General features: G+C 40.3%; 7 protein-coding genes, 1 long non-coding RNA gene and 2 pseudogenes across 10 annotated transcripts in view; 6 read left to right on the top strand and 4 right to left on the bottom strand.

Annotated features, from left to right (window-relative positions):
- LOC115671070 (oligouridylate-binding protein 1-like) overlaps positions 1–201 on the top strand; it is a 5,276-nt gene extending 5,075 nt beyond the window's left edge. For both annotated transcript variants that reach the window (XM_056321120.1, XM_030592541.2), the window contains one exon: positions 1–201. This exon is cut by the window's left edge and continues 600 nt beyond it. The gene's annotated coding sequence lies outside the window, so the exon portion shown is untranslated.
- Positions 202–2,949: 2,748 nt separating this feature from the next.
- On the bottom strand, positions 2,950–4,617 carry LOC115671071 (FCS-Like Zinc finger 14-like). Its single transcript, XM_030592542.2, has 2 exons — positions 3,923–4,617; positions 2,950–3,373 (listed from the first exon to the last, which is right to left on the bottom strand). The coding sequence occupies exons 1-2, from the start codon at positions 4,519–4,521 to the stop codon at positions 3,214–3,216; spliced, it is 759 nt and encodes a 252-aa protein (XP_030448402.1). The 5' UTR covers positions 4,522–4,617; the 3' UTR covers positions 2,950–3,213.
- A 4,413-nt stretch (positions 4,618–9,030) lies between these two features.
- LOC130140764 (uncharacterized) lies at positions 9,031–9,891 on the top strand. Its single transcript, XR_008818744.1, has 2 exons — positions 9,031–9,275; positions 9,580–9,891. It is a non-coding gene; the product is annotated as an uncharacterized LOC130140764 (long non-coding RNA).
- A 5,529-nt stretch (positions 9,892–15,420) lies between these two features.
- Positions 15,421–20,329, top strand: LOC115666927 (beta-galactosidase 15-like; annotated as a pseudogene).
- A 3,669-nt stretch (positions 20,330–23,998) lies between these two features.
- On the top strand, positions 23,999–29,095 carry LOC115671121 (beta-galactosidase 15-like). Its single transcript, XM_056321073.1, has 17 exons — positions 23,999–24,190; positions 24,275–24,483; positions 24,597–24,663; positions 24,772–24,864; positions 24,986–25,129; positions 25,971–26,059; positions 26,174–26,279; positions 26,373–26,460; positions 26,570–26,688; positions 26,799–26,960; positions 27,055–27,251; positions 27,381–27,484; positions 27,588–27,697; positions 27,806–28,033; positions 28,150–28,364; positions 28,453–28,729; positions 28,853–29,095. Exons 1-17 carry the CDS (start codon positions 24,026–24,028, stop codon positions 28,958–28,960), a joined length of 2,481 nt encoding a protein of 826 aa, XP_056177048.1. The 5' UTR covers positions 23,999–24,025; the 3' UTR covers positions 28,961–29,095.
- Positions 29,096–29,286: 191 nt separating this feature from the next.
- On the bottom strand, positions 29,287–30,472 carry LOC115671255 (ethylene-responsive transcription factor ERF016-like). The gene has a single exon (XM_030592770.2). The coding sequence runs from the start codon at positions 30,077–30,079 to the stop codon at positions 29,534–29,536; it is 546 nt and encodes a 181-aa protein (XP_030448630.1). The 5' UTR covers positions 30,080–30,472; the 3' UTR covers positions 29,287–29,533.
- Positions 30,473–30,614: 142 nt separating this feature from the next.
- Positions 30,615–31,796, bottom strand: LOC115671120 (ethylene-responsive transcription factor ERF017-like). Its single transcript, XM_030592597.2, has one exon. It carries the CDS (start codon positions 31,680–31,682, stop codon positions 30,960–30,962), a length of 723 nt encoding a protein of 240 aa, XP_030448457.2. The 5' UTR covers positions 31,683–31,796; the 3' UTR covers positions 30,615–30,959.
- An 11,824-nt stretch (positions 31,797–43,620) lies between these two features.
- On the bottom strand, positions 43,621–43,695 carry LOC115664470 (U6 spliceosomal RNA; annotated as a pseudogene).
- A 788-nt stretch (positions 43,696–44,483) lies between these two features.
- Positions 44,484–48,673, top strand: LOC115664469 (uncharacterized). 2 transcript variants are annotated; one of them, XM_030586399.2, is made up of 8 exons: positions 44,484–44,721; positions 45,087–45,420; positions 45,717–45,810; positions 46,132–46,250; positions 46,339–46,440; positions 46,680–46,775; positions 46,853–46,910; positions 48,250–48,673. In XM_030586399.2, the coding sequence occupies exons 1-7, from the start codon at positions 44,546–44,548 to the stop codon at positions 46,907–46,909; spliced, it is 978 nt and encodes a 325-aa protein (XP_030442259.1). In that variant the 5' UTR covers positions 44,484–44,545; the 3' UTR covers position 46,910; positions 48,250–48,673. The 2 variants fall into 2 exon arrangements, with proteins under 2 accessions (XP_030442259.1, XP_030442260.1); XM_030586400.2 differs by having other exon boundaries at positions 44,583–44,721; positions 45,071–45,420.
- Positions 48,674–62,343: 13,670 nt separating this feature from the next.
- The window catches only part of LOC115671040 (3-oxoacyl-[acyl-carrier-protein] synthase II, chloroplastic-like), a 6,469-nt gene continuing 3,081 nt past the window's right edge, over positions 62,344–65,731 (top strand). The window contains exons 1-5 of the mRNA XM_030592493.2: positions 62,344–63,334; positions 64,616–64,821; positions 64,895–65,098; positions 65,409–65,519; positions 65,606–65,701. Coding sequence (XP_030448353.1) covers positions 62,977–63,334; positions 64,616–64,821; positions 64,895–65,098; positions 65,409–65,519; positions 65,606–65,701 — 975 coding nt within the window. The 5' untranslated portion in view covers positions 62,344–62,976. The remainder of the gene's footprint in view (positions 63,335–64,615; positions 64,822–64,894; positions 65,099–65,408; positions 65,520–65,605; positions 65,702–65,731) is intronic.

Below are 65,731 nucleotides of genomic sequence, written 5' to 3'. Positions count from 1 at the left end.
AGGGGGAAGCAAAATACGGTCATTATTGAGTGATTCTGATCCCTTTCGATGAAATCTACAGTGGCTCGTTGCCTGTGCCTCGTGCCATTTATTTATTATGCAAACAAGTCGTGAAAAGCCCATGGCGGCTTTGTTTCGAAAATACATTGATTGAATGCTTGTGTTATGAAAATGGAGATGACTGTAACTGTTGTGTGATTAGCACTGGTAAATTGTTTTGCTACGTGAAGTGTGCGTGAATTACTGGCACTTGCGTATCTGTGGTGGTTTGAGATGAGTAACGATAGTAGGAGGCTTGTGATCCATCCTCTCGGCCATTTGAATGAGAGTTGCCTTTTAATTTCCCAATACCAGTAGAGTCTCCGTCTTAGGGTTCTTTGAGAAATTATATTTCTTCCTGTAAATTTTCTGGACTCTCGCTTTTGTACAAACGTCACCTTGCCTTGTGTAGTTGAGTTTAAGTAATTTCCCGAAGAAATCCTATACTTTCACTTGGGAGCATTTCGACATATTCAGGTGGATCTATATTCATTGAAAAATTTAAGCCAATGAATTATTAAGAGTTAATTATGACATATTAACTACTTCACACTGCAACTCTTCGATGGAGGATTTTTTAAAAGTAGCTCACACTCACATTTTAATAATCTCCCTCTTAGGAGTAGGGGTGTCAAAAAAGCCTGAGCCGGCCCGGCCTGATCCAGCCCAGCCCGACCCTATTCTAAAATTTCGGGTATTTTGGGATTGGGCTTTAGTTTTCTTGGGGTAGTGTTTTTAGGTGTGGGTATTGTCAAGTTAGGGGTAGGGTCGGGCACGGCCCGCGTTGGCTTTTTGACACCATTAGGGCCAAAAGTAGTTCTCTCCCTCTGTTTCGTCCAACTACTGTTTAGCCATCATTAAACCGAAGGAGGGAGAGATTCACATGGAATTCCCTGGAACAAAGCTCGGCATCCTCAGAACCCGATTACCATGTCGAGCCCCCACCCCTCACGCTCGCTTGCTCCGCCCTTCTTCTCACTCCCCGAACCTCAGCTCTGCTTCGCACGGCTGCCGCTTCGGGAATGGAACCCGGCTCCAATTGCGCCAATCCTTTCGCCGATTCCACCAGCCGACGAGGAGGAACTCGAGAGCAAGGAAACGACGATTGGACGAAGAACACAGAAACCCTAGCCGGCGAGAACCTTCGGGAAGTTTGGGGACGACGCTCGAGAGCTTGGCTGACTCCCTCACAAGTCACGACTGTTGCTATTCCATGGAAAGGGAATAGCGAAAGGCGAGAGCTTTCTCCTTCTTCACTTGCGCTCTCTTGCAGAAGTCGTCTTCAATGGAGAAATTCGGGGAAGAGAGAGAACGAGGAGGAGAAGAAGAAAGAGGAGGCACAGACGGAAGTCCAGATGATTCCAAGCTCCTAAAAGAGAAACGTCGCTATCATGGTGATTTTTTATTATTATTTTTATCTTATTGATTTATTCCAAAATATTGACTCAACCCACAACCCACGAAACCGGATCCGGACCGACCCGACCCGACCCTTCTCTTGGTTTATATGCTAAAAAGGGTCGGGTCTCGGGTCGGGTCAAGCGTGACCCTATAGGGTTCGGGTCGGGTATCATCAAGCCCGACCCGACCCGAACCCATTGACACCCCTAGGTGTGAGTTCAATGGTAAGTCTATTCCACCTTAATTCAAGTATCCTTTTGTATAAACATGTCTCATTTTGAATGTCAATCCTAAATCTGCAACCTTAATTCAAGTATCCTTATGTTGAGAGCGTGCCCACGCTCACTTTCATCTTGAAACACCGATACATATTGAGCGCGAGTCATCAATCAACTAGTAGCTCTGAACCATTTGTTGAGAGCACGTAATAGAAATTCGATACCTTAACCTAGGGAGATTGCTAAGAGGGAGCCTAAGTTCGAGTTCGACAATATATCTAGTTTGATCCACTTTTACTCAAAAACTTAAACTAATACGTTATGAATCAATTAAGACATATTAACCACACCACACCACTTTCCTGACGTGAGACTTTTTAAATACACTTCACACGTGAATCTCGACATCTTCTCGTTTAACACTTACACTATCCTTGTATTGGACAAATAATGGCGTATGATTGTTATTGACAGAATTCAGTTGAACGTCTTTAGCTGTAAACAAAGTATGGTATTTTGAATCTATATGTCGTCAATTCATAAAGAGTTGCTGCTATAGAATCTAGAGAATTTTTTTTTTGGTCGAAAGCTATAGAATCTAGAGATTGAGGAGCAACAATAATCGGCTGCTGGACCTTCACTCTTGATAAAAGTTTGGGGTCTGAAGAACCTTGTTGAAATTTGGGAATAGAGGTATAAACACATTTCGGGCATTCAAGTTATCGATATACCGTACTGATAATCAAGAAAATGAATATTGAGTTGGCAATCCTTTTCTGCCGTGGAAACTGAGAGCAAGAGAGCAAGGCAAATTGCTCCAAAATGAACATGGGCATATAGCTGTTGAATCACGATGAGGAAATTCGAGAGGGATCTGGAGCGTAGTAGCAAGAATTCGATGTTGATCAGATCGATCGGACATGTTCCTCAACTTTTTGGCATTACGTAGAGAATGAGTTGTCTTACGGATTTATGGGTGAGAATCAGTCAGGTCGAACACAGGCGGAATACGAATGTACAAGCGAAATTATGTCTCGTCTTCATTACAAGAAATTTGGTAGTGATAATCCAGTTGAGAAGAAGTCGATCTGCATAATGGAGTTTAGGGATCGGAGGGAAAAATTGGACTGTCATACTTGTTTCCGAGATACAGAGCAGCCACTACTTCGGTGCTGTGCACCGTGATCGCTCGCGGAGCTGAGGCATCCATGGCGGTATTTCCTGCGTGTCAGCTTCACCGCGGCTGATACTGTCATTGGATCGTTCGACGGAACGATGATTTGCAGAAGCATTATGAAGAGAGACATCATTTTGGCCATTATGAACGTAAAGTCATACAGCTTATCCGATCCTTCTTTCTTCTTGCATAACATGCCCTCTCGTGTGCCTCTCTCATATAGGCTCTAAAAATTTCTCATCCGAGCAAAATTTGTTTGGATTCTTTTTTTTTTCTTTCTTTCTTTTGTTTTCTTTAACAAGGGTAAGCTAATTATGTTCTCATATGTGTAAGAGGAGTAGCCGGAGCCGTAGCCGCAGCCGGATTATGTACTTCTTCCTAGATCGCGAGAATGCTGGTCGAGAACATCCGTCCCTCGGAGTACCGCGATCCCGACCGGTCGGCGACTCTCGGAGCTTCCGATCTGCACTGTTCTTTACGTTCGTCCTTCGCGATTTGGGTGGACCGGCACTCCGCGCTACAGAACGCTTTCTCGCCTCTGCGTAATTCACATGAAAATGATTCAGTCAAAGCCTGATTTGAGTTCTCGCCTCCATAAAGTCAAAAGGGTGTTCGCTGAAATTCAAGCGGATGATCTTTCTTTCTAAAAGCCAGATTTTTGTGGAAAGGAGTCGAAAAGAGGGAGACTCCAATGTTGTTGGTTCCTGCAATCCAGGAGGACTTTGAAAGACTCCGGGTCAAACAAGGTCAATCAAAATGGCAGAACTTGACTCACGGATCAAACGATACCACACTGATTCAAACAGGAGCAAAGGGTACTTCATACGGTCTACTCATTGGATCTGTATTGAAGATTCAATCCCTGATCATTTCTTTCGTTCTTAGTGAAATTTTCTTTCAGAATTCAGAGAACAGAAATCAAGAAGTTCACGCCCAGAGCAACTTTTCAAGCCAAGATTGACCATGGCTGGCCTCTGTAATGGATGAAATCTATGACCAGAAAAGAAGAGGAGAAGAAGAGGAGAAGAAGAGAAGCTCCAATGAAGATTCGCGCGAATCAAAGAAGAAAGGAAAGAGCTTGCGGTACCTGTACATGTATATGTCTACGCCGTGGAGCTTCTTCCCACACAAATGGCAAGAATTGAGGAAGTCCAAAGCCTGAAAAACTGGACCCTCCCCTCCTCCTTCTCCTCCTCCGACGCTCCCCGCTCGTCTCATCGACTCGCCGAGCCCCCCGCTCTTGCCGCACCCGCCGCGTCCGGCGGCGGCCCCACCGCGCTCGCCCTCCCCGCAGTACACCATCGTGAACGACTGGTTCGGCCCGTGGAAGGTCACGTACGTGTAGTCCTCCATGTCGTCGTCCGCCCCCGCGCGTGCTCCGGCCGAGGAGGGACCCGACCCGTTCGCGCCGGGCCGGGCCGAGCCGTGGCCGCAGGCGGCGCAGCCCTTGGGGAGCAGCAAGATCTTGGCGTCCCCGGGCTTCTCGAGCGCCGCCACGATCCCAAGCCCGACCCCGCCGAGATCGTAGCTCCTGGGCCCCCGCGGCGACTGAATCTTGAAGTCCAGCGGGCTCCTCGGGCTGGGCGCCGCGGCGGCGGCGACGGCGGACTCCAGGAGGCCGGCACTCCGGGAGACGAGGAGCTCCGACAGCTTCCCGATCACCGACCGCGGCCTCTTGCCCAGCATAGCTCCGGATCGAAGGGTTCTCGAGGTCGGAAGAAATGGTGGTGGTGGTGGTGGTTGTGGGTCGTCGTCGCCGTCGCCCTCTGCAGCTCTTCTTCTTCTTCTTCTTCTTCTTCTTCTCTCTTTCTCTGCAATTTATGACGGGCGAGTCATCTTATAATAATAATTGCGGAGTTATCTTTCCTTTTCTTTTTTTTCTTTCTTTCTTTTCCTGCCTTTTCTTCTTCTTCTTCTTTTTCTTATAAAAAAAAGTACCCAAGTTGCGAAAAAAGTCAGTGAAAAGTAATTAAGCTTTTTTTTTTTTTTGGATTTTTCCGTGGAAAAAGAAAACGAGAGGGGGAAACGAGAGGGGGGAGATCGAGACTCCTTAAAGTAGAGTAGGCAGCGGAATATTCTCGTACCGTCCGATTTCTTTTTTTTTTTTATAAGAAAATAGAATAGGCAGATCTCTCCTAATCCTCGACCGTGTAAGAATAATCACCAAAAGCGTTTACGTTCTCAGCTTGGCGCGAGTAATTAAAGATGGTCGCGTGGGATGCGATGAACCGAATCTGGGCACAATAATAGGTGCTTTATTTTCGCCACGGATCTGTCTCGATGGGCATTTACTGCGTAATCAATTGAGGAACCTTTTAAAGTTTTCCGAGGGCCACCCGCTCCCCCGCTCCCCGTGAAAATCGATGCTCCCCCCGAAGTCGTACCGTTCCAAAACTAATTGTGCTCGTTTAAACCTATTCCCAGAACACCCGTCAATCATTTTCGCTGAATGGCTTTCGGAACTGAACCCGTCCTATCGTACCGCTCTTTATTCGCCATTTAAAAAAAATGTGAATGAATGAATGGATGGACGAACGGATGGATGGATGGGCGGGTGCTAATGATAGTTCGCCTTCATGATTCGTTGGGTGGTTTAGCTGGAAAGATATATAAAAGATAAAGAGACGGGAAAGAAAGATGGGAAGTGATGGGGCAGATAAAAGAAAAGGTTTTTTTGGCATTATTTAATAATGGAGCGGTTGGGACCAAAACCGCCCCCCACACACCCCCCAAGTGGTTTTTGGGAAATCTGTGAGTGCCGAAACTCGCACGGAAGAGAGAGAAGAGAGAGAGAGAGAGAGTGCAGAGAGAAATCAAATCTGGGCCCCCCCCGAATTTCCTCCTTATTCCCATAATTCAGATTCCACACCCCCCCAACAATTGATTGTTTTGCTTAAAATGTACCCCCAAAAAAATGTCACTTCTCAGTTGGGTCCCCCCCCCAACCCCCACCCAAAAAAAATAATTTAATTTCTTCTCCCACGTCCGCTTTATTTTATTTTATTTTTTCGATAACGTCCGCATCTGTGGTGGGCCCCAGCTCCCCCTGCCACGTCCCGCTCGGCCCGCGGTTTTGTGTGGCGGGCCCCACGCGGGGGGGGGTGGTGGGGACGAATGATTCCGAGCTCATCAGAGACGTCGGCTCGGGGGGGCCACGTGTCGGAGATCGAAGCCCGGTGGAGTACTGAAATGATTGCACCCTTTGGCGGGGGCCATGGGCCCGGGGGGGAAAGCGACGGTTTTGCTCTCCTTTGGACCCGAGCGTGGGATCCCGGGGCCCACCACCCAAAGGTTTTAACTTTTCCCAATCTCAACCCAACAAAAAAAAAAGAAAATCCGTTTTTTTATTCAAGCACTTCAGAAAAATAAGAAGTTAATATCATAAAAAACACCAAGTTGTTCTGCATTAATTTTTTTTTACTACTAAAAACCCTGAATTAGTATACCCATGACAAATTCATCTTTTATTAGTTTCCGTTAGATTTTACCATCAAATTTCTAAATTAGATGGGACGTGGCAGTTATCGGATGTATCGGTTTGGAGTTTTACTGTAGATCCATCGGTTTGTGATTTTTCGTGGTATTAATTCAATTTAACGGAGAGTAAATTTATCACAAGTATATCGGTTTGGGTTTTTTGGTAATCAAAAAATTAGTTTGGAGGTAAATGTGTCGCGAGGTGTACCGGTTTGGAGTTTTTTATGATCAAAAAATTAGTTTTGGGTAAATTTGTCACATGTGCACTAGTTTGGGGTTTTTCGTGGTATTTACCCTTAAAAGTTGTATATTAGAGGTTAACTCGAAATTTCATTTGTGAAAATAGTTTGCAAAATTTGTCGGAAAAATTAAAAGCAATTTCTTTTTCTTTTTTTTTCGTTTCAATGGACGAAGCGATACGTGCGGACAAAAAGGGCACTAAACCGATGCTTTCGTACTTTTTTTTTTTGGTGAGAAATGCGTGGCAATTATAGATGTCGGGGGAAAGTGACGGTGAATGCTCCGGAAAAGAGAGAATGGGGGAGAGTGATCTTGCCCTTTGTCAATTACCTGGAATGCGTTAGTGGGAACCGAACCGAACCGAAACGAATGGTCACGTTTCGAAACGTCGCGATTTTATAGCGATTTGAAGGGTACGTGTTACTAATGGAGCCCATGGTTTAGCAAAAAAACCAGGACGAAAAGTGGATGTGTGCACTAAGTGGCCAAAGGAAAAAGCGATTTGAGGGCAAGAGTAGCAATTTTTGCAATTGCTAGGTGCCCCTTTCTTTTTGCCACTTTTAGGGGACAGATTTTGTGCCTTGTTCTCTGTTGTGCCTTTTCCCTTTTAGCTTTTGGGAAGGAAGGCAAGGTCCTCCTCCAATTTCTTCCCCCTCCCAAATTGTCAATTCAAAGCAATGCTTGCTTTTGTAATTTCTCTCTCTTCCTTTGGGTTGTGGGAAGGAAAAAGAATATTTCTAAAGTTTAATACCACGAAAAACCCTAAACTGGTATGTCTGCGATAATTTTATCCTCTATTAGTTTCCGTGAAATTTTATAGTCAAATTTCACGGTTGGATGACATGTGACAATTGACGAGTGTATTAATTTTGGGGTTTTACCCTCCGTTTGTCATGGATGTATCAGTTTGTGATTTTTCATGATATTAATCCAATTTAACGGAGAGTAAATTTGTCATAAATGTACAACTTTGAGATTTTGGCAGTCAAAAAATTAGTTTGGGATAAATTTATCACAGATATACCGGTTTTGGATTTTTTGTGATAAAAAAATTAGTTTGGAAATGTATCAGTTGGGAGTTTTTTATTGTATTAACCTTATTTCTAAATATTTTGCTAGAAAGGGAAAATGTATCTCTTCCTTGGTGAATAGGGTTTATTTTTTTGGTGACAAGGGAAGGGAGCATGTCAATTCAAAAGTTGAAGCTCTTGAACTAATTTCAATTTTCTATATAGTTAGGGTTCGACGCTCTACTTATATCATGACCACAATCTTTTAGAGTTTTCTCCGTGTTGCTTCTACAATTCTCGAGCAATCATCTCTTGATGGGCTGTTAGTCATTGGATCACGACAGGAAATCCAATACTCCCAAAGGTCATATTTTCCGAAAATTTTTGTTCTTTTCGCATAGGATATTTAGAAAAGCTCCATGAAATAAATAAACCACTGAATTGGATCCAAATGGGTCCAATCGAGCAATATATGTGGTAATCCATCGACTGAGGAGTGAGGACCATTTTGGGAACAGTATCAATCTATATAATAATAATAATAATAATAATTTCCAGGTAATCTATGCAATAAATAAAAAAAATCGGTGGCCAGAAGATTTATAATCTTTTTTTTATGTAAAGGCTTTTGGAAATGGCCTCCGACATTGGGAACTGTGACCAAACAGAAAAAAAATCCAAAGCGTGTCAATCTTTTATTTGTTGGGTAAGCCAACTCACAGCGAACCGGTTGAGCGAGTCCCACCTAGCAATTGCGACATTCAATTTTCTTCCCTTTTCGTTTCTTTTTTTTTTTTTGCTTCTAAGGGAAATTTTTTTAAAAAAAAGAAGAAATAAGTTTCCAAGGAAAAATCCAAAACTCTGAGGTGTCATGATGTTGATGCGTATTGATATTTTTTGTTCTGAATTAAATAGTATTATATTGCGGTGAAAAGGAAATCAGCTTTATCGCCAAACTGGTTGGTGATTTGACAATTGCGCTAGGCTCCAAGTTAAAAAAACTATTTTTGGTGTGTTTTTGGTTCGACCCACTTAGGCCACATTGATAGCCAAACTCATCTTATGTGCTACATACAAATGTATGTGTACGGAAGCTCGTCAAGGATCCAAGACATGCCCCCGATTTTATTCTGCTGTATATAGAGTTCTAAACTTTTTAGAACATAAGGACACCAAAATTTTTTTTTTGAGACTTTTATTTTTATCATAAAATTCTAACCAACAGGTCCGCAGAGGGGCCATCCTTACATAGCAAAAGCCCAAAGGGCTTGTGGGGGAGAAGAAGTCCGGTCACGAGGAAGACACCGATTATTATGAGCTTTCGCAGCCCAATCCGCAACCATGTTAGAGCTTCTTGGGCCGAATTCAAGCCTAACAGACGGAAGGCCCGCGAGAAGAGAAGTGCATTCCGCGATAAGCAAACGCGCATCCCAGGGGAACTGATCCACGGAAGTGAGGATATGTATCAGATCTGGTCGGTCTAACTAAATACAAACTCTACCCAAACTCCTTCTCTGTACAAACCGAAGACCTTCAAGCAAAGCTAGGGTTTTGACTTGCGCTGGAGTGGAGGCCTTGACCGATCTGGTTTGACCCGTGACGAAGCTCCCAGTGAAGTCCCTACATATGCACGCAATGGCACTGTCATTTGTTCCCTCCTTGAGAGCGTTGTCAACATTAATTTTCAGCTCGCTTTTCTCCGGCACAACCCAGGTAAGATAAGCTGATGGTTCCTTGTTTTTTCCATCTTGCGAAGCCTAAAAATCCCATCTTTTGTAGTTTTTATGGCGAGATATGTGTTGATTCGACAGTAACCTTTGCATTCAATTCTTAGTCTCTGAATATTGCATCATTTCGAGCTACCCAAATGCACCATACTATCAATGCCACCACTTCAAGGGAAAGTACTAAGTTATGATTCTCTATTATACTCTCTATCTAGGCATCAAAATGGGTTATTCCCTGTAACGTAATTTGCAATTGAAGGTTAGGGGCTGATCATACTTTATGGGTCCAGGGACAGTAGGAGAATGTGTTCCACCATTTCCACTTCGCATCGACAGAGAAAACAGATAGGGTCCGATATGATTTTCCTCTTCCACAGATTCTCTCTTGCAGAGATTGCATTTTGGCATGTGCTCCATAAACAAAATCTTCACTTTAGAGTGAGTTTTTAAGTTCCATATTGATGTCCATAATGCTTTGGGTGGCTGAGATGAGGAGGAGGGTTGCTCTGTTCATTGGTACGATAGTGGATTAAATTGTGCAAACAACAACATTTCGAAAGACTTTTTTATATGGATTTTGATTCAGAAGGAATAGTTTCTCATCTTTCAAGATATCCTTTATTTTATTCTTAACAACAAATGTGATAAAAAAATGACATGTGTATATATATATATATATTGAACCTTTATATTGAACCTTTCTATTGTTTTGCGAAATAATACACAAATGTCCAACAAACGATTAGCAAAAGAAAAAAAAAGCTAATTCCAAAATCATTTCGAGTCTGGTAATTTTGCTATGCTAGAATCGTACTCTTGGCCCATCGTCTTCGGCCCAAAGAGTAAGCCCAAAAGGGTAATTCTCGTGATGTTAGATTTTCCTTGGAAAATAAACAGCTCCAGGATTATTTTTCTTGCTTCAAAACCAAGCCCAGTAAATAATCATCTTCAAGACATCGAAAATATAATTTGATTTCATGCATATAGATTGAGAAAATTACTTAATGCAAAGAGGCTTAATATTTCCATTAGCTTCAGATACATATATGTTAAATTGATTCCGATACACTGGTCAATATAAACAATTTAAATACAAAACTACGAGACTATTTCGAGTAGTAATTAACCTAAATATCACTATCCCATTAGCTTTTGATGAAACAAAGACTCATCCATGTATTGAGAAAGCGATTTGACTAGTCAAGTGGAAAAAATTAGGTCAAAACAATTACTTCTGTTGAATTTCCAAAACAGCCTTAATCATTTAAAGAGTAATTGGATATTCTCCAAATTGAAGATTGAGTTCAGATTAGTTAATCAAATTAATTACACTCCATTAAGTTTGAACAGAGCAAGTAGATTATCTTTTTCGACAATATTTGATGGAGATTGCATGCTTTTCACCGGTAAAAGTCTAAATAAAAATTTGAGATGCAGGTCTTTACGCATCAATCTTGGTAGCATTTTTGAGAATTAAAATTGACAAAGTGGAGAAACTTTTGAAAGCTAACAATAATGCTTAAACCTAAATATGTAGATTTTACTTATTCTTCTTATTTCTCACTTTAGATTTAAAAAAAATATATTATTTATTGATAGATACATACACCAATTTTTGGTTTCACTTTCCCTTTCATTTTCAGGGCTTTTCCTTCCCCATTTTATAAAATAGTCGGCAACGACCAAAATGAATTTCTTGGTCAATGCATGAAATGGCCATGGTTTAAGGTGGAGAGCGTGACAAAGACGTGCCTGACATTGGGATGAGCTAGTGTCTGAGATCGCAAAGGCCAAGTCCCGCGAGGTGAACGATCCTTGCAACTAAGAGGACAGAGATGGTGGTGATCATGGTGCACAAGGTCACCATTGGCTGAGGCTCCAGTTGCACACTTTGCATTCATGGATGCTCAAAGAGGAGGAGAGAGAGGGCAGCAGTTGCCCATACCGGAGTGGCAATGTCTCCTTTATCGAATGAGTCCAGCACAGGGTTTATAGTAATCATAAGTTGGATTGTGTGATTTGCATGAAGGAAGTTGCCAAAGGAGACAACTTGTTCACAAGGATTGCTCTCATAAAGTTCACAAAGATTGGATTGAAGCTTGGCTGAGCATACAACACACAAACCCTCAGCATCGGTAAAAGTTCTCACCAAGAAGTCATCATTTTTCTGTAGATTTTGATTGATCATGTGGATATAAATGAAGTTTCAAACAAGTTTATTGATGTTTATAAACTATAAAGTTTGATGGAGATTGCATGCTTTCCACCAATAAATCTAAAAGTAAATTTAATATGTGAGTCTTTATGCTTTTCAGCCTATTGAATCGTTTGCAGAATGATATTACGGGTAAATGGTATCATCTAAATAGATTAATTAATTTCCATAAGTCCAAACATACACACATATTTGTAGCATAATTTTTTAGAAGCGGTCTTTCTTTGCTTACAAGTGTCCGTATAGATTTTAACCTAGTGTACAGAGATTAAGAGTGCGTTTAGAAACCACCTTTCCAAAGTCTTTTGGGCTCTAAAGGCCTTTGGGCAAATGCAAGTACAGTTTCACAAATCATTTGCAATTGCATTTCTAAAGGCTAGGCCCAAGGCATGTCTGGAGGTGTTTTGAGTATTTCCGCAATGCAAATACATTTTTTTCTTTCAATTTTGCCCTCGTTGATCTTTCATAATTCCGGAAATGTCCCCACCTCACTGACGTCACCAGTGAGGGGCTGGCGTAGCCAGATCTGGTTGCTGGTGGCTGAGTTCCACCAGCAAAGGTTTGACAAATTAAAAATAAAACTAGCAAAAGTCATTTATAAAGTGTAATTTTTTCCAAACAGTATTTAAATCAAAACTACTTCCCAACGTATTTTTAAATTACATTTCACCAAACACTATTTGGTTTTTGGAAAAAAAATCTTTCTCCTTTGCATTTTACCACACCCTTTCCTCCAAAGGGATTCCAAACGCACCCAAAGACCTTGCATTTTGCTTTGCTGGAATGGTACTCTTGGCCCAAAGAACAACAAAAGTTCTATCATCATTTTATACCCTAATCCAATCATTTCTGTAAAATGGGCAACGAGGCAGCAATTATAGTCATATTAGAGTTTCCTTTTTTATTGCTCTTTGTATTCATTGAAAGGAGATTTCTCCGTGACAATAACCTCTTTAATGGAATTGGGTTTCTTTTGGAAAGTTCTTTTATTATTCTTTTTAAATATGGAATGTTTTTCATGACCCATTTTCTTCTATCTTTTGGAAGTTCGCAATTCACTTAATTTTTCAATCGAGCTCGTGATCTTAATTTGTTCACAACTTCGTGTTGCGGAGTTTTGGAGAAACGCATGTTGTAATCAACGCCTAATCTAACTGTGTAATTATTCCGAGAAAATAAACATATATCCACCCAAATAATGATTTTTTATTGCTGCAAAACCACCTCTAGTAAAATAATAATTTTCATAATCGAATAAAATATCTTGCTATAATTTCATTTCATGTGTACAGATCGAGAGATTTCTCTTTCTGGGTAGCGGATAATGTCGGCGGAACCATTGGGGGTTTACCCCAGTGGCCACCCTTCTCACTTGAGAAGGGGGAGGTGGGGAGTTCGAATCCCCACCTTCGCAGGGGGGTAGGGGTGGGGCCGCGTAATTTTAAGATGTGGGTTTCGACGCCCACGCCCTGCAAGAGGCGGGGCGCAAGTCTGAATGTATATCGTGAGTGAGAGATAGAGTAGGACCGACCAAAAAAAAAAAAGATAATGTCAGCGGGGGTGTGTCGGTATATTTTGAAGCAAATGAGGAAGCTTTAATGAGGGTGAAAGTTTAACTAGGGGTGAGCATGGTCCGGGTTGGGCCGGTCCACCCCTAACCCTATGACCAACCCTAACCCTATGACCAACCCGCACAGTGTTGGTCCTCAATTTTGGGACCGATGACCGCCCGTCGGTTCCATGGACCCGCCCGGAACCGGACCGCCGGTCCGGTCCGGTTCCCGGGCGGGTTCATGGAACCGGTCCCACCAAATTTTCCTGGACAAATAAAAAAAAAATGTGGACCAACATCGGATCAACGGAACAAAAAGAAAAGAACATAACTTTCCATACAATTCCTATACTATGATCGGTTCTATTAACCACATCATCCATAAATCAAGTGGGTACCCATCAAATGAGTGTCCAGAGATAAGAGAGCAGAGAGTTATGAGTGTCTAGTTACGTTTTTCTTTTTAATTTTTTTTGGTCAGATTTTTTTAATTACAATTTTAAAAAATAAATATATTATTATTATATTACCGGTCTGGTCCGGGCGGTTCCACACCGGGAACTGGACCGATACCCACCGGTTCCAAAAAATTGGAACCAGGAACCGGACCGGTTCCCTTGGGAACCACCGGTTCCGGTCCGGTCCCGGGCGGTCCTGGGTTTTTTGCACACCCCTAGGTTTAACGAGATTGAGAATGATAATCATTTAGTTCTGGAATGATTTCTGGCAAGAAATGGATTTTTCTATTTTCTATTCTGTGTTCGGGTTTCCGAGCTCAAAGTATCGTTTGATAATAATACAAAATTTCTGTTTCCAGAATAGATTTTCGTTTGATAATATCGATGTAGAATTCGTACATCGGCGGGTGAGGGCGAGCAACTAGGGCGGGCTCTTAGAATAATTTTTATTTCAAGTAAAGAATTTTAACAAAAAAATAGAAAAAATAGAAAAATAGAATGGTTATCATTCGTTAGCTGCAAAATTTTCCCAGTTTTTATGACTACCCCTAAAGCTCCTAAATAAAACGATGCAAAGAGAAATTCTTCTAAAAAAGTTATTAATATATCCGTTAGCTCTTATCGACATACATATATGTTAAATTTTCAGTTATATATGTCGTTATGAACAATTTAAATAAGACTGCTTCCTAATAATAATTAAACCCTAATATCTCTATCCATTTAATTGCTTGATTATAATTTTGGAATATATCCAATCGAAATCTACAAAATGGATTGAAATCGGATACTCTAACCGCATATCTCGGTGGTTAAGGATAAATCAAATATCTATCTGATAGATATTTGAATGGAGAAATTTGTTTAGACTACAATTTTTTTAATACTTAAGCGGCCTTCATTTGGAATTATTTTAAGAGAGATTGAATATTTTGCGAGGAATAACGCATAGAATTTCGAGATCAAAACTAGAAAGCAAAAATCGCTTCATTTTTTTTGGGGGTTAAATGACAAACTGACGCTAGGTTAAAAACGAGAGAGCATCCCTTTTGCATCGTGTGCATTTATTTACTAAGTGAAATTGAAGATCGATCGGCCTAATCCGTCTAACATCATCGATAAGCAAATTAATGCTACCTGAAACAAGATACGTTCAGATTCGAAGATCGAGTTCGAATCGGTGAATCGTTTAAATTATTCTCCATTAGGTTTGAACAAAGCAAGTAGATCGAGATCGATATTGCACACTTTTGAATTCCGAAAATTAGTTCGATTACCCTAAATGTTATTTTAGCACAAAATCTTTTGTGTACACTTTAGTTTTCTTGGCCTTTTTGCTTTGGTTTTGAGGTGGAATTTTACATCGCTACCGGTAAAGCCTTCACGTTAAAAATCAAAGCACGGTTTCCATGGAAATGTTTATTCTTTTCCCGAGAAAAAAACTCGAATAATCGAGCAACAAATTTAAATAAAAAAATGCCCAAATAAGAAAAAAAAGACAATAAATTTACATCAGTAATCTTAGTTAATTTGATTAATTTCATACTAATTGAGCAATAAATTTAAATAATAAAAATGCGTAAAAATCTCGAAAACTCAAAAAGCAATTGTCAGCACACACTCTACTCACAATCATCTCATTCCAAGAGTTTAATATTTCTGTCCTTTTTGTCATTATTTTTCGAGAGTAGATGCCATGCAAATGAAAGTCTATCTCCTTCCGTAAAAAAAATAATAACGGTGGAAATCTATCAGACGATTTCCAGAATCAGTCATCGAAGAACCGGATAAGGGTTCTTCTATCTTCATTCACTTACCGGATAAGCTTCTCTTTTCGAAAGGTGAGACCTAACTTTACTATATAAGCACGAATTTCTCAACAAACTCGTGCTTTTTTACGTCGAAAATGGCACCTCTGAAGATCCTGCTCGCTCTCGCTACGTTCCTCTTCCTCTTCCGCTCGTTTGCATGCGCCGTCGACGTCTCGCACGACGGCCGGGCCATCACCATCGATGGCAAGAGGAGGGTCTTGCTCTCCGGCTCGATCCACTACCCGCGGTCCACGGCTGAAGTAATGCCCGTTTTCCGCCCGCCTGAGTTCCGTCGATTGATGATCGATAAGATTTTCCTTATTTTGTGTTTTTTTGGTCCGTAGATGTGGCCCGATTTGATCAGGAAGGCGAAAGAAGGCGGGCTGGATGCGATCGAGACGTACGTCTTCTGGGACGTCCACGAGCCGGCCCGTCGCCAGTACGATTTCGACGGGAACCTGGACCTCATAAGGTTCCTGAAGACGGTGCAGGACGAGGGTCTCTATGCGGTCCTCCGGATCGGACCTTACGTCTGCGCGGAATGGAATTACGGGTAAAATCTCGATTTCCATAAGTCGAAACACGCACATATGTTGCACATATTTTGTAGCATAAAATGCATGTATTGAGGTTAATTGTCTTATCGAGCATAACTCTTTGTTTTAGAGGATTCCCCGTATGGTTGCACAATATGCCGGGCATTAAGTTGCGAACTGCCAATGATGTTTTCATGGTCAGTTTACGTTTTTTTTTAAAATTATTCTTTCACACTATTAATGTTTCTTTTTTAATCCTTATATTCGAAAATACGAAAAATTATTTTTGGTTTTATAAATTTCAGAACGAGATGAAGAACTTCACGTCTTTGATCGTGAACATGGCGAAGCAAGAGAACCTTTTCGCATCGCAGGGAGGACCCATCATCCTTGCTCAGGTGCATGAATTTTTTTCAATTATTTTTCCTTTTTCTGAATTGGACATGAGTAATATTGCTTGTAGATTGTAAATTATTAAGCTAATGAAATGTATATATATTTTTTTGTAATTTTGTTAGATTGAAAACGAGTACGGCAACGTGATGTCCTCCTATGGAGATGCCGGGAAAGCTTATATCGATTGGTGCGCGAACATGGCCGTGTCGCAAGACATCGGTGTCCCGTGGATTATGTGCCAACAAAGCGATGCTCCGCAACCCATGGTAAAAAATCGTATTTTTATTTGGAATTTGGCCATTTCCGAGGATTTATTATTTTCTAAGTTGGATTTTAATCAAAATATCTCCTTTCAGAATTATAACATGGCTACCATATTTGCACTGATTTTCCCTATGATAAAGACATGGCTCGGTTTATTAGTAAGAATCATTTATATGATCAATTTGCAAATTCCTAATCTACTCTAAGGTGGTTGTGTTTCTTTCACGGAAAATTCAAGATTTTGGAAAATATTTTCGAAAAAATGATCTTTTATATCACTTACAAAAATAAATAAATGGAAAATATTTTCGTTACCTACGAAAATAGTTAGGCATATATTATTATTAATGGTGAAAACATTTTCCGTAAACCATACAACCAATCATTTTTTGAAAAGTATTTTCCAAATCTTGAGTTTTCCATGAAACAAAAGCAACCTAAAGCATTCCCTAAAATTTGCAAAAACATGTTTGATTAATTTGCAAAAAAAAAAAAAGGTTAGATGCCATTATCTATTTTTATTATCAGTAAGCTTATTAGCTTGTTTAATGTATTGATTATTGTCATTTAATGTGTATAATTTTGAAGATAATAACAGTTTGACATTTGATTTTGTTTTTATTCCTCAATCTCAAACTTAAAATGTGGATAAGGCTTTATTCCATCATTAAGGGGGGCAATATTTAATTTGAGATTCTTCTTGTATTTGTACTTCTGTATGTTTGAATACTAGATCTCAATGTCCTTTTAATTATATTTAGTATCGTGAATAATCTGCGATTTATCTGGTAGAATAAGACTTTTAATTATCCTTTGGCTAACAATTTATGGTTATTTGATCAGATTAACACGTGTAATGGTTGGTACTGCGACCAATTCACTCCAAACAATCCCGATAGCCCTAAAATGTGGACCGAAAATTGGACCGGCTGGTGAGTCGCTCGTCTCAATTAATTTAATTAATTAATTAATTTTTTGCATTTTCTTTCTTTAATTCAAGAAAATATTTGCGATCGATATTTTACGTTTTTGCAATGTGATTTTAGGTTCAAGAGTTGGGGCGGGCTCGACCCGCACAGGACGGCGGAGGACTTGGCTTTCGCCGTCGCTAGGTTTTACCAGACCGGAGGCACATTCCAAAATTACTACATGGTAAATCCTAACAAATGATGATTTACATATTTCTTTCGTGTTTATAATCCGATTTTTTACATGAATTGTTTTCATTTTTCTCTCGATTTTAAGTATCACGGCGGCACCAATTTTGGTAGAACAGCCGGGGGTCCGTACATCACAACCTCTTACGACTACGACGCGCCTCTTGATGAATACGGTGAGCGCATAATAATGTTAATAATGTGATTGTAATTATCCATGCATCAGAAATATATTAATCATAGACTAATCTTTTGTCTTTAAATAAAAATAAATTTTGCATTAAGGTAATCTAAATCAGCCGAAGTGGGGTCATCTAAAGGAGCTTCACGATATGCTGCACTCGGTCGAGTACACTCTGACCAATGGTAACATCACCAACGTTGATCTAGGCAACTCAGTCTATGTAAGATTAACATCTACTTTGTATAGTAATTAATTATTGAAAATATGTAAATGTATATATTTATCGAAGCATCGGAATTTTTTGTTTTTGTTTTTATCGCCGTAATGCAGGCCACGGTTTACGCGACGCCGCAGCAAACGACCTGCTTCCTGGGGAACACGAACGCGACTTCCGACGCCACCTTCGTCTTCCAGGGCAAGCAGTTCACGGTCCCCGCGTGGTCCGTCAGCATCCTCCCCGATTGCCAGAACGAAGGGTATAACACCGCGAAGGTAATTTTATTAATCGCTTTCCGCAGACGAAATTAGTTTATGCATATGTATATATGCAACATTTTTTTTATAATTCATCGCAAAATTTCAGGTGAATGCACAAACTTCGGTGATGGTGAAGGAGCCAAACAAGGCTGAGAGCCAACCTGAGTCCTTGAGCTGGACGTGGAGGCCCGAGATCGTGGATGATCAGGTTGTCCTCGGAAAGGGACATGTCGCTGCTCATCGGCTTGTTGACCAAAAAGATGCTGCCAATGGTGCTAGTGATTATTTGTGGTACATGACCAGGTAATTTGATCGTTCTAATTTGATTAAATCAGTTTTTCGCTATTGTTCTCCGATGCGTCGCCCACTTTCTCTCTAAATCGGCAATAGTTTCGATTTGATGGTGAAGTTGTTCTTTCTTGTAATAGCGTTAACCTGTTGACCCGATCTGGAGCGACAATATGACTCTCCGAGTGAATTGCACTGGCCAGATACTTCATGCCTTCGTCAACGGACAATCCATTGGTAAAGAAAATATGGCACGGTTTCCTTTTTTTTCATCGGTGATACGTTCCAGATTGATGTGGATATGAGTAATGCTCTTTTTTCTCATTGACGAAACATTAGGTTCTCAATGGGCCCTGTATGGTGATTTCCACTACGTTTTCGAGCAGAATGTTAAGTTGAATCCGGGAAACAATCTGATCTCCTTGCTTAGCGTCACCGTTGGACTCCAGGTACATACATAGTCCACGGACAATTCAATCTTTGAAAAACCCATATATTCAAATTCTTCTATTACGTGCTTTTAATCACTGATGATTCGCGATCCCTGCGGAAACAGAATTACGGTCCGATGTTTGATCTGGTCCAAAACGGGATCCCCGGCCCGGTGGAGATCGTGGGAAGGAAAGGCGACGAGAGAGTGATCAAGGACCTATCGGGTCACGTGTGGTCCTACAAGGTCGGACTACACGGCATCAACAACAAGCTTTTCAGCGTCAACTCGGCCTCTAACTGGCAAAGCAAGGACCTTCCTACCAACCGGACCATGACTTGGTACAAGGTAAAACATCAATCAGATGCATTTTCAACTGATCCCTCAATGATAATCCTCGTTTGCACACGCTTAAACCTTGATTAGTTAGTGATAATCGCTATCGTCTGTCTTGGGCGCTAGACCACGTTCAAAGTTCCACTGGGGACGGACCCGGTGGCGGTGGACTTGCAAGGGCTGGGCAAGGGCGAGGCTTGGGTCAACGGCAAGAGCATCGGCCGCTACTGGCCCAGCTACGATGCTGGTTCAGATGGCTGCAGCACCGACCCTTGTGACTACCGTGGCCCTTACGACAACAACAAGTGTGTCTCCAACTGCGGTCGCCCCACTCAAAGATGGTGAGCAAACAGGAAATTCCCCTCAAAGAATTCCAAAGAGAAATCGGTGGTTTTTATGGCTTGCTTTTCTTCCTTTCTTGTGATTAGGTACCATGTCCCGAGATCGTTCATGGAGGAGGACGTGAACACGCTGGTGCTATTCGAGGAGTTTGGCGGCAACCCGTCCCTGGTGAACTTCCAGACGGTCACCGTCGGATCCGTCTGCGCCCACGCCTATGAGAAGAAGACCCTCGAGCTTGCGTGCCAGGACCGCCCCATCTCCGCCGTCAAGTTTGCCAGCTTCGGCGACCCGCAAGGCGCGTGCGGGTCCTTTGCGAAGGGCAGCTGCGAAGGGAGCAACGACGCGATGGCCGTCCTCCAAAATGTAAATTCTTTTCTTCCTTCCTGTTTTTTCACCCGATCTTCGTTTTGCAAAGTTTTACTTGGATTCCAAATATGTTACGACTTTTCTAACATAACCCTTATGTAACTTTTTGGGGATCTTGTAGGCTTGTGTTGGCAAGCAGAATTGTTCCATCATGTCTCCGAAAACACCTTCGGGTCGACGACTTGCGGATCCATTACCAAGAGGCTGGCGGTGGAGGTCACTTGCTAGCATCTTCGTTTCACTCTTTTTCTTAGGAATAAATGCCATCATTGGTTTAGTCAATCGTGTTAAACTTCCTGCTTTCTTCCTTCTTGATAAAGCAGGTTTAGTTTCTCTATTAGGTTCTCGTCAAAATTTCAAAATTACATACTTGTCGGAGGATTCTCAGTTTTTAGGGTTTCGTGAATAATTTTGGTAGTTTTCTCTTTCTGATCATATCTCTTTCCATGTGCTCGTTTTGTTGTTTCCACCGTCGTCTGTCGATTCTGAAGGCAACAGCGCGCGTGTGCATGTGCTTGTACAGCAACTTTAGTAAATTATGCAACATAATCATTAATTTGAGTGAGCTGTTTTACGTTTTGGGAGGTGTTATTAAGGTATAAGGAAAATAAAAAGTCACCCACAAGAAAATATTTTCCGTGGCTTTTCGATACACGATTAATTTGAAGATCGGTGTTGGAATCTTTAACTTTACAGAAGAGAAAAAAGGAGTTCTCTGTGGATTTCATAGACGCCAAAACAGCACAACTGCACAAACCCTCAGCATCGGTAAAAGTTCTCACCAAGAAGTCATCATTTTCCTGTAGATTTTGATTGATCATGTGCATATAAATGAAGTTTCAAACAAGTTTATTGATGTTTATAAACTATAAAGTTTGATGGAGATTGCATGCTTTCCACCAATAAATCTAAAAGTAAATTTAATATGTGAGTCTTTATGCTTTTCAGCCTATTGAATCGTTTGCAGAATGATATTACGGGTAAATGATATCATCTAAATAGATTAATTAATTTCCATAAGTCCAAACATACACACATATTTATAGCGTAATTTTTTAGAAGCGGTCTTTCTTTGCTTACAAGTGTCCGTATAGATTTTAACCTAGTGTACAGAGATTAAGGGTGCGTTTAGAAACCACCTTTCCAAAGTCTTTTGGGCTCTAAAGGCCTTTGGGCAAATGTAAGTACAGTTTCACAAATCATTTGCAATTGCATTTCTAAAGGCTAGGCCCAAGGCATGTCTGGAGGTGTTTTGAGTATTTTCACAATGCAAATACATTTTTTTCTTTCAATTTTGCCCTCGTTGATCTTTCATAATTCCGGAAATGTCCCCACCTCACTGACGTCACCAGTGAGGGGCTGGCGTAGCCAGATCTGGTTGCTGGTGGCTGAGTTCCACCAGCAAAGGTTTGACAAATTAAAAATAAAACTAGCAAAAATCATTTATAAAGCGTAATTGTTTCCAAACAGTATTTAAATCAAAACTACTTCCCAACGTATTTTTAAATTACATTTCACCAAACACTATTTGGTTTTTGGAAAAAAAATCTTTCTCCTTTGCATTTTACCACCCTTTCCTCCAAAGGGATTCCAAACGCACCCAAAGACCTTGCATTTTGCTTTGCTGGAATGGTACTCTTGGCCCAAAGAACAACAAAAGTTCTATCATCATTTTATACCCTAATCCAATCATTTCTGTAAAATGGGCAACGAGGCAGCAATTATAGTCATATTAGAGTTTCCTTTTTTATTGCTCTTTGTATTCATTGAAAGGAGATTTCTCCGTGACAATAACCTCTTTAATGGAATTTGGGTTTCTTTTGGAAAGTTCTTTTATTAGTCTTTTTAAATATGGAATGTTTTTCATGACCCATTTTCTTCTTTCTTTTGGAAGTTCGCAATTCACTTAATTTTTCAATCGAGCTCGTGATCTTAATTTGTTCATAACTTCGTGTTGCGGAGTTTTGGAGAAACGCATGTTGTAACCAACGCCTAATCTAACTGTGTAATTATTCCGAGAAAATAAATATATATCCACCCAAATAATGATTTTTTTATTGCTGCAAAACCACCTCTATTAAAATAATAATTTTCATAATCGAATAAAATATCTTGCTATAATTTCATTTCATGTGTACAGATCGAGAGATTTCTCTTTTTCTGGGTAGCGGATAATGTCAGCGGGGGTGTGTCGGTATATTTTGAAGCAAATGAGGAAGCTTTAATGAGGGTGAAGGTTTAACGAGGGTGGGAATGATAATCATTTTGTTCTGGAATAATTTCTGGCAAAAAATGGATTTTTCTATTTTCTATTCCGTGTACGGGATTCCGAGCTCAAAATATCGTTTGATAACGATACGAAATTTCTGTTTCCGAAATAGATTTTCGTTTGATAATATCGATGTAGAATTCGTACATTGGCGGGCGGCGGCGAGCAACTAGGGTCGAGCTCTTAAAATAATTGTTATTTCAAGTAAAAAATTTTAACAAAGAAATCGAAAAAATAGAAAAATAGAATGGTTATCATTCGGTAGCTACAAAATTTTCCCGGTTTTTATGACTACACCTAAAGCTCCTAAACAAAATAATGCAAAGAGAAATTCTTCTGAAAAAGTTATTAATATATGCGTTAGCTCTTATCGACATAGATATATGTTAAATTTTCAGTTATATACGTCGTTATGAACAATTTAAATAAGACTGCTTCCTAATAATAATTAAACCCTAATATTTCTATCCATTTAATTGCTTGATTATAATTTTGGAATATATCCAATCGAAATCTACAAAATGGATTGAAATCGGATACTCTAACCGCATATCTCGGTGGTTAAGGATAAATCAAATATCTATCTGATAGATATTTGAATGGAGAAATTTGTTTAGACTACAATTTTTTTAATACTTAAGCGGCCTTCATTTGGAATTATTTTAAGGGAGATTGAATATTTTGCGAGGAATAACGCATAGAATTTCGAGATCAAAACTAGAAAGCAAAAATCACTTCATTTTTTTTGGGGGTTAAATGACAAACTGACGCTAGGTTAAAAAAACAGAGAGCATCCCTTGTGCATCGTGTGCATTTATTTACTAAGTGAAATTGAAGATCGATCGGCCTAATCCATCTAACATCATCGATAAGCAAGTTAATGCTACCTGAAACAAGATACGTTCAGATTTGAAGATCGAGTTCGAATTAGTGAATCGTGTAATTATTCTCCATTAAGTTTGAACAAAGCAAGTGGATCGAGATCGATATTGCACACTTTTGAATTCCGAAAATTAGTTCGATTACCCTAAATGTTATTTTAGCACAAAATCTTTTGTGTACACTTTAGTTTTCTTGGCCTTTTTGCTTTGGTTTTGAGGTGGAATTTTACATCGCTACCGGTAAAGCCTTCACGTTAAAAATCAAAGCACAGTTTCCATGGAAATGTTTATTCTTTTCCCGAGAAAAAAACTCGAATAATCGAGCAACAAATTTAAATAAAAAAATGCCCAAATAAGAAAAAAAAGACAATAAATTTACATCAGTAATCTTAGTTAATTTGATTAATTTCATACTAATTGAGCAATAAATTTAAATAATAAAAATGCGTAAAAATCTCGAAAACTCAAAAAGCAATTGTCAGCACACACTCTACTCACAATCATCTCATTCCAAGAGTTTAATATTTCTGTCCTTTTTGTCATTATTTTTCGAGAGTAGATGCCATGCAAATGAAAGTCTATCTCCTTCCGTAAAAAAAATAATAACGGTGGAAATCTATCAGACGATTTCCAGAATCAGTCATCGAAGAACCGGATAAGGGTTCTTCTATCTTCATTCACTTACCGGATAAGCTTCTCTTTTCGAAAGGTGAGACCTAACTTTACTATATAAGCACGAATTTCTCAACAAACTCGTGCTTTTTTACGTCGAAAATGGCACCTCTGAAGATCCTGCTCGCTCTCGCTACGTTCCTCTTCCTCTTCCGCTCGTTTGCATGCGCCGTCGACGTCTCGCACGACGGCCGGGCCATCACCATCGATGGCAAGAGGAGGGTCTTGCTCTCCGGCTCGATCCACTACCCGCGGTCCACGGCTGAAGTAATGCCCGTTTTCCGCCCGCCTGAGTTCCGTCGATTGATGATCGATAAGATTTTCCTTATTTTGTGTTTTTTTGGTCCGTAGATGTGGCCCGATTTGATCAGGAAGGCGAAAGAAGGCGGGCTGGATGCGATCGAGACGTACGTCTTCTGGGACGTCCACGAGCCGGCCCGTCGCCAGTACGATTTCGACGGGAACCTGGACCTCATAAGGTTCCTGAAGACGGTGCAGGACGAGGGTCTCTATGCGGTCCTCCGGATCGGACCTTACGTCTGCGCGGAATGGAATTACGGGTAAAATCTCGATTTCCATAAGTCGAAACACGCACATATGTTGCACATATTTTGTAGCATAAAATGCATGTATTGAGGTTAATTGTCTTATCGAGCATAACTCTTTGTTTTAGAGGATTCCCCGTATGGTTGCACAATATGCCGGGCATTAAGTTGCGAACTGCCAATGATGTTTTCATGGTCAGTTTACGTTTTTTTTTAAAATTATTCTTTCACACTATTAATGTTTCTTTTTTAATCCTTATATTCGAAAATACGAAAAATTATTTTTGGTTTTATAAATTTCAGAACGAGATGAAGAACTTCACGTCTTTGATCGTGAACATGGCGAAGCAAGAGAACCTTTTCGCATCGCAGGGAGGACCCATCATCCTTGCTCAGGTGCATGAATTTTTTTTCAATTATTTTTCCTTTTTCTGAATTGGACATGAGTAATATTGCTTGTAGATTGTAAATTATTAAGCTAATGAAATGTATATATATTTTTTTGTAATTTTGTTAGATTGAAAACGAGTACGGCAACGTGATGTCCTCCTATGGAGATGCCGGGAAAGCTTATATCGATTGGTGCGCGAACATGGCCGTGTCGCAAGACATCGGTGTCCCGTGGATTATGTGCCAACAAAGCGATGCTCCGCAACCCATGGTAAAAAATCGTATTTTTATTTGGAATTTGGCCATTTCCGAGGATTTATTATTTTCTAAGTTGGATTTTAATCAAAATATCTCCTTTCAGAATTATAACATGGCTACCATATTTGCACTGATTTTCCCTATGATAAAGACATGGCTCGGTTTATTAGTAAGAATCATTTATATGATCAATTTGCAAATTCCTAATCTACTCTAAGGTGGTTGTGTTTCTTTCACGGAAAATTCAAGATTTTGGAAAATATTTTCGAAAAAATGATCTTTTATATCACTTACAAAAATAAATAAATGGAAAATATTTTCGTTACCTACGAAAATAGTTAGGCATATATTATTATTAATGGTGAAAACATTTTCCGTAAACCATACAACCAATCATTTTTTGAAAAGTATTTTCCAAATCTTGAGTTTTCCATGAAACAAAAGCAACCTAAAGCATTCCCTAAAATTTGCAAAAACATGTTTGATTAATTTGCAAAAAAAAAAAAAGGTTAGATGCCATTATCTATTTTTATTATCAGTAAGCTTATTAGCTTGTTTAATGTATTGATTATTGTCATTTAATGTGTATAATTTTGAAGATAATAACAGTTTGACATTTGATTTTGTTTTTATTCCTCAATCTCAAACTTAAAATGTGGATAAGGCTTTATTCCATCATTAAGGGGGGCAATATTTAATTTGAGATTCTTCTTGTATTTGTACTTCTGTATGTTTGAATACTAGATCTCAATGTCCTTTTAATTATATTTAGTATCGTGAATAATCTGCGATTTATCTGGTAGAATAAGACTTTTAATTATCCTTTGGCTAACAATTTATGGTTATTTGATCAGATTAACACGTGTAATGGTTGGTACTGCGACCAATTCACTCCAAACAATCCCGATAGCCCTAAAATGTGGACCGAAAATTGGACCGGCTGGTGAGTCGCTCGTCTCAATTAATTTAATTAATTAATTAATTTTTTGCATTTTCTTTCTTTAATTCAAGAAAATATTTGCGATCGATATTTTACGTTTTTGCAATGTGATTTTAGGTTCAAGAGTTGGGGCGGGCTGGACCCGCACAGGACGGTGGAGGACTTGGCTTTCGCCGTCGCTAGGTTTTACCAGACCGGAGGCACATTCCAAAATTACTACATGGTAAATCCTAACAAATGATGATTTACATATTTCTTTCGTGTTTATAATCCGATTTTTTACATGACTTGTTTTCATTTTTCTCTCGATTTTAAGTATCACGGCGGCACCAATTTTGGTAGAACAGCCGGGGGTCCGTACATCACGACCTCTTACGACTACGACGCGCCTCTCGATGAATACGGTGAGCGCATAATAATGTTAATAATGTGATTATAATTATCCATGCATCAGAAATATATTAATCATAGACTAATCTTTTGTCTTTAAATAAAAATAAATTTTGCATTAAGGTAATCTAAATCAGCCGAAGTGGGGTCATCTAAAGGAGCTTCACGATATGCTGCACTCGGTCGAGTACACTCTGACCAATGGCAACATCACCAACGTTGATCTAGGCAACTCAGTCTATGTAAGATTAACATCTACTTTGTATAGTAATTAATTATTGAAAATATATAAATGGATATATTTATCGAAGCATCGGAATTTTTTGTTTTTGTTTTTATCGCCGTAATGCAGGCCACGGTTTACGCGACGCCGCAGCAAACGACCTGCTTCCTGGGGAACACGAACGCGACTTCCGACGCCACCTTCGTCTTCCAGGGCAAGCAGTTCACGGTCCCCGCGTGGTCCGTCAGCATCCTCCCCGATTGCCAGAACGAAGGGTATAACACCGCGAAGGTAATTTTATTGATCGCTTTCCACAGACGAAATTAGTTTATGCATATATGTATATATGCAACATTTTTTTGTATAAGTCATCGCAAAATTTCAGGTGAATGCACAAACTTCGGTGATGGTGAAGGAGCCAAACAAGGCTGAGAGCCAACCTGAGTCCTTGAGCTGGACGTGGAGGCCCGAGATCGTGGATGATCAGGTTGTCCTCGGAAAGGGACATGTCGCTGCTCATCGGCTTGTCGACCAAAAAGATGCTGCCAATGGTGCTAGTGATTATTTGTGGTACATGACCAGGTAATTTGATCGTTCTAATTTGATTAAATCAGTTTTTCGCTATTGTACTCCGATGCGTCGCCCGCCCACTTTCTCTCTATATCGGCAATAGTTTCAACTCGATGGTGAAGTTGTCCTTTCTTGTAATAGCGTTAACCTGAAAGACGATGACCCGATCTGGAGCGACAATATGACTCTCCGAGTGAATTGCACTGGCCAGATACTTCATGCCTTCGTTAACGGACAATCCATTGGTAAAGAAAATATGGCACGGTTTCCTTTTTTTTTCATCGGTGATACGTTCCAGATTGATGTGGATATGAGTAATGCTCTTTTTTCTCATTGACGAAACATTAGGTTCTCAATGGGCCCTGTATGGAGATTTCCACTACGTTTTCGAGCAGAATGTTAAGTTGAATCCGGGGAACAATCTGATCTCCTTGCTTAGCGTCACCGTTGGACTCCAGGTACATACATAGTCCACGGACAATTCAATCTTAGAAAAACCCATATATTCAAATTCTTCTATTAATTGCTTTTTAATCACTGATGATTCGCGATCCTTGCGGAAACAGAATTACGGTCCAATGTTTGATCTGGTCCAAAACGGGATACCCGGTCCGGTGGAGATCGTGGGAAGGAAAGGCGACGAGAGAGTGATCAAGGACCTATCGGGTCACGTGTGGTCCTACAAGGTCGGACTGCACGGCATCAACAACAAGCTCTTCAGCGTCGACTCGGCCTCGGCCTCTAACTGGCAAAGCAAGGACCTTCCTACCAACCGGACCATGACTTGGTACAAGGTAAAACCCACATCATTCATAGATTTTCAACTGATCCCTCAATGATAATCCTCGTTTGCACGCGCTTAAACCTTGATTAGTTAGTGATAATCGCTATCGTCTGTCTTGGGTGCTAGACCACGTTCAAAGTTCCACTGGGGACGGACCCGGTGGCGGTGGACTTGCAAGGGCTGGGCAAGGGCGAGGCTTGGGTCAACGGCAAGAGCATCGGCCGCTACTGGCCCAGCTACGATGCTGGTTCAGATGGCTGCAGCACCGACCCTTGTGACTACCGTGGCCCTTACGACAACAACAAGTGTGTCTCCAACTGCGGTCGCCCCACTCAAAGATGGTGAGCAAACAGGAAATTCCCCTCAAAGAATTCCAAAAGAGAAATCAGTGGTTTTTATGGCTTGCTTTTCTTCCTCTCTTGTGATTAGGTACCATGTCCCAAGATCGTTCATGGAGGAGGACGTGAACACGCTGGTGCTATTCGAGGAGTTTGGCGGCAACCCGTCCCTGGTGAACTTCCAGACGGTCACCGTCGGATCCGTCTGCGCCCACGCCTACGAGAAGAAGACCCTCGAGCTCGCGTGCCAGGACCGCCCCATCTCCGCCGCCAAGTTCGCCAGCTTCGGCGACCCGCAAGGCGCATGCGGGTCCTTTGCAAAGGGCAGCTGCGAAGGGAGCAACGACGCGATGGCCGTCCTCCAAAATGTAAATTCTTTTCTTCCTTCCTGTTTTTTCACCCTATCTTCGTTTTGCAAAGTTTTACTTGGATTCCAAATATGTTACAACTTTTCTAACATAACCTTTATGTAACTTTTTGGGATCTTGTAGGCTTGTGTTGGCAAGCAGAATTGTTCCATCGATGTCTCCGAAAACACTTTCGGGCCGACGACTTGCGGATCCATTACCAAGAGGCTGGCGGTGGAGGTCACTTGCTAGCATCTTCGTTTCACTCTTTTTCTTAGGAATAAATGTCATCATTAGTTTAGTCAATCGTGTTAAACTTCCCTGCTTTCTTCCTTCTTGATAAAGCAGGTTTAGTTTCTCTATTAGGTTCTCGTCAAAATTTCAAAATTACATACTTGTCGGAGGATTCTCAGTTGTTAGGGTTTTGTGAATAATTTTGGTAGTTTTCTCTTTCTGATATCTCTTTTCATATGCTCGTTTTGTTGTTTCCACCGTCGTCTGTCGATTCTGAAGGCAACAACGCGCGTGTGCATGTGCTTGTACAGCAACTTCAGTAAATTATGCAACATAATCATTAATTTGAGTGAGCTGTTTTACGTTTAGGGAGGTGTTATTAAGGTATAAGGAATCATAAAAGAAATAAAAAGTCACCCACAAGAAAATATTTTCCGTGGCTTTTCGATACACGATTAATTTGAAGATCGGTGTTGGAATCTTAACTTTACAGAAGAGAAAAAAAGGAGTTCTCTGTGGATTTCATAGACGCCAAAACTGCACAACTGCTAAATATGTAAATATGTCGAAACAAGAGAGGAAAAGAAAAACTCAGGGCGGATTCAGAGAGAATGCATAAGACCCGAAAGCTCCATGCCCCGTCCCAAAGTAACACCCGTCCGTCGCGAACGCACTAATGCCCTCTCCGCCGCAGCCGCTGCTTTCTGGAGCGATCTGCAGAACATCTGGCGAGCGGCCGCCGCAAGGCTCCACGCCGGTGCGCGTAGAAGTCTCCGTAGGCGGAGCCACTCCATGGCCACGAGCATGCCTAGCAGCAGCCATCTGGACCTGGGAAGCCGAGACTCCTCCTCTGTCGGCCGAGAAGGGGATATCGGGCTGCACGTCGGGGAAATTGAGGAGGGCGGACGGCCCCCGGAGGTAGGACACGGCGGCATCGTAGGCCCTCCCCGCCTCCTCTGCGGTGACGTAGGAGCCGAGCCAGATGCGGTCCCGGCTGTTGGGCCGCCGTATCTCCGCCACCCACTTCCCCCACTTCCGCATCCTCACTCCCTTGTAACGGCGGCGACAAGCTCGCGAGACAGCCCCCCGCGCGTCGGAGCCGTCGCTCGTCTCCTCCGCTCCGTCACTTCGCACCATGTCGACACAAGCAACGCCGACGTACGGCGCGGTCGCGGCGACGCTTTATACAGAGATGGGGGGAGGAGGAGGAGTAGGAGTGGGAGTAGCAGAAGTTGGTGGGTGCTCGACGCGTGGCGGTTCCGGAGAGCGGGAGCCGCAACTTTGCTGGCGAGTCTGTACTGGAGCGACGGGGAGGTGACAGGTGGGCGCTCGCAGGACCGCTCGACGTTTGACGTCAACGCAATCCCTCGCCGCGTCGCCATGTGGCGGGCGACGCGACGCCCGGCTGCTGGTGAGGGGATACGTGGGACGCGGGGCAATGGGAAGGTTCCAAGAGTGGCGCGTGCGATCCCTTTTCATGTTTCGCTAATTTTGAGGAAGGTCAAAGCCGAGGTGGTCGTGCTGTCAAATTTGTCCACGCGACGTCTTCCGCGGCCTACCGGTTACACGCGTGTACAGTCGTCGGGCGAAAAGACACGGAAGGAAAGGAATGAGCACGTGTAGCGTAGAGGCGGTCTTCGTCGGGCAAAGCAGGGTCCAAGGGTTCGTAGCATCGCCGAATTTAAATCATTTTTATTCATGAGTAACAAAATAAAAAAGATTAGTTTCGTGTTTCACCCTTTTTGGTTTTGCTTCCATTTGAACTAATCAATTTAATTAAAGAATGTCCAAGAACTACAAGTGTAAAGTATTGGACTTTCTCCTCGAAGGATAAGAGCGAGCTTCGAAAGATGACCGTGCTAAAAACTGGTCAACTCAGAGACAGAAAGGGCGGAGCAAAAGGATGATGGTCGACCCGAGCGATTTCCGCAGCCGCCGGGTGCACAGATCTTGTCAAAACTCCGGCGACTAAAACTTGAACAGAATCCGACCCGGTTTTCAACGCTTTGGTGCGCTTCTAGAAATTCCATAGGAAGGAGTCTTGGACGGGAAGACCATCGAAGTTCTCGTCACCGAACCCCACGTTGGGCATGGTGGACGCGCCGAAGTAATCGTTCGTCGTGAACTCGTCGTAGCCCGAATACAACCCGTAATCCGTCGCGTAATTGCCCGAGCCCATGTTGCCGGTCAGGAGATCCTGAAACCGGCCGCCCATGTTCATGTCCATGCCCCAATCGCAGTCCATCTGGACCGTCCCTTCCGATACCGACGGGGAGGCCGACTCGGCCTGTACGTCGCTCGCCGCCGGATGATACTCCGAGCTGAGGTTGTGGTCACTATTTCTCCTCGGGGGTTCCGAGGCCGACGCGGCCGCCGCCGCAGCCGGGGCGGCCGAGTTGGCGAACCGGGCGGCGGCGACCTGGATCTCGTGCGGGGCGAGGGAGCGGCCGCCGGCGATGTCCGGGGGGTCGTCGGGGAAGTTGAAGCGGGCGTTGCGGCCGCGGAGGCAGAACTGGGCGGCGTCGAAGGCGCGGGCGGCCTTCTCGGCGGAGTTGTAGGAGCCGAGCCAGATGCGCTCGCGGCTGTTGGGGAGGCGGATCTCGGACACCCACTTGCCCCACTTCCGCTTCCGCACCCCCTTGTACTTGGAATCGCCCGAATCCGCCGGATTCTCGCCCGCCCCCGCACCCGCACCCGCTCCCGCCGCCGCCGCCGCTACCTCTCTGGCCATCTCCGACATAAACCTCAGAAAGCAAACCGAGCTCGGAGAAGGTTCAAAATTCGGTTTCTTGTGTTATGGGTCGCTCTGGATGTGGAAGCAGGAAGTGAGTGAAGCGAGCTGAGCTGAGCAGAGTGTCTGTTTTTGGGAGGGAGGATGAGTTTGGGATGATGAGTTTGGGGATTTTGCGGCTGGTGGGGGTATATGTAGGTGATGGTGGAGGAGGGACTGAGGATTTGGACTGGGGGAAGATGAGTGGGTCAAAAGGCGCGTATTGTTTATCATTGTTCGACGTTTTTTTTTTTTTAAGGGATCAAAAGAAGAGGGATGATGTGGCTGGTGACGACGGAAGGAAGGCATGATAAGGGGTTTAACGCGGGGGTAGGAAGTGAGGGGAGGTGGGACATGAATTAAGGTGCGGAAATTTTTTAAAGAGGGGTGAGGGACCACGTGTGGTTTATGTTCCCCGTGCTGAAATTGGAAGTGTCCTTTTTTTTTTTTATTTTGTGCGTGCAGATTTAGAGAGAGAGAGTAGGAAGACGACAAAGACCAGGGTGCTTCCCGGTTATGGGGGGGGGGGGGGCCAAAGGACGCCGGGGCATTGGCCTAATTCCCTAGAGAATGCCCAACTTTAGATCCAGTTTTAAATTTGTCCTGAATTTTTTTTTTTGTTTGAAAAAAACCCCAAAACTTTAGATTTAGTCCTAAATTTGATTCGAATATTTTTTTTGTCTCAGAAAAAATTTCAAACTTTAAGTCCAATCCTAAATCTGCCCCGAATTTTGTTTTGTGCAAAAGAAAAATTCACCAAAATTCTATTTATTTTAAAAAATACACTACCGTTATCCACGTCGATCACAAATCCACATCAACAAAGTAATGGGGTTTTTTTTTTTAGACAAAGAAAAGTTCGGGGCGAATTGGGACTGAACCTAAAAATTGAGTTCTTTTAAAATTAAAAATTTTTTTGGGGTGAATTTGTTATCGTCACTAACTTTCATATCCTAGAACGGTTTTATTTTGGAGAATTTCAATAATTTTTATTGGGTTGGATTTATTATCGAAGTGGAAATGCGACGTTGATCTATACCTACGCCCCATTACTTTGTTGATGTGGATTTGTGACGGACGTGGAAGTGCCACGTCAAGTTGGGACTAGATCATGATGGTATATTTTTTAAAATAAATTGAAATTTGCTGATTTTATTACACAAAACAAAATGCATGGTAGATTTGGGACTGAACTTAAAATTTGGGATATTTTCCGAAACAAAAAAAAGTTCGGAGTAGATTTAAGACTGAATCTAAAGTTCGGGGTATTTTCTGAGACAAAAAAAAGTTCGAAGTAGATTTGGGACTTGACCTAAAGTTGGGGGTTTTTTAAGAAATTCACCCCCGGGGCATGGGGGGGGACAACGGATTGGGCTTTTCTCGTGTCCCGTATTATGTTGGTGCTCTACACAAGCCGGCTTTTCGATATGGTCTCGGTGAGGTCAAAAACAGTATGTTTGATGGCTACTTGGCCAAGGGTGGTTTGCATGCAGGTCCCGGTCCAACTGGAAACCAGCTGTTTCTGGTTCTTGCTCGTCCGGTTAGGTCGTAGCTGGTTCTGCCAGTCCGGTCCGACACACACACTCTGGGTTGGTTTTGCCGGTTCGATCCGATCCGATCGATTCGCGCGCGCGCACATATATAGCAAAGACCAAACAAACACACATTTAAAAAAGAGAGAACTAGGCGGCGAGGGCTTTGCAGGCCATCACCCAGTTCTAACTAAAGGCCGCCACTGGCGGGGATTGCTGGCCCCTGGTCCGGACTCGGCGACCCCCAGCGACCATTCCCCACCATCGCCGACCCTTCCCTGCGATAGTGGGGCGGCCCTCGCCGATTGGTTCTAACTCTCCTTTATTGTTAAGAAAAAAAATTAGCTTACTTTCTTAAATTTAATTTAAATAAAATGTGTATTAAAAATTGGATTTGAATCGAAATGACGTCGTTTTAGGATCATGTTTCGTTTTCTAGCCACGTCAATGCTACGCGGAAGAGAGAAAATATTTATTAAAAAAAGTCACGTCATCATTTTCCATTAACTAAGTTGGACGAAATTAACGAAAGGATTCGATTATACCAATTTGATAAGTTTTATGACTTAGTTGCACTTTTTGCAAGTCCTACGACTCAATCGCATTTTAATGGCAAATTTGAAGACTTTCTCAATGCACATACCTCTATAGTAATTTGTTCGTTATTAAACATGTTAAATATGTATCAAGCGGACCGCTCGTTAACGAAATATGTCATACGTTTTTATCGCCCTCAACATCAACTCAAGGGGGGCGACCAAAAGCAAGCGACATGGAAGCAACGCTTGCTGACTGCGATTGATCCGTGGGATGCCCATAAAGTACAAGAAATCATGGATCGAGGTACACCATCAAAAAAAAGTCGTCATTGATTGATCACGTCCCGTTTCAGGTCATCTTATCTAGAGAAGCTCCACGGATGCTTCTCTCGAGTTAAAAAAAAACACCTATCAAAACGTTGCGTCGTTTTCGAGAGGGTTGCGTCATCAGCACCGTCAGCAACGGATTCATGAACTTTCGCCCCCGTCCCGTGCGACTTCTCGTATTGGCACGTCGGATCGAGAGCAAAAGCGCCCGGCCCCACCGCCACCACCCCTCCTTCAACCTCCAACGGACGCGGTTGTTATCTCTGAAACGACACCCGCAGTCTTCAGAAACTTCGCCACTCGCAGTCATTACGCAATTAAATCAATTTCTTTTTGTTCGGACCTATCCTGTTACTATATTACAAGCTACCATGTTTTTTTTTTTTTTGGTTAAAACAAGCTACCATGTTTGTATTATGAGCTGTGCACGAGGTTCCAAATCCGGGCCCCTCACTCACGCGTCTTCACCTCCAGCCCCTCTTAGAAGGTAAGAAATCGAACTCCCCGAAAAATAAAAACTTCAAATTGACCAGATTTGCTCTTATTTATGCAATTTGATACTCGAACTTTTATTTATTTTTACTCAATCGAATATCTCTATTTTCAAAATACGGCTTCATGTCAAATTCATTAGGGAAAATACCAAAAAAAGTGTTAAACCTATTCATTGGGATCAATTCAGTTTTAAATCTTTCAATTGAACCAATTTAGTCCTGAACCTTTTGAAATTTGTGCGAATTGAGTCCATTCGGCCAATCTTGGTTGGAAATCTCTAACGTGAACATCGGGCGTCTTACGTGGCATGGCTGGTGCTGATGTGGATAATTTTTTAATTCTTTCTAAAAAAAAATTGAATTTTTAATTATTTTTCTTCTTTTTTTTTCTTTCATTTTGGCTGGGGACGAGGGCTACCTTGCTTGCGACCGGCGAGACAGCAACCCTCGCCAGCCAAAATAAAAAGAAAGAAAAAACAATAAAACAATAAAAATAATAAAAGATAATAAACAATTCAAACTATTATTACGAATGTCTACGTTAGTGCCGGCCATGCCACGTAGGATGGTCAATGTCCACTCAGCGATTTCCGGCCAAAATCGATCGAATGGACTCAATTGGCACAAATGCAAAAAGGTTGGGACTAAATTGTTCGGGACTAAATTGGTCCAATTAAAAGGTTTGGAACTAAATTGATAGCAATGCAATTGGTTAAAGACTTTTTTGGTACTTGCCCCCATATTCATTACCTTACATCACGTGATTTTCGGCCTCATGCAAGACCAAACCATGTATAGGTAACGGGCGAACAATTGTGTCATTCTCTTTAATAGAGGATGTCAACAATTTTAGGTCGCGCACCTCACATATAGAAGACATGGCCTCGACATTAAGGCGCAATCTCTTGAGATTCATATAAGAAGGTCGAGTTGTAATTGAGGGTGATGTGGTAGTGTTTGTCGCGGTGACGTCCAAAGTTTGCGGTTGTGGTAGTGGTCGTGTTTGCATTGCCGACGATTGAGGTCGATGGTTATGGCGGTAGCCGAATGTGTTGCTAATGGTGGTGGGGTGGCCGAGCCGTGTGTTGGTGGTGGTTTTGGAGTCCATGGCAGTGGTGTTTGCGCCATGGCGATTGGAAGTGGGTTAGGGTATGGCAGTCCATCTTGGTAACGTCGAAGACAACGAAGCCGTGGTCATAGGCGAAGGAGGAAGAAGAAAAAAGAAAGAGAAAATATTCTTTTCGTGTTGATGTAATCGTCGTTCTGTAGTCTGTCCATCGAAATCACTGAAAATCATGCGGGCAAATAAATTAGTTATCAATGTGTAATTAATATGTATTATGGGGTTTTTCTGTAATTATAATTTTATCTGTACCCTAACGGTAATCAATTGCTCTTGTGAATACATATCACACAACTCTAATTAGAGCCAAGCTGTCATAAAACTTTGTCTGTTATTCTCTCTCTGATTCTAGTAGCCTTTTGAAAGTTGAGATACTTAATCGAACAAGAAGACATTCAGGGTTCCATATTACTAACGACTAAGGGTACAAATCTTTTGCAGTGTCACCTCCCCTGATTTGAATATAATGAATGTTGTGTAGGCGTTATGCGCAATCAATATTTTGAAAATTAAAGCATTCTTTTGTAATCAGTGTTTTGAAAATCGAAACATTCCTTATTAACGACTATACTTAACAAGTATTTGGAAGACACTTGTTAAAAGGATCAAATCAATAATGGATTATAACTCAAACTGTTTTATCTATATATGTGATGCATATAGAGAATTATCAGTAAATTGCAGTGCTTCAATTTTTCATTCAATAGATGGAATAGATAATGGGAATTTGATATAGTATAGCATGTGTTGTCACGAATAGAACTTCAACAAGGGAGGAAACAATAAACATATCTACACATGGTTAATAAATACAAACTTTTTAGTGTGTTACACCCTTCGATCGTATTCCACTGAAAAAGAGAAGGTAAAAGTATCTCTCTTTTATACGGTTCATTTGTTGAATAATAGAATCCATGTAAAGTTGAGTGCTAGAAAAATATCGACTCCATAGCTTTTTATGATTATAATGTCTTTATATCATCGTTTAGATTAAATCCCGAATTCATTTATAATATCATAATAACGGTAGAAGTGGAATCACTTTCTTTGTGGGGCTAAGTCGATTTTTTTTTAATGAAAAAGTTCATCTTAGATAGCTAGGTAGATAAACTATTGGAAAATGAAGTACCTCGCTAATTTCATGGAGAAGGTTAGAATACCGTCAGGTGGCACGAACATAAATGGTTTCCACTAATTACTTAAGCTCCGTTTGTTTCACGGAAAATGAATAATTTGAAAATATTTTCCTAAAAATGATTGTTTATACGTGCAAAATAGTCAGTCAATGAAAAAAATTCATTATTAACGAAAATTTATATCTAAACATTTTTGTGGGCAATGAAAATATTTTAATTTCATTCATTTTTATAAGCAACACAAGCGATCTTTTTCAGGAAAACGTTTTTTAAACCACTCATTTTCTGCGAAACAAATGGAGCCCTTGGTGATGTTATATAAAACTATTATACCCATTTTTCAGCTATTAAGCAAATACCATGGAATCATGACAAATGAAAAAGAAAAAGAAAAACCAAGGGAGATAATGGTTTTCAAAGAAAGAAATTTGGGAGAAAAAGCTCCCCAATTGGAGGACAAGATGGGATATAAAGATCTAATTAGGACTTAAAACTCATCTAATTAGGTTGGGGTCATATAGCTTACTATTATGATGGGGGACATTGTGCCTTTCCTGTTAAGTCGCTCACCTGATTTTGACTAGTGTCTTACTCTATAAATAAAGGTAATCAGGTTTATTAGCCTAAGGGACGACTCATTTATGGACTTTCTCATCATTAAAAATGATTTTGCAACGGACCCTCGAACATTTATAAAGCGCGATTAATGATGATATTTTCCATTTTCCTAACATAAATAACACAGGCAAAAGTAATAGAATTGAAGCGAAACCACAAACTTTCTATTTGCATTAGTTCAGCAAGTACCTTAAAGTGCAAAAATTAATGCTAAATGCTCAAGATTAAGCGGTGGTGGTTTTCACCAAACGGGGAGGAGGGTCAACGCGTGGCTTGCAGTTTTCGGGTCTCGAAGTAGAAATTCCTTCCTTTCGGTACGTGCATTATGATCAGTCAATAATAGTAAGAAGCTATTACCAACGTTTTTCATTCTAAACTTCGAGTGATCAACGCGATCGCAGCAGATTTCCCCGACCAGTTTCCCGCACGTTTATGTTTCCTAAATTAATCTAGCTTTCGCTCGTTCAGCCGTCAGTCAGCATTTCATCCCTTCTTCTTCTTGTTTTTTTTTTTTTGCCTTTTTCTTCCTCCCTCAATGAATGATGGGCGCCCATAATTTTACGTGACTCTTTTTTTTTTTTTTTTATAAAAAAATTTCAATCAATCAAAAATCTTGACTGATATCGCCCGTGCTTTTGAAAACCTGCGACAGCGGCGTTAAAATTGGAGAAAATAGGCTTGATTTTCAAACCTGGAGTTGGTGAATGTCGTTCTCCTTCGGGGAAACACAGAAAGGAAGCTTTTTCTTCCGGTTCGACCTCGGCCAAATCAAGTCCGATCATGCTTCCTCACTTTTGCCTCCTCGGTCCCACGCGCACGGTCCATCTTCTAGGGGAAAATTCTTAATTTGGGCTTACCGATGGGACTGATTGTGGTCGTTTTCTCATGCGCGTCTCGCGAAAATCAATGGCTGCGACTGCACGTGGTCTCGTGCAAGAATTGCCCGTTTCCAGGCATCATTCTAGTATGATTTTTTCTTTATTTCCTAGGATCGATTCTCTAAAAAAACCCCGAACTATAGGTCCATTTTCAATTCTGCCCCGAACTTTTACGTGAAATATGACCACTAAAAATTCAATACTGAAATTTACCATCCGTTAGTTTATGTTAAATTATATTAATACCACAGAAAATTAGAAAACGGTATACCTGTAACAAACAGAGGGTAAAACTCCAAACCGGTACACTTGTCAATTGCCATGTGTCATTTAACTCAGTAATTTGACGGTAAAATTTAACGAAAACTAACTGGGAGTAAATTTGTCGTAGGTGTACCAGTTTAGGGTTTTTGGTTGTCCAAAAATTAATTTGGAGTAAATTTATCATAGATGTACCAGTTTGGAGTTTTTCGCGGCATTAACCCTTTAAGTAAAAAGAGTGAAACTAGAGTCCGTTTGTTATCATTCTAGGCCACCACACGATTTCAAACGAAAACAAAGGAAGAAGACCCCGAGGCCTTTTCTTTTCTTTTCTTTTATCAATTTTCAATTTGTTAATTATTTTAGAAAATTCTTTTTGATTTATTAATTATATTGCATATCTATCTCAAATTGTAGAGACATATAGGACAAGATCTTCTAGTTTTTTTTTTAAATAGATTTTTATTTCCAAAATAAGCAAATGCCAATTTTTATTAGCAAATTGAAAGTCTGGTTAGATCATCGTGCATTGAAAGCAAGTGGTTTCCCCCCATTTTGGCCCAACCGTTAAAAAGCGATCTAACATTTCTCTTATGTGAATAAAAGTTATTACCATGTACATAGTCATTTTCATCCGCCATATAACTTTTTATTTTCAAAATACAAAGTAAATGCTAGTTCCAAAATATATGTCAATTATCGCTGGACCTTCCGCGGTGTGCTGCCATAATCATTGATCCCTGTACGAATGGAAGCGAATCGGTTCATGAGAGGAAGGGCATTGCTTGTCACTCAAGCAAGATCCAACCACTCTTCACCTCACCACCACCTTCATGCTCCCGTCCACAGCCCCCCCTAAATCTCGTCCATGCAGGTGTTCTTGTCCGTTAGGACGACACTCACAAGTCCTAGCCCGGGATTCTATCCGAGCTCCCTTACCTACTTGGGGAGCTGGTCCATGGAATTGCTAAGGAGAAAATTGTTAAGAATTGGAGTCTAGTTTTGTCGTGTCTATGTTGGATTTGGGTCGGGTTGAGTACGAATTGCTAGACTTGTATTGCATAAAGATGAGCCGATACGGGATAAATGCGTTAGCTCATTTTCAACCCGATTCAGCCCACCCGTTTAGTAAGGCTGCGCATGGCAACCATTCTGTGCCCGGGAACAAATTCTGGTCAGAAATAATTCTTTTGGATTCTGTGCCCGGAAACTGATTCTGAGCATTTGAAGGCGTTTGGTAACGGCCCAAAATTTCTATTCCTGAAATAGTAAAAGAACAGAAATGCGTTTGGTAACGGCATAAAATTTCTTTTTATTAATAATATTTTAATATCATTTTAAATATTTTAATATTTCTTTCTTTTCTTTTTTTCTTCTCCTCCTTGGCCATGGCCGGTAAAATATTTTTTAATTAATAATACTTTTATAAAAAATATTTTTTTATTTTTTTTTGCCATGGCCGGTAAAATTTTTTCTTATAAATAATTTTTTTAAATAATAATTTTTAAAAAAATATTTTACTAAAAATATTTTTATTGAAAACATTTTTTTTCTTTTTTTTTTTGCCATGGCCGGTAAAATATTTTTTTATTAATAATATTTTAATACAAAATATTTTTATTGAAATTATTTTTTTTATTTTTTTTGGCCATGGCCTGGTCGTTGGCCATGGCCGGTAAATATTTTTTTTATTTTTTTCGCCACGGCCTGGTCGCTGGCCATGGCCGGTAAATTTTTTTTTATTAATAATATTTTTTTTATTTTTTTTCGCCATGGCCTGGTCACTGGCCATGGCCGGTAATTTTTTTTTTATTAATAATATTTTTTTATTTTTTTCGCCATGGCCTGATCGCTGGCCATGGCCGGTAAATTTTTTTTATTAAAATATTTTAATCTCGCCAGATACGGCGAGGGTGGCCGTCGCGCCGGACATTAGAAGCTATATTAAAAACCAAGAAAAAAAAGAAGAAAAAAAAAACTGATTCTCATTTTTGTTCCCAGAATCAAGAAGCTACTTTTTTTTTATTCTTGATTCTGCTCCAAAACTGATTCTGGGCACAAATTTGCAAGAATTTATGCCCATAATCAAAAAATTAGACAAACGGATTTCTATTCCCAAACTGATTCTGGGAACAAAAGAACAGAATCAAATACTATTTGGCAAGTTGCCATGCGCAGCCTGAGTCTACTTCTAGCCCGAACAGGCTTGGCCAATTACCAACGCCAGATTCCACACCAAATCCAATATATGTAGTGTCACATCAGGTGATGGGAATCCATATCTTGGTATAGCGAGGTTCATGCAATAGTGTTCTCTCTTCTTCTTTTTTTTTTGCTGAATGGAGATTTTATCTTGAGTATAGAATTGTTTTAACATGCGATTTGAGGTCTAATTCCAAAAAAAAAAAAGCACAAACTTTAGGTTGAGTGACAATTTTGACCTGAACTTTTTTTTATCTCGTAAAAAAGCACAAACTTTCACTTAAATCCCAAATTTGGCCCCCATTGATTTAGAACCATCGATTATCCAATTTGACTATTCCACCTTAGCAATAAATCCATGTGACTTGCTGATTGGATTTAAAGCACTATTCATTATCTTATTTTCTGAGCCACAGCTTGAAGAGTAACGGTGAAACTGTTCGTCTCTTTCACTTCACCGGCAAGTTAAAAATATCTCCAAATTGAATCTTTCTGGCCAGACTTCGTCGTAATATGAAACTGTAGACCACCACCCGTCGACAAACACCATGGACAAGATCCACCAAGCTCACCACTATAACCTTTTTTTTTCTCAAATAATGGTGACTTTAGACAAAGAGTTAACGGGGGCTAAATTTGGAATAAGAGTAAAAGTTGGTGATTTTTAAGGAGACAAAAAAAGTTGGGCCCAAAATTATCACTTGACCTAAAGTTTGTGCTTTTTTATGAGACAAAAAAAAGTTCAGCCCAAAATTATCATTCGGCCTAAAGTTTCTGTTTTATTTTGGAATTGACCCACGATATGATGAAATATGTGCAAAAGATCATAGAAGCCCACCAAACCAAAAAGGGGTGAAAAACTTGACCATTATTAGCAAGCGGCATGGCCCATGGGCCTGTCGTTATGATGTGAGAGAGAGAGTAAAACAAAACTAATTGAAATTGGGCCAAAAGATTGCACTATGCCCAATTGGACAAAATCAATAAGGGCTTGTTTGGCAACTAGCCAAATAGTGAAAATTTCTATTTTTTTGTTCCCAGAATCAGTTTTGAAACAGAAATCCGTTTGTTAAATTTTTTGATTCTGGGCACAAATTCTTGCAAATTTGTGCCCAGAATCAGTTTTGGAACAAAATCAAGAATAAAAAAAAAGGGAAAAAATCACCAAAAACCCCAAACTTTTCCACTTGTAACACATTTACCCCGAACTTTTTTTAGTGACACAAAAAATCCCAAAATTTGTTATTTGTGACACATTTACCCCAATATACATTGTCCATGGGCATTTTCGTCTTTTTAGCTTTTTCTTTTTCTTTTTACTTTTTTTTTCTTTCCGGCGAGGGACGCCCTCGCCGGCGCCGGGCGAGGCTCGCCCTCGCTCGCCCGAGGAGGCGAGCCTAGCCCGACGCCGGGCGAGGCGAGCCTCGCCGGCGTCGGCGAGGGAGGCGAGCCTCGCCTCGGGCGAGCGAGGGCGAGCCTCGCCGGCGTCGGGCGAGCCTCGCCCTCGCCCGGGCGAGCGAGGGCGAGGCTCGCCGGCGTCGGGCGAGCCTCGCCCTCGCCTCGGGCGAGCGGGGGCGAGCCTCGCCCAACGCCGGCGAGGGCGGCCCTCGCCGGAAAGAAAAAAAAAGTAAAAAGAAAAAGAAAAAGCTAAAAAGATGAAAATGCCCATGGACAATGTATATTGGGGTAAATGTGTCACAAATAACAAAGTTTGGGGTTTTTGGTGTCACAAAAAAAGTTCGGGGTAAATGTGTCACAAGTGGAAAAGTTTAGGGTTTTTGGTGGTTTTTTCCCTAAAAAAAAGTAGCTTCTTGATTCTGGGAACAAAAATGAGAATCAATTTTTTTTTCTTCTTCTTTTTCTTGATTTTTAATGTAGCTTCTAATGTCCGGCGTGAGGGCCACCCTCGTCGTATCTGGCGAGATTAAAATATTTTAATAAAAAATGTTATTAATAAAAAATATTATTAATAAAAAAATATTTTACCGGCCATGAACAAAAAAAAATTATTTTACTAGCCATGGCCAGTGACTAGGCCAAGAAAAAAAAATATTATTAATAAAAAAATATTTTATCAGCCATGGCCGGCAACCAGGCCATGGCAAAAAAAAAGGAAAAAAATATTTTCAATAATAATTTTTTCATTAAAATATTTTAATAAAAAATATTATTAATAAAAATATGTTGATAAAAAAAATATTTTATCGGCCATGGCCAGCGACCAGGCCATGACAAAAAAAAAATATTTTCAATAAAAATATTTTTTATTAAAAAATAGTATTATATAAAAAAATATTTTACCGGCCATAGTCAAAAAAAAGAAAAAAACATTATTAATAAAAAAAATTTTACCGGCCATGGCAAAAAATAATAAAAAAATATTTTTAAATAAAAGTATTATTAATAAAGAAATTTTTTACCGGCCATGGCCAAAAAATAAAAAAATTATTTTTAACAAAAGTATTATTAATTAAAAAATATTTTACCGGCCATGGCCAAGAAGGAGGAGAAGAAAAAAAGAAAAGAAAGAAATATTAAAATATTATTAGTAAAAAGAAATTTTATGCCGTTACCAAACGCATTTATGTTCTTTTACTATTTCAGGAATAGAAATTTTGGGCCGTTACCAAACGCCTTCAAATGCTCAGAATCAATTCTCGGATACAGAATAAAAAAAAATCATTTCTGAGTAGAATCAGTTCCTCGGCACAAAATCGTTGCCACGTGCACCCTCAATGACGGGCCATATCATGGTTCGTGCTTGTTTCACACACTAGATGCAAGGGCAAAAAGAGAAAAAAAATTTGGGCAATTTCTCGATTTGAGCATGTCATCCTTACTTAGAGGCCATGCTAATCTTCTTTGTATCGTAGGGACAACCTCATCACCCGACATGCTAGCTCGTGAAGAGATATGAGCTCTCGTCAATTTTCGATGTGGAGGTTGATGGGATGACTCGTTCAGCTTTCTTTCGGCAGACATTCATTTCAATTCCATTGATACGATTTACATTAAACATATTCTCTCTCCACTCAAAGATGCGGTCGCATTAGATTTGCCTCTTCATCGAACCTCGAATTGCATGTATAAGACAATCTAGTACCAACACTAGATTCAACAATACGTGTGAAAGTGAAATTACATATCTTTCGGAATCGATCGCATCGCCATTGCCCCAACATCGTAGCTCATGCAACGATAAGCACTTCACAATATTAGTTTAACATTAGCAGGAGCGGGATGCGATCATTCGATGCATATATATATATAGCCTTTTGTCCTTGACAACTAATTTGAGGAGAAGAAATTAACACAATTTGCGATTCAACACTAGGCAATATCATGGAAAACCTTGCTGATGGAGACACAAATGTAGCTCGACCTCGGCACATGTCCGCACCACAAAACTCAAGATTGCTTGATAAAATCGAATCATCGAACGCAGACTTGGGTTACCCGGCAACTTGAGCTGGACGAGCCTAAGATCGAGTCTAAATTGTTATCTAGACAATTTCTATGATTAAAGAATATTGAAATTCTTGTCATAGAAAATTGACCGAATTTAGATGTGCACCTTTTATTTCTGTTTTTTGTTCGAATGTGCACCTTGCATGAATAGTGAGAAGGAAACGGTTTGTCCAGACCCCAGATCATTTTTGCACAATCCCACACTCGATGAATCTGATTGTAGAGCACACGAGATCACTCTGAGCGTCGCTGCAGATGATCTCACCCCCCCAGCAGAAGCGCCAGCGAGTACTTCTCAGTTTTCGTAGTCGCTGTTCCCGGAGCGCCTCCCCTCTCCACCGCCCCCGTCGGTCGCTCGAACGTCCGCCATCTCGCGCTTCGTCTCCGATCACGCTCTCGCCGCCGCCGCCGGTCCTCTCCGTCGAACTCCGGTGAGCTCACGAACTCCGATTTCTCCGTCTCCGATCGCGTCGCATCGACGCGAATGCGATGTCATACTGTTAGGGTTCCGTTTGTCTGCTTCTGTCGAGTCTTTCTCGCATTTCGACATCGGATCGCGCGTGCTCTTCGCAATGCACTCGGTTTCCGGTTTCCGGTTTCAGCGTCGTATCTATTGAGGTCCGAGAGGTAGTTGTTTAGGAGAAATTTGGGTTTTTCTGGGACTGTGCCTTCCTATGTGTGTGTGTGAAAGCTTGCGCATTGAGCAGATGGAGCGATTGCATTGAGTGCTAATTTGGATCCAGTGTCTTATGGCTGCTGCTGAGCCGAGCTCGATTTCAGTTGCTGATTTTTGTAGTGTCCCGAACTGTCCGGTGGGATTCCGAATGGGATCCGGGGAGGAGGTGGTGGAAATTGATAGCTTGGAAAAGGGTCTCCTGAGAGGCCATGGGTCTGGCGAAATCGTGGAAAGTGAGGAGGACCCGGTTCTGTACACGGCGACCTTCCAAGAAATGGAAGATAATTTCGTCAAGTACCAGACAGCTCAATGGGTTCTTTACTCGTTGCTTTTTCTTCTAGCTTGGGGCATTGGCTTGTTCATGTTGCTTTACTTGCCTGTTCGGAGATACATACTTCGGAAGGATATCCGTTCGAGGAAGCTCTATCTCACCCCAAATGCCATCGTGTACAAAGTAAGTTTCTGATCCACGTTTGAGCTCGTCTGTTGATATCTGTATATATCCACTGTTTTCATGCTTGGGTGTGACATGGTTTAGTAAGTCTATTTGTGCTTTCTCGGTTGTATTAACCTTCCAAGTTCTAAGCTCAAAAGTTGTGCATTATAGTCTCTTGAACCAAAGGGGCAGGTAGCTGTTACATATGGACTTTTTTCTGGATTAATTGAAAAAAAGATGCTTTTGACATTAAAATCTGAGTACCCTCTTATGTTCCTCACCATTTTGCTTGTTCCGTTGTTTCTTTGGCTTAGGTAACCAGACCGGTACCATTTCCATGTTTTGGAATGTTAAAAAAGGAGAAGCACGTGCTTTTGCCTTCAGTAGCTGATGTTGTGATTGAACAAGGTAAATCCACTCGTAGTAAATTCCAGATTTTAATGCTAGGATACTTTGAGGAGCTCTATATACTTTGGCTTGTGTTCCAACTTATGCTCTAGTTTTCACTAATGAGGACTCAGTTTATTTAGTTGAAAGTCCCATTCCTGCTTTTTGGATCTTCTACTTGCTATGTTGGGTTTTTTCTACTCTAGATGGCATATTATCCATATTCTTAACACCAAAAACACGGAAAGGAGAAAAAGGAAACCATGTTCACCTGCGTCATCTTTAATTATGCCATTAGCTCCATTAACTCAGTTCCTAAAAAGCTGTCTTGCTGTTATAAAGGCTATCTACAGTCCCTTTTTGGTGTATACTCTCTTAGAATAGAGAATGTTGGTGTCAGAAGGCCACCAAGTGATGACGTTCAAATACAAGGCATTGCGAACCCTATTGCTTTCCGGAAGGTATACTTCTTGGTTAAGTTAAATTTACCATCGGTTAATATCAATTCCGGTGAGTTCTAGTAACTTAAATCCTTGATGCCCTGAGCAGGCTGTTCTAACACGCCTTTCAAGCTTGAGAAGTGAAGCCTTTTCTAGACAAATCTCAACTATTGATGATGTACCCAACCTGAGACTGGGTCAGTCAGCTTTGGTAAGTTCAAATTTTCGCATGATTTACATCAAATGCATTTCTAGCTGTTTTTACAGTTACTTATGTAGGAAGGAGGACTTCATTTTATCATTTTCTTACGAGCTCGATGTAAGTTTACAATCCTATCACTTGTCAAGGGCATGTAGTTCGTTGAGGAAGTTTTCTGAAGTTACAATTGACATCTAAACGTAGTCGAAAATGTATGTGAACTCACTGACGAAACAATGTGCCTATTGCAGATGTCCCCATCGAAGTCCAGCCGATATGATTCTTCGCCCTATTCAGGAGAGCATTTGTTGTTGCAAAAACTAGATGAAGTTGGAAGTTCTGTTAAAGTTAGTATTTCTTCTGTTTGATATATAGCTACTTAAAAATCCCTACTCGCAATTTTGATACTTACATGTCATGGCAGAGACTTCAAACTTTGATTGAGGAACAACAATCTCAACCATCAGAATCTTTAGAATGAGGTAAGCGGATTTCAATTAAACCAATGAGGCAGTGATGTTAAAGTGAATCTTTATCTGCTCTTCTGGGAATATTTGAGCTGCCGAATATAATACATAATGGACATGGCGAATGCATTAATAGCATTTCTCGAGGTTGTGGATCCGAGGAGCCCTTGGGCTTATTGATTTTATTCTCCAAGTCAATTCAAATAAAAATGTCACCTGCCTTAAGTGGTTTCCTGGGAAGTTTATGCTTTTTATGAACCTATCTCACTCGTCTTACATGGCCATCATGTCTCTCTGATGCCCTGCGAAAGGAGTCCGGCTTATTCATGGATAAGATAGGAGTTCCACAAAGTTTTTCTGGTTTGTGCTGTAATTACAGCTTACCCCCTTAGGTTCCTGTGGTTAAATTTTTTTTAATATGTGTAGTTATTTACTAAACAAGAGACTCTAGCATCTCTTCATTCCTGTGGGGTTTCAATATTGAAGCTTTTCAAATTGCAGTTAAAATTTCTTTGGAGACTTCTCTCTTTGTTGGTGCAGCAAACATTTCATTTTTTTTTTTTGGGGTTGAAATGCAATTAAGGATCACCATGGCTGACTGACACATTCATTATGAATTGAAACAGAAAGCTTTCTGAAAAGAGTTGTTGGAGTATATTGAGTAATGGACTGAGCTTCAAATGTTCCATGTTACTCTTTTTTATTGAATGTAGTGGCGGCGGAAATTGAGTTGGAGAACTAGTTGACCAAACAACAAGAGCAGCTGCTCATTGTAGCCAATCTCGCTACATCAAAGAAACACCATGTGACCCTAATTTCAGCTCACAATACTCACTATCAACATATAATTTGGGGCATATAAATCGAACTTATACCGCTGGGTACGTGAAAAGGAGACTTTTTTACAGTTTTAATAGCTGGGCTAGTAGAGTGATGGTGGCTAGAGATGATTGAACATGGAGAATTCCATGGGTAGCAATAATTGGTGGCTATGTGTGGCAATGATTACAAAGATGGGCAGCAACAGCTGGAAATTCTAGGGGCGCAGTTGCCTTTTGGTATCTTTTAGCCAACATGTGGCGATCACAAGCTCTGCTAGATTTATGAATTGTTCCAACTAGCTTTAACATGAAAAATGTCATGAATACAAGAAATGTATTCTTGTATTTGCTTTTGTCATATCCACATGTTGGCCTAATTGACTCCTGGCGTTTCTTTTGTTTGTCCTTGGTGATGCCATAGTATCTTTCTCCTTTGAATCCCTTTCATGAAATGCTTGACATCATTTGTAGTGTAACACTGGAAAAGGGGAGTATGGATGAGCCAAGTTGATCCATATTATCTTTTCGTGCAGGATGCATAGCCGGGTGTCATTTTGTATCATATCGATTTCTGCCTCGGATCAATCTGGCGTGATGACTTGTACTGCTGCAACATTAGTTGGTCAAGTTTGAGTTTTGAGATTATTTGTAGCTAGAAGGTCTTTCATGTTCATTCTTTTTGTATGGATTGCATGCACAATCGTGTTTTTGGTCCCCTCCATCTGTTAATGGTAGGTCTGCTCATGTATAGTGATCTGGTCTATCTTGTCTTGGTGTCCCTTGTGTGTATCCATGTTTGTTTCCCTGTTTGGACCCTCAAGGTTAACTGGGCCAACAGCAGCAAAAACTACAGGTGCTTGTTCATTTGTTCTTTTGTAATTAAATATCCACCCTATTTTTCGGTGCTAGAGGAAGATTCCCAATCAATAAGCCTGCATGTATTTGTTGTTGCCGTCATTATGTCCGTTGCACTGCCATGGAGCTTAGCCATGTGGTAGCTGCACTTCATTTTCTCCTTTCTTGATATTGGTGTCAGCTCTGAAACAGACATTCGGACTTAGATGATGAAATCGGTCCATCTAACTGTGAGAGGATGAACATGACTAAACCCTGGTGTGTTAACAATTTTGATGGTCTCATCTAGTTATGACAAAATTCATTGTCTTGAGGTGACTATGGTATTATACAACTTCTCATATGGGTATGCATTTGACTACTCTTCAAGAGACTTTCTATATGTGATCAGCTGAGGCTTCTCAACGGGAACAGTGTCATTAGTTGCATTGAACAAGATTTTTCTTCATGGTAAGACTTGATTTTCAAAGAAAGAAATTTGAGATAAATGGAAGAGAAAATTCTATTATAAATGGATAACCGGACACTCTTTTTTGGTGGAGGAGGTTGGCACCGATAAGAGATTAAACTTTACTGTTGTGTAGTATCAGAACTTGGACCTTCGAGTTAAAAAAGAATGCTTGTCGTTCCATCAAGGAATGTTCATCTGGATGGATGACAGATAGCGAATCGAGGTTCCACCATGAAAGGTTGTGGAGCAGACGATGAAAGCCGTGCTGTTAATGTGAATTGTTCTTCATTCTGCTCTTCATATTCCAAAGCTCAACAGAAAGGAATGTCTAAGAAATATGAGTCTTTGAATTAGGAAATGGTTGGAGACCTGAGGGGAGCTTTAATCTCACCAATTCTCTGGATGAAGGTGGGCTTTAAGCTCACCAATCCTCTGGATTAAGCAATTGAATGCTATTCTATTATTGCTTATGAAAACTGAAATCAGGAATATGGTTGAGAAGATGGAGTTTGGCGCACCCGCTTTGACTTCAAAATCGTTTCCTCGAGGACAGTCCCCGCTTGGGTTGTGGAATTCCAAACGCCACGTAGTTTCTGTCCTCTTAAATTTGTTTAGGCGTTCATGACATGGTTTAAGTTAAACCCCTTCAACAATTCGAACTTCCTGGTTAGGTAATCATGCGCATTTCTTCATAAATCCCCCTCCGATGTGTATCACTCTCCCAATCGAGCGAGCCGAAACTACGCGATCTCTTAATCTCCCCTCACGACAAGGTACAATTCACTAAATACACATGTATCGAACTCTTTGAACGAGCAAGCCGAGCCTATTTACATGAAACATAACTCGCTGCTCTACCCTTTTCCTTTACTTGGTGCAAACTTCTCTCCACTTAAACGAGATCTTGCTATTTTGTGGGAACCCCACCTAATGTCACTGCCATCATCCTATATCTCCGACTTTAGAAATTCTAAATGCAAACACAGTAAGTATTTCAATGTCAATTAACATAAGTACAAAATAGGTGTCGTTCACACAGTTGCTGCTCCCACTTGCAGTTGTAGCAGGTACGTCCGGGTATGATTCGATAACCTCCTACCTCTCCAACCAAACCTGTCCTCGGATTCTTGAGAGTTTGTCTTTGTCTGGTCAACTTATATCAGCTGTATTTTCCTCTTCTAATTGTCGATTTATTGATTGATAAGTGAGACAAAAAGGATCCCGTAATTCTCCCTTAATCCGTAACTTTCTTTTGTATGTTTGGTGATCTCGCGACATGTGAATTTATTGCATTTCTCCATTCATTTGCAATTTATTAAAAGAATCACTATATGTAGTTGACTTACCAAAAGGGTTTTTTAAAGGATTTCTTAATGGTAAGGGATGAACTGAACTCCATTTTAAGAAATTTAAAGAGAAGAAAACCAGCATGTTCATCATTATGCGAAGTGGGAAAGGTTGGTTTGCATTATACCTTACCTGTGCACGTTGACGGATCTATACGGTGTAGTAAAATAGACATTTGGACATTAAATACACTAAATTTAATAGAATGAGTCATCTCCTTTTCGATTAGAAATTTCAGAGTTTTTCAAAACAAAATTGAAAAATGGAAATCATTTGAAATCTCAATGTACATGCATTCGTTTGGTCGTATTGTTATTTACACATGCAATGAAGTCAGACTTTATAAAATAGTTATGAAGTAGAGAGAAATGATTTAAAACGTCTAATCATATTATCGGACTCAATATGAATAGAACTTATAATCATATTCTTATAATTACGAATTTTTAGTAATTAACAAATATTTAAAAATTTTGAAGAATGTAACATGGGCAAGAGCATTAGGTGAGGAGTAGAGAGGAAATGTATTTTTTTTTTTTTTGTCAGCGGATAGCCTTAAATATGCCACATGCAGGAGACCAAACAAAGAACGATTACATGCATTTGATATCACTTTGGACAAAGGGAAAAGGGTTTTTACAGGTGGCGTAGCCGCATAGCGGATAAATTTCCTAGGCAGCTCCAAAACATCCGATGACAAACATCTCTTTTTCTTCTGTCTTTGGAGTTTCAAATAGGACGGACGTGCAGGCCTGCCCCTTTTAATAGTAGGTGATTCACTATTGAAACGAAGAAAAGGCTATATCAAGAAAAGGAGGTACTACGAGCCTTCTGCTCCATGCATCTTAGCAGCTGAGCCGTTGAAGTGATTCAGTCGATAGAGACGTGCGCTTGAAGTAAGGGACGCGCCGTCCCTATTGGGCTTGGCCCTTTCCCGTAAGGCCTCACCGTGGCGGTATAAGTGCCCTCTTGCTATTCCATATGCGAGGCGCCATATTAGCCTTCCTCGACTAGGATCGCTTCCACACCCGTAGTGTTCGTGATCGAACTCCTCAATTGCGTATCGATTGAAAGGGAGGGCGGCATAGTGATGTAGCTAGCAAGGATCACCTAGAGGGGGGTGAATAGGTGATCTAAAACAATTTTAGAAAATTTATGCGGAAACAAAGTAAATCACAGAAGAGTCTGAATAAAATTCAGATTCAAGACAGATTATATAGACGGTGCTCTTGATGTGCAGTATGTAAAGTAAGAGTTAAGGGATAGAAAAACTGCACACAAGTTTATAGTGGTTCGGCTTATAGCAAGCCTACGTCCACTCTCCCACGCTTACAGCCTACTGGCTGGATTTCACTATGTAATCAAGAGGAATTACAACTTCTGAGAGTCAATACTCTTGTGTATGATAGGACTCTCTATCTCACACAATCACTCTTACAAAGTATCCCTCAAGATCTTAATGTTTTGCTCAGAACGACAAGAGAAATGATTGGAGTATGCTCAGACTTTGGACTTGTTGATTCTTGATTCTGTTCTTCCTTCTGCTGCTCGTTGATCTCCTTAAATACTCCTCTACTTCCAAACTAGCCGTTGGACAGCTTTCAGAGGATCATCTTCCAATCTTCACCTTGGACAGATTTGTATAAGAATTGAGTAGCCGTTGGTTGACAGATTCTGAATCCCGCTGATTCTGCTCGCCCATACAATCAGAATCTTGGTTTCCATAAGTAGAGTTTTGTCCGTTGTAATGCATTCTTGTCGTGATGTTTGATTTGTCAATCAATCTGATTCAGATTGAGACAATCAGAACATTCCTTCTGTGAAATCCATGCCAGATTACTAGCTGTTGTGATATGTTCTGAATTCTGCGTCTGCGTCTGAAGAATTTCTGCGTCTGAATAATTTCTTCGTCCGCATTTGCATCGAAAAACTTCTACTTCGCATCTGCATCTCGAATAACTCGCGTCGAATCTCGTAACCTAGATTATGTGGGTCTTCAAAAACATACTTGACAGCTTTGTAAAGTCCGAATAACTTTCTTCCGAGCTTCCGAATATACGGACACTGGAATAAAATTATTCGAAACAAGTATCGATTTACAAAAATATAGAAGGTTTTGTCAACTTCAAAATCAATAGGAGTTTTCCTCAACAATCTCCCCCTTTTTGATGGTGACAAAACTTTCTTGCAGATTGAATTATTTTGAAAATAAATAAACAGATTAAGCTCATGAAACACAGATTGAAGGAGCAAACTCTGTTGATATCTGTGTCTTTCTTCCTTTGAATATAACCTGCAAATCTGCACAAGATTTCTCCCCCTTTTTGTCATCAACAAAAAGAATAATAATAGACAGAATATTGCATTGAAATTAAGTAATCAATCAGTCTAACAAAAATTATGAGATATATTACAGACCAAAAAATTGAGAGAAAAGTTGAAAAACGGGCTATTTCTTAGGAGTACGAATCAGTTGAAAATTTTCCAATATTGAGACAGCCTCCTCAATCTTTGAACTGCATTGACTTATGGCTTTATCCATGTTGGATGAGCACATAGTAATGGCTTCCTCTAATGCTGCTTTATCTGCTGCTGCCTGAAGTTGTTGAGCCTTGGTGTTTTCCTCAACAATGTTCTGTAGATTCTGCATTTGTTGTTCTAGAGCAGCTTGCTTGTCTTTAATCTCAAGCAGAAGAGAGAGGATGTTCTGAATTTCGGATGGCTGATCTTGGACATTAGCTTCCTCAGACTGATTGTGCCCCGTAGCTGATTCTGGTGGAAACTCCCCCTGAACAGGTGATGGATCTTCAAAAGCATGTTCTGCAGGAATGGATTCTGAACCCTTGGGATCTGGTTCAGCAACATGTTCTGATCCTCCTGTTGCAAAGTGTTCAGCTTCTGCATCATCATGTTCATCTTGCAGAAGAATTTTACGCTTTTTGCTATACACTTTTATTGGGGTAGGAGAGTTAGGCTGCTTGTTGGCTGAACTTGTTCTTTTCCTTTCCTCCTTTTCTTTCTGAACTTTCTTGCCAACTGATTTTGCCTGTGACTTTTCAGCCTCCTTTCCTTTTACTCTTTCCCTCATATCTTCAAATTTTTTCATTTTGGAGAGCATTCGTTCTCCAACAAACATACGAGGAAGCATAGTTTTTTGCAACTCACCAGGAATAGATAGATTTAGAAACATGAAGATTCGAGAGATTAAAGCTCCATATGGCAAATGACCTTTATCCTTCTGTAATGCTCTGTACATATGGAATATAATGAGGTGAGGGAGAGAAAAGGATTGACCTGTCAAGATAGCCCAGATGAGCTTAATCTCTGATTTTGACAGATCAGTTTTTGAGGCATCCTTAGGCTTCAAGCAGTTTATTATGATCTTATGTAAGATCACAGATCTTCTGGATAAGTCAGAATAAGAGAGATGCCGCTTGGATCCTTGAGCAAAGTCTGAATTTTCAGAAGCTACCTGTGAAGCTTCTTCAAGATTCACTGCCAACGGAGTAAAAGTGGAGTGTTTGGCTCCAATGATCTTAGCCAACTCATGCGCCTTTAAGTCAACCTTCTTATCACCAACAGTAAACTGAATCCAATTTGGTGACAGAATTGAAAGATTGGAATAAAAGTAGGCAGTCAATTCAGCATAAGTATGGGCAGATTGAAGACAGAATTCATAAATCCCTAATTGCTCAAATAGGTGCTGTACAGAAATACCGGCTTTCTCCAAGTATTCAAAATCTACAGTCCTATTGTTCATTACTCCTCTAGCAAGTAACATCTTGTAGTACATCTGATGCGCAGTGCTTCTGAATAAGCATCCTGTTTCAGGCAAACCAGATGCTATTCCAACCTTGATCTCAAAAGTCTCAAAAAATCGTGCATCATCATCAGGAATAACAAATTTTGACGCACTAGAAGACTTAGGGCTTACTGGAATCGATTTCTTTTCAGAAGGAGTTAAAGCTTCTCCAACTTTTTCTTTGCCCTTTCGTGAGGAAGTCTCTTGTGAGGTAGAACGAGTTGGAACTTGTCCAGATTTAGTGCAGTAATCAGTATAGGTTTTCACAAGGTGAGTTTCAGAGTGAAGATTGTTGTCTTTCAGACAAGCACGAAGAGCCGACTCAGAGGCATTGAACCTTTTCAACCTTTGATAGTGTTCCCACACATATTTAATGCTTTTGAACCGAAAATCAGTTGTACCAGATGATTTTGGAGGAGACGATCGCTGAGGTGTTGACGCTACAGAAGGGTCTGCAGGATGATCGGATTCTGAGTCTGAAACTTCCAAATATTCCGCCGATGCAGTAGACTTTGAGTCTTGATTTAGAATACGGGACGATCTTCTACGGGCCACCATCTTGACCGGCATTATGATCACCTTTGGAGACAAAAGTTTCGATCTTTGGAGGAAGAAGAGGAGAGTCTCGAATATCGGAAGAGTTTTGAGAGTAAAAGATCGTACTGATAGGGTTTCGAAAAGAGAAGGACGGGTTTAAAAGGGAGATGGGTAATTTTTGGAAAGAAAAGTTACTTTTAGAAAATAAAAAGATATCCCAAGTAAGTAGGAAGAAAAATTACTCTTGGAAGCTTAACAAAACAGGATGATATCATAACAATATATTAAGCACAATTTATCAGATAAATTAGAATACATACCTGATTTGCTTCCATAAATAACGATTATAAAAATATCCTGTCAAACATGCCAAAAATATACCCGCCAAAATTTGAATAATAAACGTACCTTTCATTGTGAGTCTGAAAAATGTTCAGACTGAGATTACTTGAGTCTGAAAAATTCCTGTCTATCAAACACTTCAGGAAAATGGATAAGTGATGCACAGTTTGTCTCTTATGAATTCAAATGAAGATTTATCAAGAGGTTTTGTAAATATATCAGCTAATTGATTCTTAGAATCAATGAATTGAATATTTACATCACCATTTTGAACATGATCTCGAATAAAGTGATGCTTGATTTCAATATGCTTAGCTCGAGAATGAAGAATCGGGTTCTTTGTCAAATTGATTGCACTTGTGTTGTCACATTTGATTGGAACATTTGATTCTTCAATATCAAAGTCTTGTAATTGCTGCTTCATCCACAGAATCTGTGCACAGCAACTTCCCAATGCTACATATTCTGCTTCTGCTGTAGAAAGTGCAACTGTATTCTGCTTCTTTGAGTACCAGGATACCAACATATTCCCAAGCAGTTGACATGTACCCGAAGTACTTTTCCTGTCCACTTTACATCCAAATAAATCAAGATCGAATATCCAAGAAGAGTAAAATCAATCTTTGGAATACCAAAGACCTAACATTGGATATGTTCCAACGTATTTGATTATTCTTTTACTTGAGAAAAATGAGATTCCCTTGGGTCCGATTGAAATCTCGCACACATACAGACACTAAAAAGAATGTCAGGTCGAGATGCAGTTAGATATAATAAAGAACCTATCATGCTTCTATATACCTTCTGATCAACCTTTTTACCATTTTCATCTTTGTCCAGTTTGGATGAATGAGACATGGGGATGTCTGTTTTCTTGCAATTCTGTAATCCAAATTTCTTGATAATCTCCTTTGCATACTTCTCTTGGCAAATGAATGTACCATCTTTGGTTTGTTTCACTTGAAGGCCAAGAAAGAATGATAATTCTTCCATCATACTCATCTCGAACTCATTCTGCATATTCTTTGAAAATTCTTTGCATAGCAGTTCGTTAGAGGATCCAAAAATTATATCATCAACATAAATTTGAACAAGTAGGAAATCCTTACCCTTTTTCTTAACGAATAAAGTTGTATCAACCTTACCTTTGGTAAAACCATTTTGCAGAAGGAAATTACTTAACCTTTTGTACCAAGCTCTGGGTGCTTGTTTCAGACCGTAAAGAGCCTTCTTGAGTCTGTAGACATAATCAGTCTTTCTAGGTTCTTCGAAACCTGGTGGTTGTTCCACATATACTTCTTCTTTGATATATCCATTCAGAAAAGCACTTTTCACGGCCATCTGAAACAATTTAAAGTTATGGAAGCAAGCATAAGCTAATAGTAGCCGAATGGCTTCTAATCTTGCAACTGGTGCATAAGTTTCATCATAATCTATGCCTTCTTCTTGAGAATAGCCTTTTGCAACCAGTCTTGCTTTGTTTCTTGTAACTTTCCCTTTGTCATCCAGTTTGTTTCTGAATACCCATTTTGTTCCAATGACTGGATAATTTTTGGGTCTTGGCACAAGCTCCCAAACTTTATTGATTCTGAACTGCTGAAGTTCCTCCTGCATAGCATCGATCCAGCTTTCATCTGATAAGGCTTCACCAACTTCTTTTGGTTCTATTTCTGATATTAATGCCAAGTTGCTGATGTTCTCTTTGTGTTTGGATCTTGTCTTGATGCCATCTTCTATTTCTCCAATGATGAGGTTCTTCGGATGACTGGATTTATGTTTCCAGTTTTTGTCAAATCTTTCCTTCTGAAAATCTGCAGACTCTGAACTTTCTGGTTGAGTCTGTATTATATCTTCTTGTCCTTCTGAGACTGATTGTTGATGATCTTCTGATAGATCTTGAATGTTGGGAGATGGTTCAGATTCATCTCTGTGAGTCTGAATGTTTTCTTCAAACTTTACATTCATTGATTCTTCAACAGTCTGAGAATTTTTGTTGAAGACTCTGTATGCTTTACTTGAAGTAGAATATCCAAGGAAAAATCCTTCATCTGCTTTCTCATCAAACTTACCAGTGCGGTCATTTGGATTTTTCAGAATATAGCATTTACAACCAAACACTCGAAAATATGAAATGTTGGGCTTTCTACCTTTGAAAAGCTCATAGGGGGTTTTCTCAATAATAGGTCTGAGAAAAGCTCTGTTAATGATATAACATGCTGTAAAAACTGCATCTGCCCAGAAATGAGAAGGAATTTTGCTTTCAATCAACAGAGTTCTTGCCATTTCTTGCAAAGAACGATTTTTCCTCTCCACAACACCATTTTGTTCTGGTGTATAAGGAGTAGAAAAATTGTGTTGAAAGCCATTTTCCTCACAAAAGTTTGAAAAACTTTGATTTTCAAATTCTCCCCCATGATCAGTTTTAATGCTGGAAATGGAATAGCCCTTTTCATTCTGAACTCTTTTTGCAAATTTTGAAAAATATGAAAGTGCTTCATTTTTATGAGCAAGGAAGAACACCCAAGTAAATCTTGTGAAGTCATCAACAATGACTAAACAATATTTCTTACCACCAATACTCTGTGTTCTGGTTGGTCCAAAAAGATCCATATGAAGAAGCTGCAAAGCACGATTAGTGGAAACATGATGTATAGACTTGAAAGAACTTCTTACTTGTTTTCCTAGAGTACAGGCATTGCATAACTCCGTTTTCTTGTATTTCAAATATGGTAGACCTCGAACCAGTTTCTTGTTTGAGATCTTTGAGATTTGTTTCATACTGATATGCCCCAATCTTCTATGCCATAAATCTTCATCCTCTTTGATTGAGATCAAGCAATGAGTGGAGATTGGATTGACATCTAGAAGATAGATATTGCCATGTCTTCTTCATGTAAATGTTTGAGAAGAATCTTTACTTGTCCCTGAGCATGTATCTTCTTGAAAGTTGATTATGAAACCTGTATCACATAGTTGGCTTATGCTTATCAAGTTGTAGTTGAGTCCTTTCACCAAAGAGACATCATTGATTGTAAGTCCTCCAATTTCTACTGTTCCTTTGCCAACAATTTTTCCTTTGGTATTTCCTCCAAAAGAAACTTTTCCACCATTCAGACTGTGTAGATCAGCAAATATGCTTGGATCTCCTGTCATATGTCTAGAACATCCACTGTCTAGGTACCACTTCCTTTTTCTCTTTGTGGTAACCTGCAAAAATCACAACATCTCAAGCTTTCTTTGGTACCCAAATTTGTTTGGGTCCTTGAGTATTAGTATACGCTGTCTTAACAAAATCTCTTCTAACAGGTCTCCAGACCTTAGGACATTCATTCTCAAAATGTTGTGGATCTCCACATTTTGAGCACCTGAGTGCACTTCGGCCAACAGGTTTTACAAAATTCCTTTTGAAATGATTTTTATAAGCTTGTCGAGGAGGTCTTTGTTTTAATCTCTCCTTGACCTTTGAAAAATCAATCAAGCTATCACTTTCCTTCACAAATCCGAGACCAGATTTGTTGTAGTAAGGAATTTGAATAGAAAGGATATGCTTCAAGATTTCTGAACCCTTTGAAAACTTGGAAGTAATTTCTGAAACTTGCTTTTTCAAAACCGCATTTTCTTTGGAAAGAAAATCTCGACTTTCCTTGACTTGATGAAATTCTTTTTGAAGGAAATCGATTTTCTCTTTTTGTGAAACATCCTGTTGCCTCAGTGATGAATTTTCCTTTTTCAAAGAAGAGATGCATTTAAGAGCAGTCTTGAATTCAAAGCATAATTCATCAATGTAATTTGATACTTCAATAGGCATGTCAGAATGTTTTACCTCAATTTCCACTTTGGGATCAGAATCTGAATCTGAGTCTAGGTCTGAATCTGACTTAGCCATTAGACAGAAATTTGAGATATCTTCATCACTGTCTTCACACTCTGTGTCACTCCAAGTTTCTGCTTTTAAGGCCTTCTTTGCTTTCTCAAACTTGGTCTTCTTTTTCAGAAGTGGACAATTTGGCTTAATATGTCCACGTTTCTTACAGTGAAAGCATATGACATCCTTAGATCTCTCTGTTTCATCGAGGGACTTCTTCATCTCAAAAGGCTTCTTACCTCTGAGGTTTCTTCCTTTGATCTTCATTTTCTTATACTTCTTTATAAAGAGAGCTAACTCTTCATCATCAACATCTTCATTTTCAGAATCTGCATCAGAATCAATATTAGTCTTTAAGGCAATTGACTTATTACCTCTGGATTCAATCTCCTCATTTCGCTTCTCAGTCTCATATGATTGAAGAGTTCCAATTAACTCATTCACTGATAGAGGCTTGATCCTTTGTATTTCTCGAAGAGATGTTTTGATTGTATCCCACTGATTTGTCAGTCCTCTCAGGAGTTTGTTGACTTTCATTGCATCCGGAACTGGTTGTCCTTGATAAGCAAGACCGTTTACTATATCAGTAAACCTGTCATACAAATCAGCAATTGATTCTCCAGGCTTCATTTTGAATGATTCATATTGACCAAGCAAAAGATTGATTTGAGTTTCCTTGGCTCGATTTGTTCCTTCATAAGTGACAAGGAGAGTATCCCATATTTCCTTAACTGATTCACAAGCAGCAATTTTTTTATATTCAATAGGAGATAAAGCACAATAGAGAGAATAAATTGCTTTGGAATCTAAAGTTTCTCTTTTGGATATCTCAGTTTGATATAATGGAGGATCTGTTGTTATGCTTGCTTCTGCCTTTTCTTTTGAACCAGAAGATCTTGGATTGACTCCTCTGATGATGACATCTCATTGCATGTGATCAATTGACTTTATGAATGCCTTCATCTTATTCTTCCAGACACTATATTCCTTGCCATCGAAATATGGTGGTCTGTTGTTGCTCTGTCCTTCAATGAGCCCTGGAGCACCAAAGCTAGCCATATAGATCGTTAGCTCAGAAGTAAAACACTTCAATAAATGAGCAACCTTGTTCTGATACCAATTGATGTAGCTAGCAAGGATCACCTAGAGGGGGGTGAATAGGTGATCTAAAACAATTTTAGAAAATTTATGCGGAAACAAAGTAAATCACAGAAGAGTCTGAATAAAATTCAGATTCAAGACAGATTATATAGACGGTGCTCTTGATGTGCAGTATGTAAAGTAAGAGTTAAGGGATAGAAAACGCACACAAGTTTATAGTGGTTCGGCTTATAGCAAGCCTACGTCCACTCTCCCACGCTTATGCCTCTTTTTCACTATGTAATCAAGAGGAATTACAACTTCTGAGAGTCAATACTCTTGTGTATGATAGGACTCTCTATCTCACACAATCACTCTTACAAAGTATCCCTCAAGATCTTAATGTTTTGCTCAGAACGACAAGAGAAATTATTGGAGTATGCTCAGACTTTGGACTTGTTGATTCTTGATTCTGTTCTTCCTTCTGCTGCTCGTTGATCTCCTTAAATACTCCTCTACTTCCAAACTAGCCGTTGGACAGCTTTCAGAGGATCATCTTCCAATCTTCACCTTGGACAGATTTGTATAAGGATTGAGTAGCCGTTGGTTGACAGATTCTGAATCCCGCTGATTCTGCTCGCCCATACAATCAGAATCTTGGTTTCCATAAGTAGAGTTTTGTCCGTTGTAATGCATTCTTGTCGTGATGTTTGATTTGTCAATCAATCTGATTCAGATTGAGACAATCAGAACATTCCTTCTGTGAAATCCATGCCAGATTACTAGCTGTTGTGATATGTTCGAATTCGTGCGAAGAAATTCACGTCAAGCGTGAAGAATTTCGGCGTCAGCCTCGAATAATTTCTTCGTCTGCATTTGCATCCGAAAAACTTCTACTTCGCATCCGCATCCGAATAACTTCTGCGTCCGAATCTCGGAACCTAGATTATGTGGGTCTTCAAAAACATACTTGACAGTTTGTAAAGTCTGAATAACTTTCTTCTGAGCTTCCAGAATATACAGACCTGGAATAAAATTATTCAGAACAAGTATCAGATTTACAAAAATATAGAAGGTTTTGTCAACTTCAAAATCAATAGGAGTTTTCCTCAACACATAGCACTTGACCGAGGGAGTGGTTATGTCTCGTATGTCCCCCTTTATTCTCGACATGCTATGGTGCCCCGAGTTCTTTCGATAGAATTGATATATATTGAACCGTTTACTCAATCTTGAAAACATCTTCAATTTCTTCCTGAAAAAGAAAAGGATGATTAAAGTTCATCTCCGAGAAATTAAAATATTTCATTAACTACCTAGAAGGTTACAGTTATGGTAATGATCTTTTTAAGGGCAAGGAGACCCGCTTTAAATAGGAAAACTTCCGAATAGCACTGCCAAGGAAAAATAATTCAATGTTTGAGCCACTTACATGTACTTTGGCTTGTCTTTTAACTCGGTTCATGAGATTAGTAGGATATTTCATAGTTCCGATATTTAACTACCTAAAACGAGCTTCGTTATAATACAAGAAAATACCCACACATGAATACTCCCACTGACATTATGGAATAGGAAAGATACAAGCCCAAAATCAAGCGGGCGATTGTAACCTTAAATTACTTAGAGTTGGTGATACTGAGAATCTAATTTGTGTCATGGACCTAATCTACACATCTAAGTCTCAATAGACCAATCTTATGAAGGTTAATTTTCTTTTTTCTAATGAGATGCTCACCCCACCCTCGGTGTCTCCATTAGATAGGTTATTGATTCCATTCTTACACGAGAATAAACATACCTATGCAATTTATCACTAATGTATCAATATTTGAGACATGTCGAGACACTAATGGAGACACCGAACGTGACAGAGGATCTTTACCCTCTTTTTTTTTTTTTCATTAAGTAGATATATCTTCCTCAAGGCAGCATTGGGGTTAGGAGAACATTTGGGAAATCCTTGAAAGTCATCTAAAAGTTAGTAGTAATTCAAAGGGTTAGCAATAGTTGTTGCTCTGCATCGGTTATTGTTGTTCGAATGGACGGTCGCATGGCGTCCCGAAGACACGTCAAAATCTCGACAAAAACTATATTCTCCAAAGTGCTGGCTTCGATACCGAATTAAGGGAATGATACCCTTCGCGTCCCTCCTGCTGTCCCGACCGATCTCGACAATTTTCACGTACCTTGGCCGCAAATTTCAAAGCGGAAGTATATATCCACATGGATGGATCATTAGGATGGGGGAAGATGCTCCTAAAAATACCTACCGGGCCCAAGGAAATTGTCCGCGGGGCAAAAGCTGTCTCTGCATGGGGAGGAGATCTCCCTGGGAGCGGCGAAGTCGAGCAATGATGAGCAGCATCCGTGATTTACAAGCCCAAGATATCATCGTTGCATCTAAGATTTCATAAATTACGAACAGGGTCAAAAGCATATGCTCTCCCCAAAGTTCGATACTGTAGTCCGTTTTGCGTTTCTTCGATTGCTACATATGATCCTATTGGCCGGAACAACGTATCCTTAATAATGTCTCGATGTAGGTAGCATCATTTGGTAGCTTTGTTTGCTCCAGCAAGTCAGAGCTCCAAACAAGAATATATTGGAGAGAGAGAGAGAGACAGAGGACTTGCTTGCGTTCTCAGTTCCCTGCACTGCACGGATTACCCAAAAACTTGGGCTGCCGAACCGGTTCGCAGGTACAACGATCGAAGGAAGCAGGGGCACAAGAAAAGTGAAACGACCACCACACCGTGAGTGAGATCAGAATCCAAATGCTGTCTCCTTCCTCTCTCGTACAAACACACCACGAACCCATTCGTCGTCTTTTCATGAATTCGCATCCTTCACTCTGAGTCCTCTGCATCGCTCTACCCCCAGCTTCGGAGGCTTCTTCACCTTTTTTTCCCATCACCCTTTTCATTGGAAAGAAAAAGATCGCTCCTTTTTCGTTTTCTTTTCTTATTCTTGAGCTCGTGATGGCGGCTTCAATGGCGGCCTCGCCGCTGTGTACATGGCTGGTGGCGGCTTGCACGTCGGTCTCCTGGGAGAACGAGCTCAAAGCGCATCCGCTTCAGTACCCCAGGAGACTTTCCAAGAGGCTGAAAAGGAAGGTCCTTTCAAAATGTTGTAGCGATACAAGCAATGCCCGGTCGCCCATTTCTGGATTGCTGTCATCTTTCTATGGATCGAACATTCAAGGTCTCATGAGTTCGTGTTTGGCTTTCGAGCCTTGTAGTGATTACTGCAGATATAATGGGCTCTCGTCTCTGTTTGGATCGAGAAATGTTGGCATAAATCGGAAGCAGAAGCGCACAAATCGAGCTCGCTCCTCTGGTAAAGTTCTTTTTTCATGTTAAAAATACGTTCTTTAATGATTGCTTGTTATCAGTAGTGTAACATTTGTCCCTGCTATGGTCTTCATCGTGTATGGGCATCCGGGGTGGGTTTGTTTTCGTTGTTTGATGCGTTTTTATTTTAATATTTATCTTCATTTGTGAGTTGCCATGGGCTAGTTTTGTAAGCACCCATTTGGCTTATTCAAGCGTCTTTCATTCTAAAGTGGACGCTTGATCTGATATCGATGTGGGTTCCTTCGTTCGTTTGCTCTGTGAGAATTTTGATCTGATTTATGATGAGGACATAATATGCGAATCCGATTTTGATTCTGCTTCATGATTAGGCTCAGAGTGAGATAAAAAACTCGAGATGCGAATGTGGGTTTTCGTAATCTAGAAACACACACGGAATGCGCCTATCCACTTTGCTGGACTGTGCGGTTAATTTGTTCTTATGCGGGTTAGAGCACTATCATGAAAATTTGACTGCTAGAGTCCAACCTTTTGTATCAAGTTGTGACTCTAGTGTGGAGAATTCAATTGCAAATATAGTTGGAAAATTTTTTGACTTTCTTATAAAAAAAAAAACCCTTCTAGTTGTTCATGCTTGCTCTAACTCTTTAGCTACTGAAAATGAAGTTTTTAAGAAGTGGATGGGGGCACACGGTACCAGTTTCTACTTTGAAATGCTGTAGAAGATCAGTTATCTGGCATTCTTCTTAAAAAAAATCTTCTCTAAGTATGATATTCCAATTGAATTTGGCGATTTGACTTGTGGTTCCAACTTAACCTTCTGATTCTAACTTTATACAGCAGGGTTACTGTGTTAGAGCAATAGTTGCAGAAAACCTAGTCACTTGACATTGTGAAAGTTTGTGTTCTTTCTTTCATTTGCTAATCACATGGCAGACTTATGTCGTTTGAGTCTGCCAAATAATCTTCTCTCTGTTGAAATAATCATGATTTTGGCCGGTGCTTTAATGTGAACATGCTCAGAAAGTGATTACTATTTGGAACCACATCTCTTTGCTAGCAGGAAACATACTATGTAGATGACTTAAGCAGATTTCCTGCAGAAAAAATGAGTGGTGATTTGCCACCGCATTTTGACTTGATGCACTTATTCAATTTAAGTTGCTTTCTGTAGCTTCCATGTATGGATTTTATCTGGAGGTCGTTTCAGTACAGTTATGAGTAATGCTGAAAGATGCTAGTGCTGGCAATTGTTTTACTACATTTGCGAGGTGCATTATTTGTGACAAGTTGGTCATAAATACAGGAGAAACCATGGCAGTGGCCTTACAACCTGTTCAAGAAGTTTCAACGATGAAGAAACCTGTAACGAAGCAAAGGCGGGTAGTAGTGACTGGGATGGGTGTGGTAACTCCCCTAGGCCATGATCCGAACATCTTCTACAATAATTTGCTGGAGGGTGTCAGTGGTATAAGTGAGATAGAGACATTTGACTGTGCTCAATTTCCAACGGTAGGTGTCGCCTTCCCCTTCTACTTTTTTTGTATCTAGTTTTTACCTGATGAAATCCATGTATGTTTACCAGAGAATTGCTGGGGAGATCAAGTCTTTCTCAACTGATGGATGGATTGTTCCAAAACTCTCTAAGAGGATGGACAAATTCATGCTTTACATGCTCACTGCTGGCAAGAAAGCCTTGGCAGATGGTGGAATGACTGATGATGCTATGAAAAATCTGGACAAAGCTAAATGTGGGGTTCTCATTGGCTCTGCAATGGGTGGGATGAAGGTAACTTGATGCTTTTAGTCAACCTTTATGAAGTTAAGGGTTGCATCTTCTAGCCGTTGAGATTTTGAAGAGGGTGGAAAATGGAAATAGTCCACTTATTTGCAGCTTAGACATCATTGCCTAACTGTGTCTGAAACTCTGAATGGCATTTCAGAGATGCATTCATTTAAAATGGAAAGGATGTTTTTTCAGATGCGGCGGTTCACATTCTGATCGAGAGCTTTATTGAGAGCCCAATCAGACTTTATCTGGCCATGTTACTCTATCTGATTCATCTATTCCTTATGTTTGGTACCTTTTAAATGCACAGGTTTTCAATGATGCTATTGAAGCTTTAAGGATATCATACAAGAAAATGAATCCCTTTTGTGTACCTTTTGCAACAACTAACATGGGTTCAGCCATGCTTGCAATGGATCTGGTCAGCCTAATTTTCAATATCTCAATATTGAAATGCATTTTGTTCCGGCTGATTTTTCTGATTATATTTTATTTATTAAACCGAAGGGATGGATGGGCCCTAATTACTCTATATCAACTGCTTGTGCTACAAGCAACTTTTGTATACTGAATGCTGCAAACCACATAATTAGAGGAGAAGCTGTAAGTTTTTTAAATCGAAAGTTGCTTTGT

The sequence above is a fragment of the Syzygium oleosum genome, unplaced genomic scaffold (assembly GCF_021117445.2).
Source record: "Syzygium oleosum isolate NSW1041296 unplaced genomic scaffold, Sole_v2.1 Sole_v2.21, whole genome shotgun sequence".
NCBI lineage: Eukaryota > Viridiplantae > Streptophyta > Magnoliopsida > Myrtales > Myrtaceae > Syzygium > Syzygium oleosum.
The sequence above is the reverse complement of the archived record's forward strand: the minus strand, read 5'-3'. Positions and strand labels throughout refer to the sequence as shown.

Excerpts from the sequence above, each read along its gene's own strand:
- LOC115671071 (XM_030592542.2), bottom strand. The coding sequence starts at position 4,521 with ATGCTGGGCAAGAGGCCGCGGTCGGTGATCGGGAAGCTGTCGGAGCTC. Across the intron at positions 3,374-3,922 it reads GTAGACATATACATGTACAG|AGGCGAGAAAGCGTTCTGTA; the intron begins GTACCGCAAGCT and ends TGAATTACGCAG.
- LOC115671121 (XM_056321073.1), top strand. The coding sequence starts at position 24,026 with ATGGCACCTCTGAAGATCCTGCTCGCTCTCGCTACGTTCCTCTTCCTC. Across the intron at positions 26,461-26,569 it reads CGCGCCTCTCGATGAATACG|GTAATCTAAATCAGCCGAAG; the intron begins GTGAGCGCATAA and ends TTTTGCATTAAG. Across the intron at positions 27,485-27,587 it reads CGTTAACGGACAATCCATTG|GTTCTCAATGGGCCCTGTAT; the intron begins GTAAAGAAAATA and ends ACGAAACATTAG.
- LOC115671255 (XM_030592770.2), bottom strand. The coding sequence starts at position 30,079 with ATGGTGCGAAGTGACGGAGCGGAGGAGACGAGCGACGGCTCCGACGCG.
- LOC115671120 (XM_030592597.2), bottom strand. The coding sequence starts at position 31,682 with ATGTCGGAGATGGCCAGAGAGGTAGCGGCGGCGGCGGCGGGAGCGGGT.
- LOC115664469 (XM_030586399.2), top strand. The coding sequence starts at position 44,546 with ATGATCTCACCCCCCCAGCAGAAGCGCCAGCGAGTACTTCTCAGTTTT. Across the intron at positions 45,811-46,131 it reads TGATGTTGTGATTGAACAAG|GCTATCTACAGTCCCTTTTT; the intron begins GTAAATCCACTC and ends GCTGTTATAAAG. Across the intron at positions 46,441-46,679 it reads GACTGGGTCAGTCAGCTTTG|ATGTCCCCATCGAAGTCCAG; the intron begins GTAAGTTCAAAT and ends TGCCTATTGCAG.